The 68,366-nt window shown below is 57.4% G+C and overlaps 2 protein-coding genes across 3 annotated transcripts; both read left to right on the top strand.

Annotated features, from left to right (window-relative positions):
• The first annotated feature begins 10,141 nt into the window (after nucleotides 1-10,141).
• On the top strand, nucleotides 10,142-41,202 carry SORBS3 (sorbin and SH3 domain containing 3). Its single transcript, XM_075062759.1, has 23 exons — nucleotides 10,142-10,536; nucleotides 18,009-18,129; nucleotides 18,980-19,357; nucleotides 20,184-20,301; nucleotides 21,128-21,372; nucleotides 21,899-21,962; nucleotides 22,426-22,461; nucleotides 22,893-22,968; nucleotides 24,460-24,556; nucleotides 25,808-25,867; nucleotides 26,435-26,521; nucleotides 28,230-28,268; nucleotides 29,290-29,327; nucleotides 31,789-31,931; nucleotides 33,753-33,844; nucleotides 34,339-34,385; nucleotides 35,097-35,211; nucleotides 36,161-36,286; nucleotides 37,382-37,909; nucleotides 38,274-38,380; nucleotides 38,826-38,932; nucleotides 39,188-40,311; nucleotides 40,722-41,202. Exons 2-22 carry the CDS (start codon nucleotides 18,085-18,087, stop codon nucleotides 39,247-39,249), a joined length of 2,610 nt encoding a protein of 869 aa, XP_074918860.1. The 5' UTR covers nucleotides 10,142-10,536; nucleotides 18,009-18,084; the 3' UTR covers nucleotides 39,250-40,311; nucleotides 40,722-41,202.
• Nucleotides 41,203-46,027: 4,825 nt separating this feature from the next.
• Nucleotides 46,028-65,841, top strand: PDLIM2 (PDZ and LIM domain 2). 2 transcript variants are annotated; one of them, XM_032800921.2, is made up of 10 exons: nucleotides 46,028-46,086; nucleotides 49,670-49,814; nucleotides 52,835-52,986; nucleotides 56,446-56,515; nucleotides 56,850-57,043; nucleotides 57,954-58,038; nucleotides 62,205-62,344; nucleotides 64,044-64,189; nucleotides 64,435-64,552; nucleotides 65,550-65,841. In XM_032800921.2, the coding sequence occupies exons 2-10, from the start codon at nucleotides 49,722-49,724 to the stop codon at nucleotides 65,746-65,748; spliced, it is 1,197 nt and encodes a 398-aa protein (XP_032656812.1). In that variant the 5' UTR covers nucleotides 46,028-46,086; nucleotides 49,670-49,721; the 3' UTR covers nucleotides 65,749-65,841. The 2 variants fall into 2 exon arrangements, with proteins under 2 accessions (XP_032656812.1, XP_032656811.1); XM_032800920.2 differs by lacking the exon at nucleotides 46,028-46,086 and adding an exon at nucleotides 48,328-49,259.
• The last annotated feature ends 2,525 nt before the right edge of the window (nucleotides 65,842-68,366 follow it).

Below are 68,366 nucleotides of genomic sequence, written 5' to 3'. Positions count from 1 at the left end.
ATCCAGCTGCTACCTGTCCCCTGACTGCCTCCCCGAACCCCTGACCGCCACCGAACTTCAATGCCCCATCCAACTCCTCCCTCGCTCCCTGTCCTTGACTGCCCCCCTGGAACTTCCCTACCCTCTCTCAACCCCCAAGCCCTTCTTACCCGTGCCACTCACACCGAGCATGTCTGGGCTCTGCGGCAGCGCCGACCTGCTGACTACATGTGCTGTGCTCCCCCACAGAGTCCATCAGCCCCCCCCCCCCCCACACACACACACGGCACTTGCCTCCAGGATTGACACCTTAATTCAGATACAATGGTGCTCAGCTCAGTTTGGGCAGCTGTTACTTCATTTCTCTCAAATCAATATATGATCCACTGTAACTTGCTTGTAGAAAAGTAGGATAAAATTTAGCAGAAATGATTCCCATTGGTTTATTAATGGAATTGCTATTTTCAACATGCCATTGCACTTTTTTGTTTGTTTTTTAACAGGAAGACAGTGATATTGATTGGCAAATTCCCATCAAAAAGAAAGGGTGATCAAAGCTAATCCAGGCCACCTACTTTTCCTCATTTTGGAGGAGCCTTATAATCATGCATCAGATTCCTCCAATCACCACAGCTGAAATTGTTCCACTTTTCGCAGCTCTGTAACCATTTGAACCATCCTAGTCTGTGTTTTGTGCCATTCCAATTCTGTTGAATGACCACCTGGAACGAGTTTACCAGTGACCAGGGCTTGCGGCAGAAGGAAGAGATGCCGGTGGCAGGTGGGGAGAGCCGGGCTGGGGCTGCAAGGGGCAGTGGGGAGGTTTGAGGCACTGTGGGGGCAAAGTAGGGCATCCCAGGGCTGGGGCGGCGGGGTGGTGTGGGGGGGGGGAGAGCCCAGGGCTGGGACAGGGGGCAGCCAAATTTTTTTTTGCTTGGGGCGGCAAAAAACCTAGAGCCGGCCCTGCCTTTGCACAATCAAAATTCCCCCAGGCACCCACCCACGGCAGCTGCCTATCCAGCCTAAGTTTTAAAGCTGCCCCCTGCTGGGAGTCAGAACTCTTGGATTCTATTCCCAGCTCTCCCTCCTTGGGGAAGCCACAGCCTCTCTGTAAATTGGTGATAGCATCACTGGTTTAGGTTAAAGAGCCCCGCAAAGTGTTTTGAAATCCCTGGGTGTAAGCTAAAGCCTAATGTTATGAATGCAATGCCAGGTGAGTGAGTGCTATAAGAGACATGAGCTCTGTGCACCCAGCTTTCCCTGCTGGAAAGGAGTAATATCTAATCAATCAGGCCATGCCTGCATGCTCCTAGAGCAGTCTGGCTAGCACCCTGCCATCTAGCAAGCAGGAAACAGTCGAGCTTTGTTGATTCTGTCACAGTCTGCGTGTTAAATATTTATCTGCAACTGAAGGACAGACGGGGCTCAGAGCAGCAGGAGCAGTGCAGCGTGAGGGTGATGAAAGCTTATACTTTGAGGAGGAGGATCACAGGGCGAAGACCACTCAGCAAGCAGGAGCCGGGGAGGTGAGTGGGGTGTGCACAGACTTTGTGATGACCCTTGTGGATATTAGTAGGTTTGGTGGGAGCTCTCTGGGTGAGCAAGGCATGTGACGAGGTGGGGCTGTGGCAGTGTGTCTCAGGCTACAGCGCGCTCTGAAAGGATTGTTTGTAGGCAGCTGCTGTTTCTCCTTATGGCGTTGTATGTGCATTGGGTACAAAGGCCACGAGCCCGTTATGAGATCTGAATGACATGCGTTCAGCTCCTTGCAAGGGCCATTTTCAGTGAGATCTAGGGCACTGGTTCTCAGACTTTCCCATTCTGGGACCTCCCACATCTAACTGAGATCTACCCAAGCATTTAGCAGAGAAAGGCAGGGTGGTCAGAACCCCTCGGCACATGTCTGTAACTCCCAGATTGAGAGCCCCAGTCTAGGATTTAACGTCTGGGCTTGATGACATGAGCTATTGACTCTCCTTGCCTGTGTAGTATAAGGCAAATGTACTGTTCAGAGGGAAGATGGGTTAGAATTTAATCAATAAAATAGGAGAAATTCCAATAGCAGAGACAAGGCCGAGTTCTTGTCCCGCCCTGTGTTATCAAAACCACCAGCGATTGTTAAATCTCACTCAGAGGACTAAAAATCCAGCTTGTGTCACTAGTTACGCTGTTGCTTCCTCTGCATTTTTCAGTGGTGTTATTTGCAGTGTGGTAACTCCTGGGAGCCCCAGTCATGGATCAGGAGCACACGGTGCTGTACAGATCGAACAAAAATACAGTCCTTGCCCTAAAAAACATAAATGAATCATGATAACCAACTAGTCACTTTCCTAGTCAGTTTTTTCTGATCTGGCTGCAATGAACACTTTGAAAACCTGACAGGGGACTGTTCACTTAATGAATTTATTTAACTATCTCCACTTAAATTTAAAAATGGAGGAGGGGGGAATCCTGGGAATAGTTCTGTTGGTCTGAAGTTTGGTGAAACTTTTTTTTTTAACCAAATCTAATTTGGGGGGATCAGATTGGATCTGACAATGTCTGCTTGCATATTAGAAACAAAGGCCCCAGTCCTGCATTCCGTTCCGTGTGGACCAACAGGGCTTCCCAGAGGATTCAGGGGGCCTGGAGCAAAGCAATGTCAGGACCCCTTCCATAAAAAAAAGTTGCAATACTATAGAATACTATATTCTCGTGGGGGCCCCTGTGGGGTCTGGGGCAAATTGCCCCACTTGTCCACCCCCCTGGGCAGCCCTGTGGACCAATCCCTGCACCCACCTCCTGTCCTCATCTTGTGCCCCCCCACTGCTCACTGCAACCTTGAGGTTTAACTTACTGGCACTGTCTGTGTGCCGTGAAAGGGGAGTGCTGGTAGCACAGAGCCTATTCTCAGCCTTTTGACTAAGATCGAGTCTGCTATGACCCTGTAATGGAGTAGGGGCTGTCGGTGTGGGGAATGGGAGAGCAGGGGATGTCTTTAGGTGAGGGACAGGATCTTTAAGTCTGTAACCTGAGCCAGGCAGGGGGGAGGGGGAGCAGCACCTTTGCTGAGGAAGCGGGACAAAAGGAATCGGCCGGCGGGAGGAGGGGCAGGTCAGTTTGGGTTTGGGGATGTGTGGGCAGAATTCAGGGTATCCTAGCTGGGATCCAAGCACCCTGAAAGCCCAGAAGGACTCGATGGAGGGGTCCTGACTGTGCATGCAAGCTCTGCTGTAACCTGCATTCCTGTTGTCCAATAAACCTTCTGTTTTACTGGCTAGCTAAAAGTCACTGTGGGGTCCAGGAAGAGGGGTGCAGGGCCGGATTCCCCCAGACTCCGTGACAGACCCATAGTGGTGATCCTTGTCCATCTCAAATGATTGTGATCTCACCATCGGAACATCATGACTGACTGAAATCTGTTGTGCCTCTTGGCCTGCGGGATTTAACTATTTTAGTGGGCTTGTTCTTTTCTGATTCTTCGTTTCTCATCCTGTTTACTCCCCAGCCTCCTCTCCTTTGGAGAAAGGCTTTCCTTACATGATGCTCTTATGTTTGCAAGCCAGCAGGAGATGCCCTGTTAACTCTTCTCAGTGGAAAGAAAATGAGTTCATTGTTTAAACACACATACGCCCCACTCTCCAGCAGGTGCTGGAGTTTCTGGACAGTTTTTAATTGAAGGGGTTTGCTAGGGAAAGCAGCTTTCCGTCTCTGTGTACTCAGCTCTGAGCTACATGCCTTCGGTAGCAGGAATGCCCACTGAGGCACTGGATCAGCTCTATGCCAACTCCCCTGGATCTTTCCAGACCCTGAGTGGCTTGTGCCCACATTAGCTGTTTATACTCTGTCAGCATTAAAGCAATGGGCTGGTGCCCTGTTTCTCATGCAAAGGCAGCATGGAGTATTTAGGGGACAGGAGGTGGGGGATCTGCTTTAGCCCGGGCTCCATCCTCTCTTCCAAGATATCTCTTTATATGGATAGCGGGGATGAGAAGGACTCATTGAGGCAGAGCCCAGCAGGCTCTTGCTGCAGAGGGGTTAAAGATGAAAGAGAAAGGGGCTCTGGGAATTCAACCACAGCGCCGTTCTTGTGTGTCCGAGGCTCTGGATCATTGGAGGAATTTCTCAGTTCTCTGACAAAAGGAAACTAACCAGGAAGGTATTGAGCTGACTCCCCTTTCCAGAGGCTTTTCACCCCCTTGCAGAGAGTGGCGGGAGCTTGTCACTGAGGTACTAGCTGGGAACTCCTGGGGGATGGGGCTGTTGGTAATAAGTGACTTCTTTGCCCCTCCATCCAAGGAACTAGAGCATTTTATGGATATTAATAATTCCCCTGGTGTAACAAAGCAGTATTGTTCTGAGTTTGCAGGTGCCAGCATACAATTTTGGTGCTCCAAGTTTTCTCATGTTCAAAAAGACTTTCAGAGTGTTTCCAATCACTGAATCCTTAAATAAAGGCATGTGTTTTGGTTGAAAGAAGTTTGCAGGCAAAGCAATAACCGTTTCCAGAAGATACTGAATAAATAAGCCAGGGCTGTGTAAGAGATTCGCCATTGTGCAGCCAACAAGAGAACAGATCTTCAGACCGCAAATGGGTCTTCCCTGCGATCACTTGCATAGAAGCAGAGGATTTTTTAATGTTTATATTTTGACAAGCGGCTGAAAGCATCGCAATCCAAAAACTCCTGCAACTTTCATCAATGTTGTTCCACGATGCAGAATCACGGCTAAATTCATCTGCTTGTGTTGCATTTGTCTCATCTGCATAACTTGGTCCCAGCTTGCCTTCCTCCCACAGATCCAGATCTGTATTTTCCTCCTCTTGAAGGCCAAGGGATCCGTTGCCAGCAAGAGTGTCTGCCGAACCTGCCTTGTCGTCTTCATCCGCTGTTTCTCCTTTTTCTCTCTCTCCTTGAAGTATCGATTTATCGTCGGTTCTTTTGTGGCAAAGCAACTTCTTTAACCTCCTTTGCTCATTTCAGCTTTCTCTTAGCTCTCCTGCTTAAGTAATGCCAAACCATATTGTGGGTTTCTTAAGCAAATACAGTGGCGCTAAGGTTTTATTTTGTTTACTGTCTGTCAATTCTAATGGACGCTGTTAGCATCTGACCAATCACGCAGCCAGTCATTTGCATGTTGCAACAGGGGTTGTTTGAAAAGACAAACTTCTGTTAAATGTCCCTGATGTAATTAGCAAGAGAAAGGGATGGGGGGTGGGGAGTCTTGGATTTTTTATTTTCCTAGTTTTATTGATGTAATGACATCCTTGGTTGCATCTTCAAACCATGCTCCAATCTCCTGCATCACATGGGGTCCAGGCCATGTTGGAGATGAGTGACAATTTTACCCTGTTCATCTTGGTGGAGTGCCAAGAATCTGTACATCTCTGAGAGCCCATGGCAGCTGGGGTGCCTGAGCTCAGGGCTTTCCACTCTGTGGCATCTGCCAGGATGCTGTGCACGGGGGCTCCTTGCCCACTCCACAGTGCTGCCCCTCAGGGTGCCAGAGCTTCCCCCTTCCCACCCCGTGGCTTCTGCTGGGGCTCCAGGTTCCGGTTGCCCCGTGGCAGATGACGGCTGTCTGCTGGGGTACCCATTGACTAGCAACACCCAGGAGCCCTCCAAAATGGCACTCTGTTGTGCAGGCTCTTCTAACCTACAGCTATATTTAAGGAAGTTTTGGAGACAGTTGTGTCTTGTTTTTGACTGGAACGCCCAGTCGGAAAGGGACCCTGGCGGTTCCGGTCAGCACCACCGACTGGGCCATTAAAAGTCCAGCTGGTGGCACAGTGGTGCTAAGGCAAGCTCCCAGTCTGCTGTGGCTCTGTGTGGCTCCTGGAAGCAGCAGCTTGTACCCTCTCCAGCTTCTACACATAGGGACAGCTAGGGGGCTCTGCACGCTGCCCCCACCCCAAGCGCCAGCTCTGCAGCTCCCATTGGATGGGAACAGTGGCCAATGGGAGCTGCGGGGACAGTACCTGGCCGCACCTCCACATAGGAGCTGGAAGGGAGACATGCTGCTGCTTCCGGGAGCTGCTTGAGGTAAGCACTGCCACAGCCTGGACCCTTGACCCCCTCCCACACCCCAACCCCATGCCTTAGCCTGGAGCCCCTGCCTGTACTCTGAACCCCTCAGCTCTACCCCGCCCCAGCCCAGAGCCCCCTCCTGCACCCCAACCTCCTAATTTCTGGCCCCATCCCAGAACCCACAGCCCCAGTTGTGGGGGATGGAGCAAGTAGGGGTGGGGCATTGGAGAAGGGGTGGAGCCTTGGAGGAGGGGCGTGGCCAGGGTGTTCAGTTTTGTGCGAGTAGAAAGTTGGCAACCCTAGTGCGGAAGGGCAGCCTGCGAGCCAGTTCGGCCACTATCCCCAAGTCTCCCTCCCCTTTGTAGGAATGTTGATGAAAGGGAAATGCAGGCACGTGCCTTGTTGCCTTCAGCTGTCCCACACTGGGACATGGTGTGTGGTGCACTGGATAAGTCCCTTCCTCCTGGCGATCCCCCTTAGTTTTACTTCCCTAAAGCGGCAGCAATGTGGAGTCTGCCCCACCTCACTGGGTTCTCGTTTCAGGGACAGGAGCAGATCAGTGCTTCATCTGGACAATGCCGGGTGGCTCTGCCTGCTCAGGGCACAAGAGAACTAGAGCTCTCAAGTCAGGGCTTGGGAACAGCAGGGCTGGGGAGGTATTGCCCCATTTCCTGTGTGTGTGGTGAGCTGCAAGAGCAGTGGCTGTAGTCAGAGGGGAAGGTTGGCCCAGACAGTGCAGGAGAGGGAAGTGGGGAAGCCCAAGATGTGATGCAGCAGGGCTGGGGAGCAAAGCCCCTTGTGCATGCCCAGATGCACAGCAATGCAGGTCAGTGTCAGGCTGGTGAAAGGGGTGCGGGGGACAGAGCTGGGGTGTAAAAGCCACAGTGGTCTCCAGGATAGTGCAGTCAGGTGCAGGCCTGGGGAATGATGCCTAGAGCAAGGCATGGCGGGAGAGGGGAGGCAGGACAGAGGAATCCTGCCATGGGTGCGGGGGTGCAGTGCTGGAGTTAGTGGGATCAGACAGAACTGGAAGGAAGGTAACGCTCCTAGCTTTGACTAAACCCTGGGAACTAAACCCAGAGGCCACTTCCCTGTCCCCTCTGGCCACAGCGACATGCTAAGGGAGCTCTGTCCAGGGGTGTAGAGGGACGTAGGGCTCTGTGCAAGTCACCATTGCTTTTTGGGAATGAGGCTGCAGCTGGGGAAGAGAGGGTGGGGCTTCCATTTGGGGGCTACCATGATTCTGGAGCAGGAAGCAAGAGATTAAAGTGTTGTCTAAACAGCCTTCGCAGCTGCCGAGCTCCTTCTCCAGCGCGGGATGCTCAGGCTCTGTCTAACTGCTGCCAGCCCCTCACGTACACACGCCAAGGATGGACCTGGCTGCTGTCCATCCTTCAGAGCTATAGCTGGGTTCCCAGCACAGCCCGTCCAGGGACCACTCACCTTTAGGGGTCTGCAGACCTCACTGTGGCTCGTGCTTCCAGTCATGTGGCATTGTCCCCTGTGAACCTGTCTCTGCGTTCCCGCTCCAGCACATGCTCCTGCCCGTGAATCCCAGACAGCATGATGCCTCCTGAGCATCAGGCCTGCCAAGGAGGGAAGGTTTAGCTCTGTGATGCACCTGCGAAGATTTAACCCCAGGAGTGGCCGCATGCCAGCAATGAAACCCACTCACTGTGCAAGAACCAGGGCAGCTCTCCCTGCAGTGTTTCACTCCCCAAAACCCTGCCATCACCCCTCTAGCCATATCCCTGAGAGCACCCCTGTTCCCGGGGCACGGGCCCTGCTTGCCTGCCACAATGCTCCTTGCCTGTTGCATGCAGCTCTGCAATGGTCAGGGGCTCCATTTGTTCCCAGCCTCCATTCCCCACCTCCCCAATATGCCCAACCCCTTTGAGTCCATTGCTGGTGCTGAGAGAATGGAGATAGCTGCAGAGACACCCAGAGGGTTGGGAGGAGCCACTTCTTCCCAGAGTTCTCTCTCACTGCTGGATTCGTGTTGGGGCTGGGAGTCGGAATCCTGAGTTCTATTCCCAGGTCTGGAAGGGATTGGGAGTCTAGTGGCTAAAGCGGGGGGCGGGGGGGGGGAATATATCAGGACTCCTGGCTTCTATCCTTAGCTCCGGGAGGGATTGAATTCTAGTAGGTAAAAGAATAGATGGGGTTCTGCTCTTGGCTATGGAGGCAGCAAGGCCTAGTGGTTAAAGTAGGGGATTGGGAGTCAGGACTCCTGGGTTCTATTCCCACCACTGCAGAGTTCTTCGAAAGGGCCAGCGCGCTACAAGTGATGTGTGTGCCTGGCAGAGGAGCACCACAGGTTGCTGTAGTGGACGGGGGGCTAGGACCTAGCTCACTGCCCCTCTCTGCGTGTTGCTTGGACAGCTGGTTGCAAATGCCCCAGCGTGGAAGCCAGGCTTATCCGGACCAAAACCAAAGGAAGCACACGAGATAATAACCTACCTGTACAATAGCTCCCACCAGTCATGCCCGCCCGATTCCACTCCATGACCTCATCTCTTCCCTCCAGAGAGCCATGAGCTGGATCATAAGGCTAAGAAAGGCTGTTGCCAAACTCCCACTGTGCACCAGGGATGGGTCCCTGAAATAACCTCACGGCCAGCTCAGGGGAGCAATGGCCCCTCTCAGCTCAGGGAAGCAGCCCCCTTCCCCAGTGTATCCCACCCAGTCTAGTCTCTACTATCCCGGTTTCTCTTCTATTCCTCTTGCTTGCTCCGCCTCTGCCTTGCTCAACCGTCTCCCACACTCAGGTGATCCCAGGTTGGTCTGCACAGCAATCGCTTAGCTGTGGGCACGGCACTGCGCAAGACGCTGTCCACAGCATATTCCTCTGCCATGCAGCAACAGATGGTGAGATGAGAAATGAGCCGAAAGCAGAACCTTTGATCTGACTGACTCCCTTCATCCCATCTCCTAAGGAATGTGACTTGGATACAATAAAAGCCGGGTACAAAGAAGGTGAAGAATGGCTCGCAGGTGGGTGGGGTGGCTAGCCCAGAGACTACAGCATATGGAGGCAGTCACTGATTCAAACACAGCCCAGGTCAGCAGCAACTGCAGGTTGTTCCCAGCTAGGGCCCATGTGTGAAATGAGTTCGTCTCAAACCAGCTCCTAGCATGAGAGGCATCGCCATCACCAAGGCCTGAGCAGAGGGCTCTGGAGACTGGCCACCCTAGGTCAGGACTGGTGCAGGTTGCAGGGAGCTTGCTCTGCTGTTTCTGGGGCAGAGAAGAGACAGGTTTCCAGGCTGCAGGGCTAGCAGCCTGTTACAGACTCTTTAAGAAACAAGGAGAATTGATCAGGGGAGTGAAATATGCATGTTGGAAGGGCATGCATGGCCAGTGGGTGTGTCGGGCAGAGGCTGGCACCCTGCCCCTCACTGGACTCTGCAGGGGTGTCTGAGCTGGCATGTTTGTGCGAGTGCACTTTTGGGGACATGTTTGTCTGCATATGTGTGTACATATGTGTTTGCATGTATGAATATGCACATGAACGACTGCTTGTCAGTGCCTCCATATTTGTCTAGAAGTGTGTGAGTGTGGGGAGCGCATAACTGTCTCCATGTATCTGTGGATGAATGCGTGGCTCTAGCGTGTATGCTTGAGTGTGAGAGCCCGCGAGTTCTCAAGGCCTTCGTGTTTTGTAACCAGGCGGCGTGAGCCAAGCTCCGTGTGTGTGTGCAGTTCGTTATTTCAGCGTTCTGGCTGGGCTCCCTCTCCCTGGAACTCATCCTGACTCCCACACTCTGGAAATGTCACTGGAAACTCTGAATGGCCTTTCGCTGGCTCCAGATTCGTGTTTGTTTTAATTGCAATGCTGCACGGCACTGGGGGCTTTCCAGATAAGCCGGGAGGGACAGTGGTGGGCTGAGGAGGGAAGGGACAGACTTCTTGGGCACTCTGTGGACAGGCTGGGGGGGTTTGCTCAGCTGCTGACCTTGCTAGGGTCAGCTTGTCCCTAGTGACTTTCCTCTGTAAATTCTCTGCTCCTCGGAGTGTGTCCCCTTGCGTCACTATCAGTATCTGATGCTTGCTGGCAGGGGACATCCGGCCTCAGGGGAAGCTGTCTCAATCCCACAGAGTGTGTGAGTAAAGGAGGGCTCTCCCTGGGACTTCCTTAAAAGAGGGACTTCTCTTGTGCTGGGGGCTAGCTACAGGAGTATGGTGCTAGCTGGCCGGATGCCCCGGAGCAGGGAGGGCCAGCTTTCCCTCCATCCCTGGTGTCAGAGGGCATGTTGTGTTTCCCCTCCAAGTTTGCTTGTTTTTCTGTTGTGTGTGAGTTGCTCCCCCTGCAGCTCGCAGCACGACTATTAGACACAGAATCCCACACATTCAGCACAGTGGTGCCCTCCCACTGCACCGTACTGCTGTTGGGAGCCAGCCCTTTGGACGCTGTGCCTGGGCTAGCAGCAGGCATGGGACTCAGTCAGTGCTGACAGCTGCTGCCTGGGTCTTGCTAACCATACTAAGCTTGGGAAGTGCCCTGCTCTCTGGGAACATCGGACGGAGTTCCTTGCTAGGCTCCTCTAGGAAGGTAAGGAGCTGCCTACTCTCTCTGCTGTGTGGGGGGGGGGGGGGGGTGTATGTGGAGGGGGCGTATAGGGCAGGACGGGGTGGAGGGAGTGGAATTCTGATCACAGGAACCCTCCTATTCATAAAAAGCCAAAGGCATGAAGGTTGTTAGAACGATCTTTATCAGACACCCCCTGCCCCTGGGTGGTGCGATTCAATCCGCCTGGATTCCCTCCTGCACCAAACCCTGCAATCTCTCAGCTCCCCCCTGCTTTGGGGAGAGAGACCAGAGTTACAGGCGGTTTGTGTGCAGAAGGACCAGAGCCATGGCACTGCCAGCCTGGAGCATGACTACACTTGCAAATGGAGATTGCGATGTCTGTTGCCTCTCCCTGTCTCATTCCTGGATTATAGGGTACCTGAGCGGAAGGGAATGGAATCCAGTGGTTAGAGCGAGAGGGACTGGGAGTCAGGATGCCTAGGTTCTCTTGGGGAGGAGTGTGGTCTGGTGGTTAGAACAGGGGGCTAGGAGTCAGAACTCCTGAGTTCTTTGCTCGGGTCTTGAAGACAGTACGGGAGGCTGGGTTCCTTTCTGTAACTGTGGGCAAGTCGGATCTCCTCTCTGTGCTTCAGTTTCCCCCCTATAAAGCAGAGATGATGATAATCCCCACTTCACACGAGGGCTGTGAGGCTCTGTTTGTTATTGGTAATGGTGATTCTTGTGTTTCTAACATGACTCTCAGTGCACCATGCAACTGAAAATAACAGTACTCAGCATGTCTTCAGCCCAGTGCCCTTTACCCCAGGCTGTCAAAGTGCTGCACCCAGAAACCACAACCCCCCTCTCACTCTCATTAAAAAGAACAGCCAGAGGCAGTGCAGTCCAGCGAGCAGGGCACTAGACTGGCTCTCAGGACACCTGGGTTCCATTCCCAGCTCTGCCACTGACCTATGGTGTGATCTTGGGCGAGTCACTGTCCCATCGCTCAGCTTCAGTTTCCCCTCCCAGCCTTTGTCTTGTCTGTTTAGGCTGAAACTCTTCAGGGCAAGGACTGTCTATAAATATGTGTGTACAGCACCTGGCAAAACTGAAGTGTGTGTGTAGGGGGGGGCGGGATATAGTTCTCATTATCCATTTAAGTGCCCAATCCTTTTTTTGAGTCTTGCTAAGATCTAGGGATATCTTGTGGCAGTGAGTTCTACAGGCAGATTGTGTAAAAAAAAAAAAAAAGGCATTTCCTTTCAGCATTTATAAATGTGCTGCCTTTCAGCTTCATTGCCCAGGCCCCTGATCATGTATCATGAGGAAGGGTAAAGAGGGGCACCCCATCTCCCCTCTCCCTGCCATTTAGTATTCTACCTGCTCCTAGTCTGTCCTCTCTGACCCATCTGCTCTGCTGATTGACCCATCTTTGTAGTCTCTCTTCACACAAGAGTCTCTCAGCCCCTCTATCTGCTTTTTCCTGATCGAGATGGGTCACTGGCACTCATCACTCTAGCCAGGGACACCCTATTGATAATGGCATCATAATATGGTTATCTCCTTTGGGCTGCTCTTTGGACTTACTTCTGAATTGGGCCCAGTATTTGTAAAGCGCTTTGACAGCCTTGAGTGCCAGGCCCCGGAGAGGAGTGAATGGTGGTGATTATTATTGCTCGGGGTTCAGCTGCTGCATTACATGCTTGGGGGGTGGCGGCTGGGTGGGGAATGGAAATGTTCGAGGGGACACCAAAGGGAAAAATGCTTCGTTGGCTCTCGGAGAGCTACGCGCTCTGCCTAATTGCATCCAGACCCTTGCGAGTGAAATGCAAGCCCCAAGCAAAGAGTGATGCAGGCTCTCTGCAACTGAGCCATCCTGAGCCAGGCACAGCCTGGGTTTCCTGGCAGAGGTCTGAAAGGAAAGTGTTAAGCAGTAACGATAATAGATGCCCCACCCAGCAACCTAGCTCTGGGGAGGGAGTTTCCTTTCTCAGAGTGAGGATTGCAAGGGGCAGATATATGCACTGGGCTGGCACCATGAGAGTTAGAGTTTTGCATGATGCTAGAGCAGTGCAAGCACTGGCTGGGCATGAGGATGGTGAGCAGGGCTGGCGCTTCCATTTAGGCGACCTAGGTGGTCGCCTACGGAGCTAGGATTTGGGGGGGCGGCATTTTGCCACCCTCGGCGGCAATTCGGCAGCGAGGGGTCCTTCTGCGTTCCGGGTCTTCGGCGGCAGTTCTGCGGCAGGTCCTTCACTCGCTCTGGAACCCGCCGCCAAAGTGCCCCGAAGACCGGAAGCGCGGAAGGACTCTCCCGCTGCAGAATTGCCGCCAACGACCGGGAGCGCGGAAGGACCCCTGCCTAGGGCGCCAAAAACCCTGGCGCCGCTCCTGATGGTGAGAGTGGCATGGGCACTGGCTGGGCATGGGAGCAGTGAGAGTTGAAGAGTACGTAGCTAGCTGCCCCAGGGTGAAAGCACAGAGATGGGCCATTTCTGCAGGTGGTGTTCCAGCCTGTTCCTCCTCAAACGTGGTGTTCCCCACTGTGTGCCAGCACCAGCATTGCCTTGGGCACCTTTGGGTGCTGGGGCCTCTGTGCTGAATCCCCATGGCACCATCTCACCCAGCTGTTTCCGATAGGATGGGAACGGTGCCCTCTACACCAGGGAGGGAGTGAGCCGGAGAGCAGGGACCCAGGCTGGCCCTTGGGCCGAGACCCTGGCCAGGGCTAGTTCTGGAGGAGGAATCTCCCCTCCTCCCCCACAAATGCCTTTGTCTCGTGCTGTAACAAACGCAGCTTCTACAGAGAGGCAAGAGGCTGGCAGGGCCTTGGGCAGTGCCACTGAATGCCTCGGGAGAGAGGAGGGCAGCAACTGGCCTGGGGCTGTGGTTCGGAGCCCGTTCTGCTCTCTCTGGCTCAAGGTGTTGGCAGCCTCCACCGCAGAGCACTCTGTGGCCTTGGGGTTCAAAGCCAGGAGCGGCCAGAGAGCAGCAGCTGTTGAAGGTGAACTGCAAAGGGTTCATCGCTGCCCTCTCAATGGCTGCTCGGTTCTGGTGGGGTCAGGTCAGGGTGTCTGGGAATGGTGAGTGGATGATGGGGACCTCATGGGAGAGTGGGGTGCAATGAGGGGGGATGGGATGGGATGGGGAGCAATGTTGGAATGGTTATAAGAAGGGTTGGAGGTAGGGGGATGAGGAGCAGTGTTGGGTGGTTATAAGAAGGGGTGCAGTGGGGTTGGAGGTAGGGGGATGAGGTGCAGTGTGGGATGGTTACAGGAAGTGGTGCAGTGGGGTTGGAGGTGGGGGATGGGGTGCAGTGTGGGATAGTTATAGGAAGGGGTGCAGTGGGGTTGGAGGCAGGGAATGGGATTCAGTGTGGGATAGTTATAGGAGGGGGTGCAGTGGGGTTGGAGGCAGGGAATGGGGTGCAATGTGGGGTGTTTATAGGAAGGGATGCAGTGGAGTTGGAGGCAGGGAATGGGGAGCAGTGTGGGATGGTTACAGGAAGGTTTGCAGTGGGGTTGCAGGCAGGGGATGGAATGCAGTGTGAGAGAGGTGATGGGGATGTGAGGGAGCACTGTAGGGGAGGAGGTTGAAGGGGTGCAGTGGGGCTGGAGGCAGAGGATGGAGAGCAGTGTTGAATGGTTACAGGAAGGAGTGCAGTGGGGTTGCAGGCAGAGGATGGAATGCAGTGTGAGGGAGGTGATGGGGATGGGGATGTGAGGGAGCACTGTAGGGGAGGAGATTGATGGCTCAGGTGTCCGGGTAAGTAGTTCTTGGATCAAGACAAAGGCCTTGCTCCAGTGCAGGGGGCAGTCTGGGGTGTGTGTGGCAGTGACACAGCACCAGCATGTTCGAGTGCTTTACGAGCATTTACTCATTACCTCTCACAACCCCCTTGTGCCCTGGGGAAATAAATACTGTCCCCATGTCACAAATGGGGAAACTGAAGAACAGAGAGGGAACATGACTGGCCCAGGATCACTGAGTAGGTCAGTGGCACAGCAGGAAACAGAACCCAGGAGTTCTGGCTCCTAGCCCCTTCTTCTAACTCGCTGGACCCCACTCCTCCTCTCAGAGCTGGAAACTGAACCCAGGAGTCCTGGTTCTGCTGTATGTTGAGCAGGGTGAGGGACTGTTTAAGGGAGGTGTGTGCTGCCTGGGAAGAGTGGAGCAGCGTGAGAGACACTGGGATACATTTCCCCTTTCCTGCTCCCCTGCCCTTGGTGCAGTGCCAGGCCTGGCTCTGCTTTATAGCAGTGACTCATCCCCAGAGCTGGGGAGTTGTCCCTCCCCTCCGGATTGTTCTCTTGCTCCAACATGCGGTTCAAGCCCCCCCTCTCTGTGCTGGCCTGCCTGTCTCTGCAGTGTTTGCACTGGGACGGCACTTGGGTCTGGAAATATTTCCACACCAAACACTTCACCCTCCCCCACCCCATTCTTCTGCCAGAGCTAAACCAGTGCAGCAAGTTTCATCCAGCCTGAGAGACTATCCCTGGAGTCAGGGGGTGCCCAGCTGGAGGAATGGGGGTGCTGAGGTTAAAAGAAGGGGTGTCCTCTCCCAGTGAGGGGTGCAGGGAGGTCAGAGTGAGACTCATGGGGAAGGCACTGCTCAGATCTTGGTGCCAGGGCTCCTGTCCAGACTGGTCTGGGAACAGTGAGTGCATGCCCTAATGATGTGGTTTCCATGCACTGAAAACTCCAGCTCTGTACCCACACCTCACCCCAGCACTGGGGGAGATTTGACCCTGTACCAGCAAGCAGACCCCCCCACCCCTGCCTTAGCTGTAGCTGCAGCTCCAGGCATGGACGAGTTGGTGGCAACCTCAGATGCTGGTGGGGAATAACGGATCCTCCTGGTGGTCCTGCCCCTCCACTCTGTCCTGGGCATTGGCATCTGGATACCCACCTGGGGTCCTCCTTCCCGACCTCTGAGCAAGGCTGCAGGGAGGTAGCAGCAAGCTGGCTGGGAACAGAGAGAGAGAGAGAGAGAGAGAAACTGGTCTGCATTAAGGACTGTGTCTGGAAGAAGGCTTTTTGCTGAGACAGTACTGCCTGCAGGGGAATCCCAGCTGGGTTTCTTGGTGGCTGGAAGATGGGGCAGATCTGGCCAGAGTCTCTTTTCCTCAGGCAGGTTTCTTCCCTCTCCATTTTCTCTCCCTCTTGCTCACCCCCTGCTGAGTTAAGAGCCACAGTGCCAGACATCTGGGTTCAAGGATGCAGGGTAAAACCGTGGGGTGGGAACTGGCAGCCACATCTCCCTGCATGCTGCCAGAGAGCTGCCAGTGTGGGCGAGGGAGATAAGAGACAGGGTGAGTGTGTGTTTGTGTATAGGGTTTTACTAAACAGTAACAAACAGATGCAACCACAAATACTACAATGTTTTGGTATCTGTTTCCGTCAGTTACTAATGGGTTTTGGTTTTTCTCTTTTATGTAGTGTTATGTACACGTACTCACACACAATAAATAGTATGTGATCATGTCATTAAAGACAGTAGGGAACCTTTAGATCCACCACGCAGATGTCTACTGCTTGAGCTAACAGAGTGACTGATATCAGTAGTAGGCTGTCATCCTCCAGATGGACCAGGACTCTTGGATTCCATTCCAGGCCCTGGAGGGAAGTGCGTTGCAGTGGACCCGTTCCCTTCCAACCAGTCCCGTCTCTTCTGCACCCCGACTCCTCGTCCAATTCTATTCACCTAGCCAGTCCAAGTCTCCACTACTCAAGCTTCTCATCCCAGTCCCAGTCTCCTGCCCAGCCCTGCCCAATTCACCCTTCCACCCCTTCGCTCCTTGAAGCCACTTACCCAGCCAATCCCAATGGCCTCCTCCTGGTTCTTCACCTCTTCCCCTGCCCTCCACCAGCCTTCACTCACCCCCGCAACCGATGTTCCCCATTCCCATTGGCGTAGGGTGACCAGATGTCCCGATTTTATAGGGACAGTCCCAATTTTTGGGTCTTTTTTTTTATATAGGCGCCTATTACCGCCCCACCCCCATCCCAATTTTCACATTTGCTATCTGGTCACCCTACACTGGCTCCCAGGCTCCTCATCCAGTCGCAATGTCCTCACTTCGACCTGGCTCCTTGTCCCACTCTCTTTGTGCAGTTATTTTAATCCAGCAACTACAGAGTTAATGAGTTGTAGCCTGCACATGGGCTGGGTCAGAGTCCTGTGTGAGCAGCTGTGTTTTGGTTGGCGGGAAAAGCCTGGGAAACAGTGTATTTCCCCCTTAGATTGCAAGGTTTTCAGGGCAAGGTTCTGTCTGTAAAAGGCCGAGCGCCCTGTGGCTGCTATATAAATAACACCATGTTGTTGCATCTGGTGTTCTAGCTTGCACCTATGCTTGCTGTGCCGATGACTGTGCAGGCAGAACAGGGCTGAGGGAAGCATGCTGGCTTCCCGGAAAGAGCTGATCAGTGCGCCCCCTTGTCGGGACTGTGCAGCCCCGGGGGGCCAGGGAGGAGAAGAGTCTGAAGTGGATTTCTGCTCCTGTATAGAATGGGCATGGCTGCTGGGGAATGGCACTAGCTTCTCCTCGTCTCCTGCTCCGCGAGCCCACGGCCCTTCTGGCTGTGGTGGAAGGCTTCTTCCTGAGCAAGAGGGGTTAGTTAGGCTATGGGTCTGCGCTTCCCATTCCATCGAACTTGGCCTGTAGGTCTGGGCTCTCCTATTCCCATCTCAACCCCGCCTCCAGCCTACCATGGACAGATGAGGGGCTGGATTGTTCCCTGTGAGCCCTGGCCCCAGACACTGCCACCTCCCTTCTGTTAACCCAGCGCTGCCCCCAGACAGCTCTGCCACTCCCACAATGATGGAGCCCGGCAGCAGCTCATACTGTAGCTTGTTGTTCAGGGCTGAATACAAGGCCGTGGCATTGTCATAGCAGCAAGGAACGGCCAGACACAACTTTCGCGCTGGCAAAGAAAGGAGGTAGGCGCTGACCTCACGGGTGGACACCCACCAGTGTGTGGGGGAGGGGGCTTTGTTTCCCAAGACTGCAGTGTGCAGTGCTGACAAGTTGGCACCCAGCTGTGGCCAGGATCTCTCTGGAGCTGGGACTCAGAGGTTCTCCCCTGCTGCGTCCCATAGCTGGGAAGGAAGGAAACAGAAGCCATCCCAAATCGCCCCTCAGCTCTGTTGGATTCTCCCACCCTGAGAGCCCCAGTTTGCCTCTGCATGCAGGACCCTACAGGGCCCCAGGCCCTGATCCTGCCATCTCTGGGGCTAATGCTGCTTCACTGAGTCTTGTCTTGCCCTTGGAGCATGATGTTGCTGCCCCAAAGCTCTGGCTGGCTATTGGCTTGGTGCCATAGGTGCCCTCACCAGCCTGAGTGTCAGGCGGCTCTGCCAGGCAGTGAATCCGGCCTCTGGATAGGGGGCGGAATGAACAGGGACAGGCAAACTGGAGCCCAATTTCCCAACCAGCGAAACTGATTTCTGTGCTGCCCTCCATCCTGACTCAGGCTCAGGGCTGCGGTCACATCTCTTTCCCTCTGTGTTGCAGAGCCCTGCTGTGGCTGACCTCCGTGCTCCACTCTTCCGCCCCATGATTCCAGGCAGCTGAGAGGCATGAGACAGCCATGGCATTCCAGGCAGCCGGATCTGGGACACTGCAGCCCCAGAGCGTAAGGCGTTGATTCCACTGAGCTCGTGTTGTTTTTACCATCGTGGTGTCTATGTGCGAATAACAGGAAACGCTACCAAGTGGCCTGAACAGTGGAACAGGCTCCCCATGGAGCATGGGAAGCGGTTGTACTAGAACCAGGGTAGCTAGAGCCGTCTGCTGGCAACAGTCCTTTGCTGGGACAATGTCGGCCCTAACAGATCTTGGCCTGGAAGCCAGGACTTCTGGGTTCTATTCCTGGCTCTGCCATTGACTTCCTGTGTGCCTGTGTGCTCCAGCCACACCGTACCTGCTTGATGTCTCTCCCCACCTCAGCTGTACCTGTCGCCATGTGCTCCATGCTGATGGTCTGGGGCTGCTCACGGCCGGGCAGTCGGATTGGGGCGATGACGGTTGCAAAGCGAGATGGCGAGGGAACGTCTGCTCAGGAATAAGAGCATTGGCCCCGGTCCCTTCCCAGCGCAGGTCCCCGGCGGAGATGACTCAGGGGTGTCACATCTTAGTTCCCCACACAACAAACACTGCAAAGGTGTGGCCCCCGGCTCAGGAAATGGAGGGAGGGGACTGTAGAGCAGAGCTGTTTGGCGTGGGGAGCTCCAGGCTAGAATAGCAGGAGGGGCTGAGGATTGGGATTGAGGGACTCACAGGAGCCGGGAGGACGTCCAGAGCTTGAAGGGGGGTGGGGCACTGCAGGACAGAACCGGCAGAGCTGGGCTGGAGACCCAGGCCCGGAACAGGACTGAGGGGCACTGGCTGGGTGTTGCTGCATGGTGGTAGAAACATGCCCAGCATCTGGCTCTGGCAGCCCCCTACTCTCATCAACAGTGATCTCATTCCTGCCCCTCCCACAGGTGCAACCCCTGGAGCCTCTGCTGCATGGCTGGGGACCGGAGCCTTCTGCGCAGAAAGGATTTCTTGGCAACTTCTCTCTTCCCACTCCCCTGCAGGGGACATTGAGGGCAGCTGGGAATCCCCACCTCCAGGAGAGACACGGTGCACATTCAGCAGGAGCATGGGGCAGTGGCTGCTTTCCTCACAGTCTCTCTTCTCCACCCCCCTGTGCCATGGCAGGAGGCTGCCTGAATCCTCAGGGGTCCCAGGGCCTCAGCTTTGTCCCATCTCACCTCCAGAAGAAGGAATTTCTTCCTGCTGCCAGGAGCCCAGCAGCCCCCACGGCCACATCCCCTCAGCCATCCACATGGGTCCCACTGCGACACAGAGGACCCAGGGTGAGTGGAGCCTGCCCTACCCTGTCTGGAGCAATGGTATGCCGGCCCTGGGAGCTGGGGGCGCCTAAGCTAGCAGCCCTGCTGTCCCTGCAGGGTCTCTGGCCCAAAGACAGTAGTTGCCGCCAGATGGGCAGAACTGAGCTGGCAGGGACCACCCAGGCAGTGCCAGGCTTCCCCCACGCACTGCTTCACCTGTGTGCCTCACCCCAACCCTCAGTCCCTCCGGCCTGTTCAGCCCTTGGTCCTTACCCTGGGGCTGCCCACGAAGGCAGTGACTGGTGCCAATGGGGACAGTGACCTTTGTGTTGTAGATGCTTTTCCCACTGGACTGAGACCCACCCAACCGACCTCCCCTTGGGGCCGCCAAATAGTCGTCCGACAGCGATGGTTTTGGTGCCGGCCAGCCTAGGCTGGAGTTGAACCAGTGACATGGGGGCGGAAAGCTCTACGGGAGTCTCTTTGCTGTGCAGTGTTGGAGCCCATATCTAAGGAGAGGCAGGCAGGAGACACGTTCAGCCTCCACTCCAAGTCCAGACTCCTTCCCCACCCGTTGTTGTGTGCCACTAGTTCCAAAATCAGAGGGGAAACTGAGACCTCAACTTCTCTAGCACCTGCTGCCCCTAATCACCCCAGCACCTGCTCCCTGCCACCCAGTGTGCTGTGACTGCTGTGCCCCTCAACTCCCCCATGCCTGCTGTAACCCACACTTCCCAGTGCTCTCTGTGCCATGGCCTCTGACTCCCCTGCACCCTGACTCCTTGGTGCCCATTGTCTGCACTCTGCTGCACCCTGCACAGCAGAGCCATGTTGTTTCCCTCCCCCATAGGTGCCCGTGATCCGTAACTGTGGCTCCAACACCCTGAACTTTGAGTTCCATGACACGTGTCCCCGCATAGCGTGCAATGGCACCACCGAGCCTAGGAGAGCAGCACCCAGGAGCTCAGGTAACTCCAGCCAGGGACGGCGCCCCACAGTGCCGGGCTCAGACAGAGACCTGGGAGAGCCCCTTCTGGCTCAAAAGCCCTTTCCAGCCAGCCCCATTTCTGGGGACCATGGTCTGCGTGACTGGATGCCCAGATCTCAAGGTGCAGCTGTCTCAGTGCATCCCCCTAGCTGCGGCTGTCAGCCTGCAAGCTGGAGGTCCCCAGGAGGACAGAGAATTCTCAGGGGCTGGGAAGCAGGAGAAGCTCAAATCCAGGCCGCTCCCTGTGCCAGCTTTCGGCCCAGCTCCTCTCCCAGGCCAGCCCTGACTAACGAAGCAAGGGGCAGCCTGGGGGAGTCACCAAGCTCAGCCAGCCTGGGGAGGGACCTCTGGCAATGGGCTGGGGGCAGGGAGAGAGGTGTGGCCCCTTACTGCCAGAATGGATGTGCCCACTTCTCGGGCTGGATAGTACCGGGCAGTCAGGGGATCTGGCACGTCCCCACCTGGAACAGCCCATTGCCACCACAACCCTGCTTGCAGGAGATTTCCCGCCTTTCCCAGCACTGCATTTAAAGAGTGGTGGGGAAGAGACGCTGAGTGGAGAGCTGAGGCCTCCTATTAAAAATAGCATGGCTGTTCTGGGTTCCCTGGACTCCTGGCCCCACACCTGGACACTTGTCTGTCTGTCAGCCCTTCTGTCTGTCCAGGGGACATGGGCCCTGCTGTCAATGGGGCTGCCATTGTGCTCACCGCCCAGGCCCTCTGGCATAGCAGGACCCATAAGTCTTGGACTGTCCATGCCCTGAACCCCATCTCTCTCTGTCTGTCTCTCCCCACCTTGCCTGCAGTGAGCGACTGGTATCAGACCTGGCCTGCCAAAGAAACGAAGAAGCTGAGTTCCCAGGCAGTGCCTGTTCCCCTGCCTGCTGAGTCAGCAATGAGCCCCCTGGAGAACGGCCCCCCGCCTGTGCCCCGCACAGCCCCCTGGTCTGCCACCTGGACTAAGGATAGCAAGAGGAAGGACAAGCGATGGGTGAAGTATGACGGGATCGGCCCGGTGGATGAGACAGGGATGCCGATCGCATCGCGATCTGTGAGTCCAGGGTGGGAGTGGGTTTAACGGGGCTGTAGAGATCCCACTGCTGGGCTGGGCTGCGGGGAAGGGAAGCGTGTAGGAGGTGTTGGCCCCTCGCAGTCGGTTCTGATCCCAGTGCCCTAGTGCGGTGCAAAGGGGCGCGGTGCTGAAGGGTAGGGGTCTCAGGAGGAGGCACTCTCCCCTTGCAGCCAATGCTGACCGCAAGGCCCTAGCAGGGCACAAGTGGGTGCTGTGCTGCCGGAAGTGGGGTAGGAGGATCAATAGGGGCGCTGTCCCCTTGGAGTTAGTACTGACCTCAGTGTCCCCAGTGCAGTGCTAGGGGGCGCTGTGCTGCAGGAGGTGGCATCTTTTGCATGCGAGTTAAATGCAATGTCCTGGCCATCATTTGATACCTGGCTGGGGCCAGTTTCCCTGCCCCTTCAGCCATGGTGTATCAACTCCGCTGTAGCTTTCTGCTCCCCCCTAGTCTTCTTGCTGCAGGGCTGCTTTTCCTGACGCCTTGTGTGTTTGCTTCCAACGGCAGAGTGTGGACAGGCCACGGGACTGGTACCGGAGCATGTTCCAGCAGATCCACCGTAAGCTCCCAGGTAAGGTCACCTCCTCCCTTGGCTCCCCTCGGAGGCACATGATAGGTGCAGGGGCCTTCCTGCAGCAGCTTGGCTAGAGTGATGCCAAGCACCTCTTGTGCCCATCCATGCTTCCCTCTCCTCCTCTCCCGCCCACCCTGTGGTATATAATGAGTCTGTGTCATTCTGCCAGCTCCCCTGCCACATGTGTCTGTCCTTATCCTGGGACAGAGTTCAGGGACCAACTAATCCGCACCACCCCACTCCCTTGTGCCTGTTCCTGGCCATATCCCGGCTGCTCCCAAAATTCCCATGGGCCTCCCCCCGACCCTGCTTGCAGGGTTGGGTGAGGGAGCCTGCCTCCCGGCAGACAGGAGAGGGAAGGACCCAAGCTGGGGGGCTGATTTCTGCACCCCCAGCGTGTGCCACACCAGACATTGCCCCATCCAGGAACCTGTTCACACCAATCTCGCTCCTCTTCCAGAACCACAGCTGGACTGGGATTTCCACCACTGCACAGGTAAGCATCACAACCTGCTCGCTGGGGTCAGGAAGTATCAAGTCCTTTAACATCGGGACAGAGAGCAGGGCCTGGGGGTCCCCTCACCCCTCTCTGCAACCACTGTCCATAGAGAGCAGGGCTTGGGACTTTCATAGGGATCACAGATTCCTGCCCCCTGTCCATAGGGAACTGGGCTTGAGGTGGCCATAGGGACCACAGCTCCCCTCACCAATCCCTGCCCCCGTGTTCATAGGGAGCAGGGCTTGGGGTGTTCATAGGGGAAACACCCCTGGGAAGGCCCTCACAGGGCCCTGCAGCCCGGAGCGGGGTGGAGGGTGTTGGGCTCCAGGGCGGTGCCCTGTGGGAACACACAATCCCTTGCCTGTCCCTCTAGGAGTCTTCGCTGCACCCCTTTCTGCACTGGGCACTGACCTGTTTGTCTCCCCCAGAACCACGCCCTCCGGCACTTGCACAAAAGGGCCACATGCCAAGTGGCTCCTCTTATCTGCAGAATGGCCTGGACTGGTGAGTACAGAGGTGGGAGTGCTTGAGGGGATGGGACATGCATGCCTCTCCTGTGGGGAGAAGCAACAAGCTGGAGGTGGGGAGGGGAAGAGACAGGCCTCTAGGTTGGTATCCCTGCCCTGGAATACATCAATGACTCATCTGTCCAGTGTCCCACTTCCTGACTCAAATAACTGGCCAAGTGGCTCTGCAGTCTAACCTGGTGCCGTGCTGGAACAGAGCAGTGGCCGATCTAGCCAGCTATCCTGCCTCTGATGAACAAAACCCTTCCTGTGCCACCCCAGTGTGCATTATCTTCTCTTGTGAGGACATGCCTTCCTGGCCCTGGGTCTTGATCAGCTTGTACCCTGAAAGATGAGGCCCGAGGGCCTTTCTAATCTGACCCTGGCTAGGGGTGCAGGTGCGGAGTCTCTGAATAAAGCGACGAATCCAAATTTCAAACCACTGGTCTCAGCAGCAACATCCTGCAGCAGTGAGTTCCACAGGATAACAGCACTGTGTGGAAAGGAATGCCACCTCGTCTACGCAGGCTTTTCCTTTTCTTTGTTCCCAGATGGGTGTGTCCATTCCACTATCCCAGCAGGTATGTCCCTGCTGCAAAGGGCAGAGAGGGGCTGCTCCCCTTCCATACAAACCCTCCACCAGCTTGGAAAATGAAGTTTCTTGGAGCTTTTTCCCCCTGCTGCTGGTGACTGCAACAGCGCCGGTCTGTCTGGGACCCTGCTGGCACAGAGCAGGGTTGCCAGAGCCAGGCAGCAGGTTTCCATCCACTGTTAAGCTGCAGCCGAAGAAGGTCATTCTGCCAATGGGAAACCCTTTGTATCTAAGGTTTAAATAGTGATTCTTGGGTTTGAAGTGACTGGCTGCCTCTCTGGGACCCTCTCATGTCTGACTCTGTCCCCTAGTAGATAAAGACAAATTGCAGCGGCATTGGTGAATCCTGTGAGGTGGTGGGATCCCCAGCATGTTCCCCTCCCCATCACATGATTACACTCACCTGGTATCCAGCTTAGCTGCCAGGGGACAAAGCCCCCCTGCTTCAAAAGGGTCTGCAACGATGGGATGGCTTTAAAGGAAAAATCTTGGTGTCTTAACAGCCACACAAGTGCCTCTTACAGCTCCCAGCCCTGAGGCCAGGGGTAAGGGCACCTGGAACCTGGGCTGCCGGCGGCTGGGTGGGTAGCACTCCCTCTTCTGAGTCAGTGCTGATCCGAATGCCCCAGCATGGCCCTAGCGTGCTGTGTTATAGGAGTGGGCGGCTCAGTAGGGGGTGCTCTCCCCCTTGCTGATCACAGTGCCCCAGTGCTGCAGGGAGTGGTGGGAGGCATCTGCCCCTCTGTGTCGCCCATGATCAGGAGGCAGGGGGCGCCGTGCATCCCTGTTGTGAGATGGGTGAAGGGAGTAGCAGTGCCCTTTGCAAGCACGTTGGGATGCCCTCGGGAGCTAGGCAGCAGGGCAGAGCTGCTCTCACCCCACTCCCTTCCCCTGCAGGAGGGGCCAGGAGGCAGCTGATGATGCTGCGATGGAGCCCAGGAGCATTTTCGACTACGAACCCGGGAAATCATCCGTCCTTGACCATCCCAACCCGGTAGGGAGCCTTCCCTGCCCAGGAACCAGCCCTGGGCCTGCTCGGGGCGGGGGGGCTCTTGGCATTTCCTTTGGCACAGACGTGTCTCCACACAGCTTAGCTCCATTATACTGGTTAGTTCTCAGCTGGGGGCATTTTCCAGGGGGTCTGCACTAACGCGGGACAGCCTTAGCGGGGAAGTGGAGCCCAGGCTGCGCTTCGTCTAGCGGCGGTGGCATCTCCCGGCTGGAGAAAGCCTGCACTGATCTTCTCGAACTTTTGGGATCCGTCCTGCATCAGCCGCTTGTGCCGACGCTGCTCCAGGGGTTGGCCCCAGAGCTGCGCATGAGAGCTGCAGCCTGCTGTTTGCCTTCTTGTGTGCTGGTTCTGCCTGATCTCTGGCTTGTGCTCTGTGGCACTGGGTAGGAGGGCTGGGAAGCGGAGCCGGAGGCTACATTGGGGGTGGAGGGGTGACAGCGTGGCCCAGCATGACGTGTACATGTGTGGCTCCCGTGCAGGGCGAGATCTCCAGGCTGCAGCTCCAGGAGAGCTGGCAGGGGCCTGACATAGGAATGTGCTAGTGTGGCTCTCTCTGTCTGTCCCAACTGCAGGCTGTAGAGCCCCAGGCGGGACGTGCTGGCAGCTGGTGCCAATTTCTGAAGGAGCTGGAGATGGGGAGCCTGCTAAGAGCCTCTTGGTGCCCTTCCCCCTCCCAAGCTGCTATGGGGGCAATGGGATCGAGAGGGCTGCCTGCCACAATCTCAGCTCCCCCAGTGTCCCCCTTCCTGCCCCATGTCCAGCCATGTCCCATCAGTGTCTTCCTTCTGCACGGGACTTTCGCTGCAGGCCCCTGAGCCAAACCAATTCCCCTCTCTGTGGGTGCTGAAAGGGTCCTTTGGAGTGCCTGGCTCCCCCACCTCTAGGCGTGTTCCATGGGACCTGAGTCCAGCCTCCCTCCCCCCCCGCCATGTAACACCCCGCTGGCCGCGCTCAGTGTGCACCGGCCTCGCCTAGAGTCGGGCTGCTGGCTCCCTGCCCCACGCCCAGGGTGGGCTCACCACCCACCTTGCAATGCAGGAACCCTGGGATCCTCCTGGAGGGAGCAAGGTGGCTGGAGAACAGTCAATGGGAGTGGCAGGAGCACCACTGTTTGGGGATATTTGACCCCCTGGAGCAGGCTGGGGAGGGAATGATCCTGCCATGCTCCCTGGTTGGAGTGGATCCGCCTGGTACTTTGCTGACTGCTGCCCACTCCCCGGTTGACTTTTGCAGCCTAAGAAGCTCCTGGCACCGTTTCCTGTAGAGCCTCCCCCACTGTCCCAGCCGATTGAGGTAAGTGCCGTGCAGCTGTGCCGGCCAGGGCATGTGCCAGGCACGCGCTAGCAAAGCCGGGACTGTCCTGTGCCCTGGGATGCGGCCCAGTGAGCACGTGCTAAATGCCTGAGAGGAGGGAGGAGGTCGTGGCTGGGCTATGGCCCCTCCCCCGCAATGTGCACTCCCCACCCACCCACTCAGATGCTCTGCAGCTGTGTTTACGGGCTTCCATGGTGCTTCATCCCCGGTCCCCCTTTCTCAGCATGGGAGGTCGGACAGAAGTTTAAATTGATCAGCAAAAGGTGTGGTGCTGACCAGTTTAAACCAAGAGCCGTGCCATGTGGCCACAGTACTGTGGCATCCTCACCCCATGGCAGCACCACACCGGGCTGGCATGGTACCGATGCACCTTTGTGGTGTCCTGGCACGGGGGCACCATGTCAATGTGCATCCCCCCCACCCCTCCGGCACCACCGGGCAGGGTCACACCCTGGCATCGGCCCAGCCTCACCCACTCCGTGAGTGCGACCGGGCGGGGTGCTGGCTGGAGCCTGACACATGCTGTCTCCATCTCCCCGCAACCAGGTGTTACTGGAGAGAGAGCTGCAGCAGCTCAGCGAGGAATTAGACAAGGACATGAAAGCCCTGGAGACACGTCGGCATCCTTGCAAGGTACCCCCCCTGCCTCCACTGCCCGGGGGCAATCCTTTCCGCATAGCTATTGCTGCTTATTGCTTCCAGCTCCCGCTGACCAACTGGCTCAACTCGTGCCCTTTCCCTTCCACATCCTCCTCTCTCCCACCCCGCAGGCCTCGCCAGCACCTCCTGGGGCCTGCGCTGATCACTGCAGAGCAGCAGGGGCTGGTGTGCGTGAACGGAGGGGTGTTTTGCCTCTTGACTTCACATCTCTGGGTTGGCTCCGTGTGTAAGTGACATCCGTTGTGTGAGCACATGGCGCTGGGTTTGCATCCCGACAGAGAGCTGTCCGTTTCTCATGTCCCGCTGGCAGACCTCCTGCTGGAGACTCGTGCCTGGATCCACACTCTATGGACATATTTTCCTTCCGTATACAGCCTTAGGGCCTGATGTAGCGTTAGTATGTACCCTTCCCCATGATGCTAGCAACCAGTGGGACACCAGCTTTCATTTGAGACCTCGCGTGATCGTCTTTGGTGAACCACAGTGGACATACCTGAATCAGGATATACCTCTGGGCCCCCTTGACAGCTGGCATTAAGAGGTTCTTGGATCGCAGGGATACAGGGCCTCTCCCCCCCTCAGGGGCACTGACTCTAATCCAGCCCCAGGTTGCGGGGCTGGCTGGCTCAAGGGGACAAGGAGGTTGGTCCACACGCTCACAGACCCTCACTTGCCTCAGGAATCAGGAGCTTGGCATTGACCCTGTGCCCAGTGGAGACTCTTCTCACTGGCTGGGACAGGCGGGCAGCGCCAGGGTAGCTCAGCACTGAGGGTAGGGGAAGTTCTTACAGACCCCACCACCAGGGTGCGCAGGTCACCCCGGCCTGGATTGGCTGAGCTAATCCCCAGCAAGAGCTCCCACACAGGGCGCTTTGAGGGTAACACTATCAAAGTCTTGTCCAGGCCTGGCGTTGTCCAGCCCTCTCTGCCAATAGCCGCGCGGGGTACCAGGCTCTACCTCTGGACCCACTCTCCCCTCTCTGCCCCCAAAGGCACTGTCTGTCTAGCTCAGGGGTCGGCAACCTTTCAGAAGCGGCGCGCCGAGTCTTCATTTATTCACTCTAATTGAAGGTTTCACGTGCCAGTAATACATTTTTTTAGAAGGTCTCTTTCTATAAGTCAATAATATATAACTAAACTAGTGTTGTATGTAAAGTAAATAAGGTTTTTTAAATGTTTAAGAAGCTTCATTTAAAATTAAATTAAAATGCAGAGCCCCCCGGACCAATGGCCAGAACCCGGGCAGTGTGAATGCCACTGAAAATCAGCTCGTGTGCCACCTTTGGCACACGTGCCATAGGTTGCCTACCCCTGGCCTAGCTATTTTGTAACACCTGCCTGTCCCTGCATTCATTCCTCTAATCTAATCTATCGCCTATCTATCTATCTTCCTTTATCCACCTGTCATAGTTCTAACACGCTGTCACCATAGCATCTAGGCACTGTCCGTCTGTCCTCCATCCATCTGCCAGTCTTGCTGTCTCCCTCCTCCCGACCCCAATAAAAAGAACCAGTCCTAGATCCCCCATTCGCCTTGACAAACCCCTTAGGCCTGGGTTTGGACGGCAGCTTGGGAGCTTATGCGACACACCTCTGTCCCTCCCTGCCTGTCTCCCCATCCCTCTGCCTCTCCCTGTCTCCATGGCCCTGAGCCCCTGACCCTCTGTCTGTCTGATTGCAGGGATTGGAAAACTTTGAGAAGTGGCGTGCCAAGTCTTCAGTAACTTAAGGTTTCCCAGGCCAAAATAAATTTTACATTTACAGGGGCCCCTGACAGAACCCCAGACTGGCAGCGGGCTGAGTGGGGCTGGTGGATGGAACCCAGACCGGTAGCAGACTAAGCGGCTCAGCACGCTGCCTGTCTGGGGTTCTGTCTGCCAACCCCTGCCAGCCGGGGTCCCGGCCACCAGCCCCGCTCAACTGCTGCCGGCCTGGGGTTCTGTCCATCCAGGCTGGCAGCAGGATAAGCGGGACCATCAGCTGGGACCCCAGACTAGCAGCGCAAGCGGCAGACGGAACCCCAGACTGGCAGTGCGCTGAGCCGCTCAGTCTGCTGCCGGCCCAGGATTCCGTCCATTCAGGCAGGCAGTGGGCTGAGCGGGGCCGGGATCCCACCTGGCAAGGGGCTGGCGGCCAGAACCCTACAGCAGCAGCTGGCTGAGTGGGGTCAGCAGACGGACCCCAGACCGGCGGTGGGCTGAGCGGGGTCGGCGGACAGACCCCAGACCGGTGGTGGGCTGAGCGGCTCAGCCAACTGCTGGTCTGGAGTTCCGGCCGCCGGCTCCTGCCAGCTGGAGTCCTGGCTGTCGGCCCTGCTCAGCCCACTGCCGGCCTAGGATTTCGTTCACCCAGGCAGGCAGGGGTTGAGCGGGGCTGGCGGGCAGGACCCCAGCTGGCAGCAGCGTGCCAGTAAAAATCAGCTTGCGTGCTGCCTTTGGCACACGTGCTGCAGGTTGCCGACCCTTGGTCTTATTGCCTGCCTCCCTTGCACTTGTCCCCCTCGCTCTGCAGGGGCCATGGCGCCGAGACCCCCAGCCTCCCCCCCCAGAGATGTTGGACTCTAGGACCCTGCTCTGGCCCCACTGGCTGGCTCTCCCTCCCTGCCGGATGGGCCAGCTCTTCCTTCTGGCTTGTTATTGGCTCCTCTCTGCCAGGACTTAGACTCCGGCTTCCCGCACAAGACAGCCTCTTGGATGATTAATTTTCTCTTTCCCCCCTTCTCTCGCTATCTCTCCCTGCAGACTTCTTCGGCGTCTCTCTGCGCTTGCACCGCCGCCCGGTGAGTACAGCCAGGTAAAACGGGGTGTTGGGGCTGGCACGCCAGGCGCCCCCCGCTCAGGTGAGGCAGCCTTTGGTTAGCTGGCGTCATCCTGCAAGCAGCTCGTTCCGCCTAGCTGCCTGGGGCTGGTGAGCTCAGAGCGGATTACGAGAGGTGCAGAAAAGGGGGGAGCGAGGGAGAGCTGAAGGGAATGCAGGAAGAGCAAGCGAGGCGGAGAGAGAGAAAGGAACGGTGTGACAGGAGAAGAGAGGAAGGAAAGGAGAGCCCCTTGCTCATAAGTTAAGCCTCAAGAGTTGGGGCTCCTAGGAACCGCTTGTTCTGGGCAGCAAGGGTAGAGGGCACTTGGGAAGGGATTGGAGGACCTCTTTGCCAGGGTGTGCCTGGGTGAGCACACGCCTTCAAGCGCCCACCACTGCCCTGGACAGCTTACTGCTCTCTGGCAGGTAACAGGGCTGCAGCTCCCAGCCAGGTGTCTTTCCCAGGTCACGTGCCCCCATTGCGGGGATTTTCCAGCCAGCCAGCTTAGTTCACATTGAGCTCTGTCAGGTCCCACCCCACAGCAACGCAGATGTTTCCCAGCATAGGCGTGACCTGAGCTCGGAGCTTGGGGTCTGTCTGCTCTTTCCATGCACTTTCATTTTGGAGCAGATCATCACATTCTTTCAGCATGTTCAGTATCCGGGGCGGTTCCTCGCTCTCTCTCACCATCATTCACAAGGAGTTAAGCAGAATTCGCAGGAAACCTTCCCCTGAAGCCTCAGATTCTGTTCCTGCAGCCACAGGAATCAAAAACAAACACTCCACTTGTAGGTCCTACCATAAACAATGGGCAGGTAGGCCCTGCAAGAAGCCAGGGCTTTGCTTTCCTTTCTGGGGCTGCAGTGGATCCATAGGGGCCTCCCGGGAAGGAGGGCTGGGAGTGAGTCATGAGGGAAGTCCACTTCCTATCTGTCTCTGGACAAGGGGGGCATAGGGAAGGGTGCCCCTCCCTGCGGTGTCCTGCTCTGCCATACATCCTCTCCGGAGTCCCATTGGTTTTCCCTCAGAATCATTCAGGTGCCTGGGAAAGAGGCGCTGCTCCTTTAAGAGTTCAAAGTTAAACTTTAGCCAAGTGGCTGTATCCTGCCAACTCCTTGTTGTTGCTGCTGTCTCAGTGCTTCCTGCCGCGCGGCCTTGCACAGGGGAGGGAGGAACCAGCACTACCCGCCTGGCTGCCAGGGTAGGACGCAAACATCGTGTACCCACTCTGGCTGAGGGGGGCAGGGCGTGCCGGGACCTGACCAGGCAATGGCCCACAGGGGCAAAGAGGAAGTGGCAGGGGCAGCTGCAAGGCAAGAACCCAGATTCCTGTCGTTCCCTTCCCCCAGCTGGAACTAGAACCCAGGAATCCTGACCCCCAGCCCCCACCCTAACCCACTAGACCCCACCCTGCTCCCAGAGCTTTGAACGGAACCCAGGAGTCCTGACCCCTGGCCTCCCACACTAACCCACTTGACCCCACCCTGCTCCTGGAGCTTCAAAGAGAACCCAGGAGTCTTGACCCCCAGCTCCCCACACTAACCCACTAGATCCCACCCTGCTCCTAGAGCTTTGAACGGGACCCAGGAGTCCTGACCCCAGCCTTCTCCTGGTTTGGCTGTGGGTGAGATGTAGGGAGGGGTTGGCTCTCTGGGCGGGAGCAGGGGTCTGGCTCTTTTGGGACCATGGGGGGAGGAGGGGAAGCAGGCTGAGATCCAGGGCTGTGTCCCTGGTTGCCTGGCAGCCAGGTGGGGCTGGTTGGCTGCTCAGAGACTCCCTTTGGGTGGCTCCAGCGATGGAGCTGGTTTGTTTTCCATGGGCGGTGGAGGTGGGACCCAGCAGGGACACACCTCGTGTCAGCTGCTCCTGGCCACAGCTCTGCACTGGTGAAGTAATGTCGGCGGTTGGAATCTGTGCCCTCGGCATCCTGTTAGAAGCAGCCCCTGGCTGAGCTGGGGTACGCTGTGCGTCTGCTCCAAGGGGTCCAGGCAGGGCTGTCCCCGGAGTGCAGTAGGCTGCCTGGTAGCTCTCTCCCTTCCCAAACTGGAGCCCCAGTTACCCCGCTTCTCCACCACAGGAACCCACCCCGCTGGGGTGGGGGGGCATGCCATGCTGTCAGCACCCTGCTTATGTTACACCCCCTAGGACTCCCAAGCCAACCACCACCAGGCCCTTGGAATAGGAGGCTCTGGCTGTTCCCGAAGCTGTGGCACCAGTCTGTAGGGGGGCTGTCTAGGGGGAAGGCATGCAGGGTCTGTGTGTAGCTGCATGGGGTGTGCATCTGTGTGCACATCCCGGCAGATAATCACTCCCTATGGCTCACTAGCCATGACCTGGTCCCTTGATTTCCTCTTGGGATTGGGTAGGGGCTCCCTGAGGTTTTGGGCCTAGTTATCCACAGAGGCCCATAGTCTCTCTGACTGACTCTCTGCTCTTGCTCCAGCAGCCTACCGTCTGCCTACCGTTCCCATCCTGCCTTGGGGCAGAGCCCCCCCACTTCTCGACGCCCACCTGCCAGCCCCAGCATGGAGAGAGCGGGCCTGGGTGTGGGCATGAGCGATTGGAGCAGGTCTCCTCCCAGGAAAGGTGAGGATCTCTGCACGCAGCCATGTCCTTCGAGGAGCTATTCCCCTCTGCCGCTCTGACCTCCATATCCCTGTTGCTGCTCAGTCCTCCATTCTAGCCCTCTCCAATCCCTCCTTCACTCGTATTGTCAGGTCTGCTGGGAATCCCCCCCAAACCATGGAGCCATTCCCTCCGCTTTGAATACGACTTTGACATCTGCCTTTCCCCTTCCCCTTGGAAAGGACACTTTTCCTCGCCCCACCTCCCTCTCTGCCTCACCTGTGGTCAGATCTTGTATGTAAGACACTACATGCACTGGTCTCATCCACCCCTCCGCTCCCAGTAATATGGCTTCCCAGCTGTCCGCGGACTCAGCCCAGCCATCTAAGGGCTCCTCCCTTTGCACTGGGTTTTGGGCAGAGGTTGAACTGGGGTGGGGGGAAGGGAGCCGTACTCTTCCAAGCTCCACCCAAAAAACAAGCTGTGCCCACTGGAGTAGTGACCTATTTAACTCTGCTGACACTTAAGTGTCACTGATGGCATCCGAGCTAACCCGCACTGAGATGAATGGGGCAGTTGCCCCTCTCAGAGCGATTGTTGCAGGCTATCTGCTGACTCAGGCAGATGTCACTGCATTGCCTGCATGTGTTTCAAGTTTTCAAGGTTTTCTTCCCAACCGCAACAACATAAGAACATAAGAAAGAACATAAGAACTGGCTTACCCATCCTGGATGGGCAAGGAATGGTGTCCCTAGCCTCTACTTGTCAGAGGGTGGAGAGGGATGGCAGGAGAGAGATCACTTGATCATTACCTGTTAGGTTCACTCCCTCTGGGGCACCTGGCATTGGGCTGGATGGACCTTTGGTCTGACTCAGTACGGCCATTGTTCTTATGTTTAACATATTCTTTTTAAATGAAAGTGGAGATTCTGGAGAACAGGGCAGCAGCTTGTGGGTGCACAACTGTCTCCTGGCCCAACCCAAGCGCTGGCTCTGGGCCTATTGTGCTGCTCCACATGAATGGCCTAAGGGTGGATGGTGTAACAGTCAGAGAGCTGTAATTTGGGCTCTGGCTGGTGCAGATGTACCCCAGTAGCCGAGCTCTGGTCATGTTCACTGGGGAGCAGCTGGACTGGCAGAAATTTGCTTATTTGAGTCTATTTTGGTAGATGCAAAGGAGTCTGTGTGCCTGTGAGCTGTCAGGAGAATGTTAATGGGCTGTATCACCTAGTGTATAAAGCACTGGACTGGGGCTCAGTAAACCTGGGTTCAGTTCCTAGCTCTGCCACTGGTCTGTTGGGTGACCTCAGGTAAGTCACTTCCCCACTCTGCCTCAGTTTCAGTGTAAAATAAGGCTAATGACACTGACCTCCTGTGGAAAATGCTTTGAGATCTGAGATGAGCTAGGGGTGCTATTAATACCTTGAGACAGTGAGTCCAGACTGGAGGGACGGGTTAGACTGATGGTCCTCAGCCTACAGAGAGAGAGGAGACAGCTCGTCCAAGTTCATGGCAGAGCTGGGACTAGAACCAGGTCTCTTGACTCCCAGCTGCTGGACTACGCTGCCTCTTCGCAGTCTGGGAGAGGTGCAGGCACGCAGAACCCAGGTGTCCTGGTCCTTCCAACTCAGCTGCATATGGTATGTGGACTCCTCTCATGCCGATGGCTGGATATATGGACAGGAAATGCACCTCCACTGGTGTCTTTTCTCTGCAGATTCAGAGCAACCCCATGTATTGGAACAGTGCTGGGTGTCTCCTCGTAACACCCGCCTTCCTCAGCCATGGGGGCTGTCAGGAGAGGGTGACGTGCTCATCCCCTTGTTTCATGGTTCTCTGCAGATCCCCCAGGCCACTCTGGAAAAAGCCCGTTGGCTGATGAGAGTGAGTCTATAGAGGCGGTGGATGGACCGGTGAGGAGAGAGGACAAGAAGGTGAGGCACGGCCTTTTTCCTTGGGAACGTCCTTCACTTGCAGCTGACAGAGCTGGGACACTGGGTTGGCGAGACATGGGAGAGAGCTTGCAGGTGTGTCTGCAGCTGGCATGGCAGCAGGTCACTTTCCATCCAGCTAGCGCGGGCCTGGCGCCAGTCATTGATGCTGGGGATTGCCGTGGTGCTGAGTAACCATAGATGCTACTGAGCCAGCTTTAGGGAGACTGCCTCCGATCTGTGTATGGGAGAGAAGAACTAGACAGTGAGAGAGGCTGGCATCTCTTCAGGGGACCCAGGAGCACTGGGAGAAGTGACCAAGCAGTGGGTGCGTTCTGGGTCTCCCTCAGGAATCAGTGACTACAAGATAGGAGGCTGGGTTCTAGGGACTGGACTTGGCTGGGGGCCTGGGACCAGGACCTTCCTGGGACCCCGGGGCTCTGGCTGTGATCTGATTTGGTTTCACCCACTTTGACCCTTTCTCTCCCTCACCCCAGATGAAAGCTGCTCGCGTCAAGTTTGACTTCCAGGCTGAGTCCCCAAAGTAAGTGGCACTCAGTGGATCTTTGTTGTTTCCAGACCCAAGGTCCCCTGAGGGGGTCTGTTCTTATCAGTATAGCCATCCCCCTCTGTCCTGGTGGACTTGGCCACCGTGCCAGCTGTGGAATTGGCCTGCATTTTCTCCCTCTCCTGGGTGGATTTAGATGGTCAGTTTGAATCCTCAGGGAATCATCTCTGGCGGGGAGGAGTGGAGAGGGACCTGGCCTATGTGACGTGGCCAGCCCCTCTGTCCCCTGGCTGCTTCTGCAGATATAGGAGAGCAGCTGGGACAGGTTCGGAAGAGGGTGCCAACTTCCCTCTCACTGGGTCTAACCTCACCAGAGAAGAATACATGGAAGTGAGGTTTAACCAGAGGAGCGATTACGGACCAGAGCAGGGCTGGCACATACTGAAGGATGAACCTAATGCCTAGCTCAGCCTTGGGCTCCATCATCAGTAGAGTGGGGGGATGGCCCCTTGCGAAATGGGCATCCAGCGGGACCGGGTCAGCAGCAAGTGAACTCCCTACAGCCAGGGCTTGAGGTGTGTCCCTGCTGAGGGCAGGGAGCCAGGGCTCAGCCCAGCATCAGGAGTCACAGGCGGTTCTTTGATCCCACGGATGTCTCTAGGGGCTAGGGAGCTGCTAGCTGAAGGGGGCAGGCACCAGCCCCCGGGAAGGACCTGTGGGCCATGACACTATGCCTTGACCTTTCAGGGAGCTGACCATGCAGAAGGGAGACATCGTCTATATCCACAAGGAGGTGGACAGGAACTGGCTGGAAGGAGAGCACTATGGGAGGGTGGGCATATTCCCCTCCAACTACGTGGAGGTAAGGACGGGGCTGCTGCTAACATGATTGCAAGCCTGACAGGAGGGGAGCACGCACAGGGCGGGTCCCGCACTTGGCATCGAGGCTGGCACGCTGCTCCCTGGGCAGTGTTCTCAGTTCAGCACTTGGCACTGGTGCATGGAGTATTACAGATGTGCCCTCTAGTGGCCAGTGCTGGTATCACGCCTGCATCTGAACAGGCAGCCATCAACACCCAGGAGCCGCGCCAGGGTTTTTGGCGCCCTAGGCAGGGGTTCTTCGGCGCACCCGGTCGGCGGCAATTCTGCGGCGGGGGGGGCCTTCCGCTGCTCCCGGTCTTTGGGGCACTTTGGCGGCGGATCCTGGAGCGAGTGAAGGACCTGCCGCAGAATTGCCGCCGAAGACCCGGAGCGTGGAAGGACCCCCGCTGCCGAATTGCTGCCGAGGGTGGCAAAATGCCGCCTTCTCAAATCCTGGTGCCCTAGGCGACCACCTAGGTCGCCTAAATGGAAGCGCCGGCCCTGTCAACACCCTCTTCCAACCCCTCTCGCAGCCTGAAGGTAACCTAGACACCAGGACAGCGGAAACCCTGGCAGGACCAGCTCCCCTCCAGTGTGAACCGAGTGCTTCCAGACCCGACAGCTCCCTCTTCCCAAGCAGAGCCCAGATCTCCTCTCCGCTGCTGCTGACCAGGCTGGATGTGCTGAGCCTGCAGAGCTAAAATAGACCAGGCGTTTCCTAATATCCCATTGACGTAACTGGCTGATAGCAGGGTACAGGGAGAGGGCCAGCAGCAGTGAAAGGGTTAACCCCTTTCCGCTATACCTGGGGGTCTTGAAATGGAACATGCCCCACCTCAGCAGGAGGGGGCGGTATCGAGACAAGGGCTGGATGGGGCGCTCCGGACAGACAGCTTCCCACCAGCTGCTGCCGTGCTCCGCTTACCCTGCTCCCTGTCTCTCCCAAACAGATCCTGCCTCCCACCGAAGTGCCCAAGCCCATCAAGCCACCCACCGTCCAGGTGCTGGAGTACGGAGAGGCCCTGGCCCAGTACAACTTCAAAGGGGACCTGGTGGTGGAGCTGTCCTTCCGCAAGGTACAGAACCCGCCTGGTAAGGGGTGCTGGGCATGGGGAGCACAGAATGGTCACGTGGAAGCTTATTGCAGAAGCTGTTACCTTCAGGTCATCAGTTCAGTGCCAGCCCAGGCTGGTAATGACCAAAAGTGATTCCCATCTGACAGCTGTTCATTGGCCTCCATGAACTGAGTTTGCTGGGTCTCGGACCAGCGCCTGGCCCTGTAGCTGGCAGCCTCAGGGAATCATCCCTGATGGGGCGTAGTGGAGAGGGACCTAGCCTATGTGATGCTGGCTAACCCCTCTGTCCCCTCCCTACCCCTGCAGTGTAGTTCTCTGCACTGGTCTCTCCTGGGGACTGAGCTGGGGATGCGGCATGTGTGGGGTGATGGCGCATCGTAGAATCATAGGACTGGAAGGGACCTCGAGAAGTCTTCCAGTCCAGTCCCCTGCACTCACGCAGGACTATGTATTATCTAGACCATCCCTGACAAGTGTTTGTCTAACCTGCTCTTAAAAATCCCCAATGATGGAGATTCCACAACCTCCCTAGGCAATATATTCCAGTGCTTAACCACCCTGACAGCTGGGAAGTTTTTCCTAATGTCCAACCTAAACCACCCTGGCTGCAAGTTAAACCCATTGCTTCTTGTCCTGCCCTCAGAGGTTAGCATCAGGTGAGCTTGGCCCAAACCTGTTTTGTGGATGCTCAGAAGGTGTTGGTCTCCAGAGTGGCCAGCCCAGAGCTCTTCCCCAGCACTGAATCCACTGGCAAAGAACCATGTCGTAGTGACGCCCGCTGGGCTAAAACCAAGCATCACCCTCAGGCCGCATGCTCTGGGGGCCGAGCTGCTCAGCACCAGCAGCACTCCCCTCCGCGGCACAGTACTGTGCAGCTGGCTGGACTGGACGTTGCACGACTGGACAGACCAGTGGGGCTAGGGGGCAGGAAACCAGACTGGCTGGACCTGCTGGAGCAGGAGATAAGAGCAGGATGGGCTGTTCTGTTCTGGAAGGGCAGGAAGTCTCACGACAGATGCAACAGAGGCTGACGGGTGGTATGTCCCATGTCCCTATCCCGGGGGCTTCTAACCTTGCCCCTCTCTCCATCCACAGGGTGAGCGCATCTGTCTGGTCCGCAAGGTGGATGAGAACTGGTATGAGGGACGGATCTCTGGCACCAGCCGCCAGGGCATCTTCCCGGCCAACTACGTGCAAGTGCTGAAGGAGCCGCGGGTCAAGGCCTCAGAGGAGTTCCCCTCCTCCCCAAACTTGACTGCTCCTGCCTCCCCAAGGCTGCTGGCTCACACAGGCTCACCGGCCCAGCTGCACTCGCCTGGTAGCCAGCGTTCCGATCCCTCGTCCTCCTTCCTGGCAGACTCTCCCACTGCCCAACAGCGCAGCACAGAGGGGGGCGCCCTGTCATCCTCGCCGCGCCATTTTGGCTTCACCTTCCCTGTCTCCCCCAAGCTGCAGCATGCCGGAGTCTCATCCAGCCTCCTCCAGGGGCCCCAGAGCCTCCAACTGGCCCCCAGCACCACCTTGCTTTCCCCCCTGAGTCTGAGCCCGAGCCCGCAGCCCCCGGGCCCCTCCCGGCCACAGGAGACTCCACCCGCTGCAGCGCCCTCCTCGCTCCCTGGGCAGGTGAGACAATCGTGCTTCTCCTTCAGTCCTTCCTTCCCTGGATCGTCCTGCCCCAGGGTCCCTGCCCTGCCCAGCCTGCAGCACAAGGACCCCAGCTTCCTCCAGTGCAGCCCCTGCAGCTGTCCCAGGACAGCTGGTGAACCTGCACGCACCCCTGGAGTCCAACCACACGCCCCTGTAGCCCCCCATGTGTGGGGGTCAGCGTCTGTCCTCTGGGCTCGCCCTCTCCCTCCCTTTTCCACACCGCTGGGCAAATTCCCCCAGTGACGCACAATGGGAGTGCCCATCCCCTTCACCTCCAGCCCCCTCTCGCAGCGCTACTCTCTGTTGTCTAGCTCACCAATCTCTTCCCTCTCCCTTGCAGAGCTCCACCCTTGAAGCCCCAGTACCTGCAGGTTGCCGTCTGGGCAGTGCTGGGCACCTCCCCAAGGCCCCCCCATCTGACAATGGCTCCAGCATACAGTGGACCCCGTAAGTGTAGCCAGATTGGCGGCTTCCCTGTCTCGGTGAGGAGCAGGGACCCCCCTATTCCATTTGGAAGCCATCCAAGCCAGCCCAGGGAAGTGACCCATGCCGAGGGCTGGCTGCAGACACCCTGCAGAGGCGCTGGGTTGGGACAGTGTCTGAATTGTTACCCTAAACAAGGACCTTTTCAGAGCTGCTCGCTCAGTGAGCTGCCACCAGCTGCTGGCAGCTGTACCAGGGGCCCCCCCAACACTGCAGACCCCCTGCGGGTGGGCTGAGCTCCCCCAACACGCCTGTCTCGGTGGATGCAGTGCGGGAGCGGCTGATGGGAGGGAGGGGGCCTTGCTGACTCGGTGGGCCCAGCTCGGTTTCTAGAACCTGCTGGGCCAGGCCTGCGCATGAGCTGCACCGAGGTGGGAGCAGGATCTCACGGGCTGATGGTGCCTTGCAGGTTTCAGGCCATTTATCAGTACAGACCCCAGAACGAGGACGAGCTGGAGCTGCATGAAGGGGACCGGGTGGACGTCATGCAGCAGTGTGATGATGGCTGGTTTGTGGGTACGTTTGCCAGCCTAACGGCCAGGGGAGAGAGACTCTACCCATGGGAGTGCTGAGGGGAGCAGGATAGGAGCTCCCAGTGACTCCAGTCCCAACCTCTCCCAGCGGGGGCACCGTAGGGGATGGTGCGGGGCCGGCCCATGTAGGGAACACCAGCCTCAGGGCCATCCGGCAGAGGTGGAAGGAGGCGAGTTTCTCCTACAGGGCAGCCTCAGACCCCTCCCTCATGGCCTTCCCTTTGTCTTCCCACCCCAGGTGTGTCCAGGAGAACCCAGAAATTCGGCACCTTCCCTGGCAATTACGTTGCCCCTGTGTAGCATCCCCCTGCCCCGCACCCCAGCACAAGCCAAGAGGAAGCTGCATCTGCGACTCAGGCTCCTACAGCCTACCCAGAGCTGGCATCACGCCCTGAGACCAGGAGAGGAACGAGGAGATGGGGATTGGGACCAGCCCAGCCCCCGCCCCCACGGACATTCCCAGTAGGATCCTTTTGGTGGCTGTTGCTAGGGAGCTCGGCACTAGGACGGGCCCCTGCCTCTCCTAGTAACAGACCCCCTCCTCCCTGTCCCAGTCACTCAGCTCCGCTTCCAGCACTGCCTCTTGGGGCTCCCTCTAACGGGGACCAGTCCCTGTCCTTTCCCTCCCCCGTGGAGTTCCCTCTAATGGGGACCAACCCCCCAGCCTTACCCCCCGTGGGGCTCCCTCTAATGGGTACCAACCCCCCAGCCTTACCCCCCATGGGGCTCCCTCTAATGGGTACCAACCCCCCAGCCTTACCCCCCATGGGGCTCCCTCTAATGGGTACCAACCCCCCAGCCTTACCCCCCATGGGGCTCCCTCTAACAGGACCAACCCCCCAGCCTTATCCCCCATGGGGCTCCCTCTAACGGGGACCAGTCCCCCAGCCTTACCCCCAGTGGGGCTCCCTCTAACGGGGACCAATCCCCCAGCCTTACCCCCAGTGGGGCTCCCTCTAATGGGGACCAGTCCATGTACTTTCCCTCCCCCGTGGAGCTCCCTCTAATGGGGACCAACCCCCAGCCTTACCCCCCGTGGGGCTCCCTCTAATGGGGACTAACCCCCCAGCCTTACCCCCCATGGGGCTCCCTCTAACAGGACCAACCCCCCAGTCTTACCCCCATGAAGCTCCCTCTAACGGGGACCAGTCCCCCAGCCTTACCCCCGGTGGGACTCCCTCTAATGGGGACCAGTCCCTGTACTTTCTCTTCCCCGTGGGGCCTCCCTCTAACGGGACCAGTCATTGCCCCCCCCATAGGGCTCCCTCTAACTCGGAACCAGTCCCCAGCCTACACCCTGTGGAGCCCCTCTAATGGGGACCAGTCCCCCAGCCTTACCCCCAGTGGGGCTCCTCTAACGGGGCATCCCGTACCCTAGTGGCTCCTCTAAATGGGGACCTTATTTCCCGTGGGGCTCCCTCTAATGGGGACCAACCCCAGCCTTACCCCCGAGGGGCTCCTCTAGATGGGCTACCAGCTTACTCCCATGGCGCCCTCTACAGGGGACTCCCCACTACCCCCATGGGGCTCCTCTAACAGACCAACCCCCCGCAGTTTTACCACTGAGCTCCTCTAACGGGACCAGTCCCAGCCTACCCCGGTGGGACTCCTCTAACATGCGGACCATCCCTGTACCTTTCTTCCCCCGTGGGCTCTCTAACTGGGACATCTTGCCCCCCCATAGGGCTCCTCTAACAGGGACCAGCCTCCGCCTTAACCTGTGAGTCCTCTAATGGGACAGTCCCCAGCTTAACCCCATGGGGCCCTTTAAGGGACCATCCCATCCCTGCCCCACGGGCTCTCCGTGGCGGAAGTGTCGCCCTGTGCCCACCTGATAAATATCTGCAGTCTGTGCCTTCACTTGCAGAAGGGTCTGCCCTCCTGGCGGGAATGAGCTGTTGTCCTTTCCCTCCAGCTGAAACCCCCAAAAAAAAAAAAACAAAAAAACCTCCATCACGACCCTCTGGAGGAGGCAAGAGCCACTGAGCCGGGCCTCCTCTGCACCCATGTGCTCTTAGAAGCTTGTGCTTGAACCCTGTGCGTGTGTTATGTTACTGCAATGCGGCTACCTGCTTTGCAACGGTCCATTGGCGCTGCTTTTGGTGGCTCCTTGCGGATGTGTGTGTGTGAAGGGGGGGGGCGAGGGGGAACACGGGGAGGGCAGTCTCCTCCAAGCTGCCTGTAAAGAGCCGGCTCACGTGCCCGCAAACCTGATCTGCTTGTCCTCTGTTATTAAAGATCAGCCTCACCCCATGCGAAGGCCCTGCCTGGTGTTCGTTGGGGACGGGCAGGAATCCATGCAGCAGGGCAAAGGGCAGCTTGTGGCCAGTGGAACCCTGAGGCAGACGCCCTTGTTGCCAATGCCAGGATGCACCGCATGTGGTAGACCTGCTCTGAGCAGCGGGCAGTGTCCCAGCTAGGATCCCTGTGCTCCCCTTGCCCTCTGCTGGGTAAAGCCATTTCTGTTCTGTATCAGCTCGGCTGTTCGCCAGTCACTCCATGCTCGGCACTCCCCAGAGCATCTCTTCGCACTCCGTGTGGTGATGGCAGACCATGGGGCACGATGCGCCCCATCAGACCTGTGCAGGCCAAGCATGAATACATAAAAGGGTGTTACAAGGAGAAAAATTGTTCTCCTTGTCCTCTGAGGATAGAACAAGAAGCAATGGGCTTAAACTGCAGCCAGGGTGGTTTAGATTGGACATTAGGAAAAACTTCCTAATTGTCAGAGGGGTTAAGCACTGGAATTGCCGGGAAGGTTGTGGAATCTCCCTCATTAGAGATTTTTAAGAGCAGCTTGGACAAACACCTGTCAGGGAGGTGTGACCAGGATCCTTATGAGGAGCCAGCTATGGTCACTCAATTAGGGTCAACTGCAAAGAATGAGGCAGACAATCCCCATAAAGTTGGTGGATATTCCGATACTTAGATTTACCAACCAGCACAAAACAGCTTCTCTATTACCTTACTGGTTACTCAGAAGTCCAAACAACACAGTTCCCTTAAAATGATCCAGCCTCCATCCAGGTACCCACGTCAAATATGATGAAAATTTCTGTAAATCTTATTTCATCATATAAAAGAAAAGGTTCTACCAATCCCAAAGGATCAGACACATTACCTCCCGGTTATTGAATATTCCAGATCTTACCCAAACACACGCTGCAGCCAATTCTTATTAACTAAACTAAATGTTATTTAAAAACAAAAGAGAGAGGGAGTATGGTTAAAAGATCAAAATACATACAGACGTGAGTTCAATTCACTGAGGTGCAGATTCATAGCAGAGACGGTGAGCTGTGTAGTTGCAAAGAGTTCTTTCAGAAATAGTTCATAGGTTATAGTCCAATCAATGTCCAAATCTCATATTCAGGGTGTACTAGCGTAGCTGGGACCTCAGTCTTGCAACTCAAACTTTCCCCAATGAAGCTTAAGCAGCTCTGAGATGACAGAATCAGGACCTAAGGATCTTTCATACACTTTCATGTGTTTTGAGAAGTTGGGAGTTCAAAAGGTAATTAGGATGACTGTGGAGGAGGTCCATCACTGGTACTTAGCTATAGAATTAACATAAGGCAATTTGCGTGTTCCTCCACCATTCACAGATTATTTGCTATACATTTCAAAGAGAGATGAACACAGAGATAGTCCATGTTTACAATTCATTTAAATGATAAGATGTTCTTTTGACCTCTGAATTATGAGAATGCAGTGTAGACAGGGACCGTTGATTACATTGTCGACCCTACTCATACTATGGTTGTAAATACACAAAAACACAAACATTATGTCCCCACATGTCTTTTGAGGGTTGTTTATTTTGCAGGATGTTTAACCCTTTCTGGCCATGCATCACAGATGGTCTAGATAATACGAGTTCAGGGCACTGGACTGGATGACCTCTCGAGGTCCATTCCAGTCCTACCATTCTGTGAGTGCCAGGAGGTTATTTCGTGAGCAGCCCCCAAAGGGGAGCTGGCGTATTATGAGAGATGCAGCTGCTCCGAAATGGGGCAGATGGGATTTAGGAGCCTCCAGCTGCTCCCTCACAGACACTCACCCCGGGCAGCCTCCTGGCCTCAGTTGTGCAGGACCAGCCTAGTCCTGCCCCAGAATCTCTTGTAGCGACTCTGGTGGTCGGGGCTGGCAATTCAACAGGTCCTAGCTCAACCCAGGGGTTAGGACAACATTGGCCCAATGTTTGTACTGCTCCTTTCCAGCCCTGGCCTCCTTGAGCTTCCTCTCCCAGAGCTCACCTTTGTTTCCACGGACTTGATGCAGATCCAGCTGGGGATCTCAGTGATTTGGGCTGCATAGGCCATTACACTGACCCATCCTAGTGGCAGTGCTAGGACCCACTGGCAGGATTCCTGGATGGTAGTATCTTCGGGCACTGAGAGAAGGCTCTGAGGTTCCCCAGCTGGAACACAGCAGGCCCTCGCTAGGAACAAGGGTGGCTGCAAACTTCCCTGATTTCATGCAAGTGAAAGGTGGGCCCTGGGTTCCAGGCAGGCTCCCCACATCCCAGAGAATAAAGTCTGAACAGGGCTGGACACACTGGCAGCCACCTTCTGCTCTGAGTTACTCACCAGGAAACCCCACTGAATCAGTGGGAGTGGGCAGGGTGCCCCTTGGCCTGGGAACTGCGTATATGGGGAAGGATCGGGGCGGGTGGTCCTCAGGTCAGCAGCCAGGCAGGAAGGGCTGTAATTACAGGTGCAACATCAGCCCTTCTGCACTGCGTGGCTGCAGAATAGTCACCAGGCAGTGCTATTTACCTGCTGAGTGCCATCGCTGGAAGGGACAGCGTTGGGATACAACCAGTAGGTGGGTGACTGAGATTCGTCAGAGCCACAAGTTCAAAACTTGGGAGCGCTTTGTTCCCCATCAGAAGGCGCTAACCCGTGTGCCAGGCCGTTTATTAAGCGTGGAACTGTAAACCCAGGTTTTGTCTGCCTTGCCTTCCCATGAAAGAGTCCAGGGCATTTCCCTGACAGGCTGGAGTTTGCCTTTGGCTGAGGTTTCCCCTCACACAAGGGCTGCACTGTGTTGCCAGGTCACCACCTCCCACTGTAGAGGTGGCTGCATTTCCGTGGAGCTGTGCCTAGATGATGTCAGGATTTGAGGACTCCAGGTTGTCTTGGGGCTGCCAGCAGGAAGCAGCTATTGTACCAAACCTCCAGCCCCATGGTCCCTCTGCTATTTGCTAGAGAGCATCACACCAGCAGCATGCACAGAACTCGGCTCTCCCTGCTCGAAATCACAGGCCTCTGCCACTTGAGCTAAAGGAGATTCTCCAACAGCCGGCAGCAGTGTAGTGCTTATGCCACACAGATGAGCACTTCTGATTCCACCCAGTACACAGCAGTGGCACGCACACACAGGCACTTAATTGTATCAGATTCTACAGAGCATTCCTCAGCCTGCCCCCACCCCAATGTGCGGCAAGGAGCTACAGAGGGGAGGAAGTGAGAGAGAAATAACAGTCAGTTGTCAATGAGACTGGTCACAGTTCCTTAGCACAGGCAACATTGCCTGTGGCCCTGGTGTTGTGATCTGGCTCTTCCAAGGTAATGAACGCAGGGCTGTGAGGCCTGTGGTGGGAATGAGGTCTACAGAGGAGAAATGGGAAAGTGGGGAAGGATTGTGTGAGCCTCTGAAGCCCCTATGCAATCTCGTTTCTGTCGTCCTGCCCCTACTTGTGCCCCCTCGTAGATCGTAAGGACAGCGGGAGCCATTCTTGTGACCAGCCAGTCTGAGCTGCGTCCCGCCAGCTGGCCACAAAATTCCATCCAGTAATTCCTGCCTGCAGCCAGTCACTTGAGCTAGAGTTGAGCTCTTAGAGAGAGTTGTCCTTCCTCTTGTTGGGGACGGGGAATCCTCTGGCCTGGGCAGCCCATCCCAGCAACTGACCACCCACCCCATCAGACTGGCACCTCGGTGCCAGTGTGACTGGCTGTTCCAGAGCCAGCCTGACAGGCCCCATGACTTCCCCTTATTCTCACCACTAGCGTCAGCTGAGTCTGATTCCTCTCAGGCCTTGGTGTGTGCCGGAGTGTGTGTGTGTGATTGTCATTCTCTGCTCTGGTCACTTTTGCCATTGGGTCAGGTTTCCAAGAGCCACTAGGTCACACGGGTGCTTGTGGGCTGCTCCCAGGAGCTGGGGTTCTCTACTCAGTGTCCCCCTCTGGATCCCTAGTTTTGCACCTTTGCCCTTCACTCCTGACCCTGTTATTTTGTAGTTGTCTCCTGCACACATTTGGGTCCCTCCTGGAAGGCTGGGGGAGGGGCCTTTAGAAGCAGACAGGCTTGAGCCTGCCTGCCTCCCAGAGCTTTCCAAAAAGGTCCCCACGAGTGACTTGGGCCCAGCTTGGCAAGGATAGTTAGGGGGCTTAACTTCAGGCAGGCATTGCAGCCCAGCATCTAGAGCACTGCACTGGGACTTGGGAGACCTGGATTCTATTCCTGGCTTGGCTACTGGGTGATCTCAGGCAAGTCACTTTCCTGCTGTCTGCCTCAGTTTCCCCACCTGTAAAATGGGGATATGCTGAGCTTCTTGGGAATGGGTGACAGGGGATGGATCACTTTATGATGACCTGTTCTGTTCATTCCCTCTGGGGCACCTGGCACTTGCCACCGTCAAAAGAGGACACTGGGCTGGATGGACCTTACTGATGTCAGCAGGAGTTGGGTGCCCACAAACCTCTGGGCTTCAGGCCCTGCGGGGACATGGGGGGCCCTAGTTGCCTGAGTCACTTTTGCCAATGGGATGCCAGCTGCTGGGCCGTGTGCAAGCTCCCGCTGCCCGGCTCCAGAGAGTCCCAGTGCCGGGGATCCACCCGAGGGACCGCGGGCGTCCGAGCCGGGCGGCAGGGGCTGGGCTGCGTCGCAAGGTGGCGCCGCTGGGCCGGCTCGCCCATGCGGCTCCAATTGTCTCATTAGCCGAGCGGCCAGCCCCTGCCCACGGGGCGGGAGGAGGCTGCTAGAGCCGGGCCGCCCCTGCGAAGGACACCGCGGGCTGGGCTGTCTGCTCGCCGGGCCGAGAGCGGCTGGGCTGGGAGCCCGCGAGCGGGGGCTGCTCACTCCGCACCTCATCGGGCCGGGGAGCCCAGGGAGAAGCAGCGTCTCTGCCCCGAGGTGAGTGGCCCGGGCTGCTGTCGGGGTGCAGGGAGAGCCCGCCTGGGGGGCTGTGTTCAGGGCAGCTGCTTCGCTGGGATTCCTGGGCTGCTCTGGCTCCTGCCCTAGGCAGCCTGGCTATTAGGGGCTTTGTCTTATGTATGCAACTCTACCCTCATGCTCCCTGAAAAAGGCCCCACTTGCTATCTGGTCACCTTACCCTGCCCCCCAGTCTGCCCCGCCCCCCCCCCGCGCTGGGGTTCTGGGGGTGGGGGCACCCGGGGCGAGCAAGGCTGGAGGCACACGCTGGCAGGGGGCTCTCGCCCAGCCCTTGGGTAAGAGGAGCTGGCAGGGGCCGCAGATGCTCTGGCCTCTTCTTGCAGGTGTCCTGGACCCTGGGAGTGTCCCTGCCCCCCTGCCCAGCCGGCAGCTTCAGGCTTTGCCTGGTCTCTGGACTCTGACCCCTGCCCGCTACGCTGCAGACTTGGAAAGCATCTCTCGGGCTTTCGGATTGCGGGGTAATGACAGGCTGGTCTGTGGTGGGGAGCCGGGGCTGGAGCTATTCTGGGATTGTCTAGTAACTAGCCTGTCTCCTCATGTGGGGGGAAGACGGGCGTTGAGAGCACCTCAGCTGCAGGAAGCCTGGCTCCTCCTCACCCCATTGCCCCCGCTCCCTGACAGGGTGCTCGCATGTCCCCTTGGCCAATCAAGCTTTGCCCTGGCTCTTTATTCAAAGACAGCCCCATTCCCTGCTGCCCTGGCCTCCTCTTGCCACCTATTGTCACCCTTCCAGTTGCCCTACAGGGAGCTAATCCAGCCTGACTGCTGATGCCAAGGCGTCATGTACCCAGGAGCAATCTTTCCCTCTGCCGTGCTGCCCATGTAATGTATGAGCTACAGGCTTCCCCATGCTAACGGAGGTGGATCTCTCTGCCCATCACCCAGCACCTTGTGTCTCCCCTGTGCCTCAAGTCATGCTGCGGGCAGCGCTGGCCTCTGGGTATGCGCCAGTCCCTGGTGAGTTCACAGGGATGTAGAAGCGGATGTGTCTGCGGGGCATGGCGGTCAGAGATGTTGGGTGCCTAGAGGGGACCCTTCCTAGTGCTTTGTCCCATTTGGTTCTGAGTGTCACAAGCAAAGGGGCTCCCTATGCCCCTGTCCAGCCTCTGGGATGGCTGCCTGGGCGCTCATAGGCACACAGGCCCACCCTGCTGCTGGGCGGGGTGGGTGGTTTCAGCCCTTCTCCCCCTCCCTGCCTCTCCCACCCCCTTCACTCATGGGGGGCCCTGCTGGAGTCCAGAGAGGACTGCCAGGCACAGGGCATGTCTGTATCTGGTGTATGTGTGTTGGGGGGTGGGGGGGAGATGCTTCTTACTGGTACTGCAAAGCCAAGCACAGGAAATTCTTCCCAGCGGTTTCTCAAGCCCCTCTTTGTGCGCCTGGGATTTTTAAGATGTTTCCCTGACGGTTATGGAAGAGGTGTCAGGGCCAGCCAGTCGCTAGCCCTGCTTCCTCCCTCTCTGCCAAGCTGCATGTGAGCCTAACCTCCCCAGGGAGGGGGTCTGCCTGTGGTGTAGGCTTGCAGCATTCAGGAGTGCTTGGGGCTGCGTCTGACCTATTGACTCCAGCTGCTCAGACATGGGGGAGCGGAGTATCGGGTCATCCCTGGGGCTGTGCAGTGGGGCTGACCCCACAGGATAGGAGCAGTGCCAGGTGGATTGCTCCTTTGGGTGCTGGAGGGGACAGGGGCCTTTGTGCATCCTCTTCCAACTGAGGAAGGCAGAAAGTGGGCTGGGATGCGAGCAGCAGCAAATGGGATAACTCAGCCTCCCCCCCTACCCCCCCCGTGATGCTGCCCAGGTCTGACTCTTTGTGTGTTCTTTGGGGGTGGCCCCGCCAAGCTGCCTCACTGAGAGTCCTGGGCTGTTGTGCCGTCCCACCAAGATGATCTCTCCCTGCCCCGACCACCACAGCCTATCTTGGTGGGGTGCAGTGTTGACACATGGAGGTGTCAGCCCAGCATCCTCTCTGAGCTGAAAAGCTTCTACTGAGCCACAGGAACAAATGACTCAAAACTGTGGCTGCAAACTTCCTGCATTGTCTTGTCACTGCTTCCTGCCGGTGCAGGGGTGGGAGGGCTGCCTAGCTCAGGCCTACAGCACTGACCTGCCAAGAACTCTTCTGTCCCTTCCTCCCCCCGGCCCCGATATTGGCAGCTGTTCAGTCTCTGTTCCCATCATCTCCCTTCTGCTCAAGTGTCAGCGATCATCTGCCATTGCACTATTACCATCTGCCTCTTGCCAGTCCTGTGGTCCTCTCCTCTCCAACACATGCTCTTGACCAGCTCTCCCCACCCCCCAATCCTCACTGCCTTGCCAATAGCACCATCCTTGCTATCCATTCTGCCACCTCTCCAAGCCATCATCCTTAGGCCCTGGTCCTGCAGCCTGCCCCTGCTCTCCCTAGGCCCCCTGCCCTAGGTTCGCTCTTCTCTGGACCCTGGCTATGCCAACGCCTGTGCCATGTCTGGGTCCCTGTTCCCTGAGGTCGCAGCAGCGTTCTTAGCTGGGTTCCTTCCTGAAGCTGGCTTGGTCACCTTGGCCTCCCCATCTGCCCCAAGCTCTGCTGTGCGTGATGCCCCCCCCATCCCCATAGCGTGCTGGCTAACCCCACAGGTATCGTGTTTATCACTCGATGCCTCTGCCAGTGCACCAATTTTCTGGATTGCAAAAAGGCCTCGAGGTGTGTAGGGGGCAGCCTCAGAACGAGACTAATTTGCCACCTGCAATGCTGGGTTGATGCTGGCACCATCGGGCCAATGCCTTCCCAGTGTGCCTGATCCCTCTTCAGGGTGATGCCAGAGTGTCCTTGTCCCTATTCTCTGTGACCTTTCTGGCTGGGCGGGGCTGGAGCAGGCCCTGTGGGCCAGCAGCCTGTGCCCACAGTGTATTTCTTCGCAGGGAGCCCCCTCCATCCGCCCCAGCTGCTTGTGGTTAGGAAAGGAAACTGTCAACCTTATTGGCTAGTCTCAGGTCTGCAAGTGGAAGGCAGAGGCTGTTAGCACCAACCTGTGACAGCGCAAGACACTTCTCTGTGTCTCGCAGCTGCCGTCCCCGGAAGGAAAGAGTGGCTGGGCGAATGAAATTAGTGTGCCGATTGCCGTGCGAGAGAGGGCAGCGCTGGGACGAGCCAGGGTGAGGGCCCCGATTACTGCTAGGCAGCCCTTCTAGCTTTGATTTTGGGATTGGAGGACGGGGACTGGAAGTCAGGACTCCTGGGTTCTGTTCCTGGCTCTGGGAGGGGTGTGGGATCTAATGCTTGGTGCTGGGATGGGGTGGGAGTCAGGACTTCTGGTTCCATTTCTACCTCTGGAAGGGTAGTGGGATCTAGTGGCTTAGAGCAGTGGGACTAGAACCAGGACTCCTGGGTTCTATTGCTGTTTCTGCCGCTGACCTGCTTTGGGTGAGGCAAAAAAAGATTCTCTCTCTCAGCCCGGGACTCCCCAAGAGCCTAAAGTGCTCATTCTGCTGGTTCAGCTTGTCCCTCGCTGCCCCCTGGATTTCCTCGCCCCAGCCCTGATGCTCTGGCCTCATTCCATTTTCAGATCTTCCTCCAGGTGGTGCTGCGCTGCCCAGCCTGCGGCTGGTGGCCTCACCATGTCAGTGACGGTGAATCTGACTGGCCCGGCCCCCTGGGGTTTCCGTATCACAGGAGGAAGGGACTTCAGGAAGCCCATCATTGTGTCCAAGGTAGGAGCATCCATATGCTTATGTCCTGGGGTTTGTCTGCTTGTGCTGGAGTGTGCTCTAGGCACTGGCGCAGTGGGGCGCTGGGAGCCAGGACTCCTGGGTTTTAATCTTGGCCCTGAATCCCTGTATGGCCTTGCACAAGTGCCTTGGATGAGAGGGTGAGCGTTGCCTGTGCTCTGGAGGTGAATAGGCTCTGATGGGCTGGCAAGGGGAGCAGCTTGCTCAGCTGCGGCTCTGAGGATTTAGCTAACGCTTCCAAATCCTAGGCTAGACAACCCAGGTTAGCAGCCTAGTGCAGGCGTGTTAAACTGGCCAAGTTCAAGCTAGGCTCCCCCCAGGATGTGCCATGTCCAGTTAAACCCATGTCAAGGCACACTGCCTTGTCCAGGCTAGGCTAATGAATAGCGAACACCTTCCAAAGCCTAGTCTGGGAGCGGCCTGAGGGTGCATCTGGGGTCTCAGCAAGGGATCTTGGCTGGTGGCATGCAGAGAGGGTGGCAGCCAGGCCCTAAACTGTGCATGGCTTTGTGTTTTGGGAGTAGATGCTGGAACGGGAGCTGGGGTGCCCAGGGAGTTATGGCTCTCCCTCCCAAATGGCATGTGCAGTGGTTCAAGGAGAGCAGCCAGTCCAGGAGGTGAGATAAAGAAGCCACAGAGAGTGGGAGGCTGTCCCCCAGCAGGGATGCTGCAGGTGCCTTCCTGTGGGGATCTGAAAGGGGAGAGCCCAGGCACTGGGTCCAGCTCCCCATTGGTGTGGGGTCTGGCAGGCTTGATCCTGGGGTGAGCTCCCTGTGGATTTCCCCATGGCTCCGTAGTATAATCTAGCTGGCTCTTGTGCATCTTTCTGCTGGCATGCTGTCGTCTCCATCCCCCAGTGCTGCAGCCACTTGCTCTCCCATCGGCGAAGGGCAGGGGCTGCAGAGGAAGCCAGCTCCCTGCTGAGTGGGCTTGGTGCCATGGGACCTGGGAGCAGATCCTGTTTACCATCCTTGAGGAATCCTGCTCTGTGGGAACAGGCTAGAAGTCCCTGCGGTGCACGTGTGCGGAGAAAAACAATGGGCCCTCATGTCACCCCCAGCCAAGAGGAGTCTCTCTGTTGTTGTTCTGGCCTTGGCCTTGGTGTCCACTGTAAACCTGGCCTCAATCAGGAGGTGGGGCCTTCTGCCTCCAAGTCACCAGCTGGGACCCATGAGCAGGCTGGCTGTGACTGAGAGCCCTTCCCGCCTCAGCAGAGAGGCCAAGGACTAGGTGGACCAGAGATTCCACACCCTCCCCCAGCCTTAGGAGGGAGTCCCTCTGAATCAGGGCTTGAGGCACATTGGCAAGACAGGACTCATTCTGTGCTTCACTGTGGATTTTCAGAAGCTTTTACGCCCTGCGGCTTTCGCTCTGGCATCTTTCCCCAGCACTAGATTCATGTCACTTTATTGTAGGTGACGCAGGTAGCAAGGCCTACAGTTAAAGTTGCTGGACATTTCCCATTCTAAGGCCCTGTTTTCCAAAGCTAAACTTTAAGCCTTTGGGCTGATATCTTCCATGCTGACTCAGGCTGAACTCTTTTGGAAAGCTTTGGCTAAAATGGTTCAGCTATTTCTGAGAATGGAATTTGCCTCATTTGTTGCAGAGTTTGGCAGGTGTGTAGTGAATGAGGCAGGAGGCTGCAGGAAGAGGGAGGATGGTCTCATAGGTAAGGTAGTTGAATGCAGTCCTGGAGACCTGGAGTCTATCCCTGCCTCTGCCACAGAGTTCCTGTGTGATCATGGGAAAGTCACTTAAACTGGACATTTGTTTGACAGATGGTCAGTAATTGTGTGTTCCTCATTTTCTGGGTGCCTGACTTGAGACCAGAAGTGCTGAGCACTCCCAGCTTTTGCCTGAAGTCAGTTGGGAGCTGGGCTGTAAGCATATAACATGCTACGTGTTGCTAAGTATGCTGAAAAATCAGGCCCCAGGCGTCTCAGATTGGACACCCAAAATTAGCTGACAATTTTGGCTTTAATCTTTGTGCCTATTTTCGCACCTATAAGATGGGGGTGAGGGAGGAATACCACCCTTCACCTCTCGGGCTCTGTGAATTTGTTAATTCATGTTTGCAAAGAATGAAGACTGCAATGAGAGCACTGTAGAAGAAGCCCACAAGGAAATGAATGAATCTGTATTCAGAGCAGGACTGGGATAGTCATGCCTGGGACTGCACAGTGTTGGAGCGGGATAAAAGGAAATATTGCTCAGCTTGGCTGAGCACTGGCCAGAGAGTAAGGCGTGTAGTGTTGGTGGTGTGAGAGGGGTGTCTGGGGAGTCTCACCGACAGGGTTAGCAGATAGCCACTCTAAAACTCTGCAGTGTCCTGTGCCCCAGGACTACTCCCTACACTGTGGCCCCATTTTGACAGCCGCTTCCCAAGGGCTGCAGGGTATTTGGATGCTGTCTGGTTTCCAGGTCGGGGATGGTTTTCCGCCCCACCTGCCTGGTCTAGATATGATGTCTGGGAACTTCCAGTCTGGGGCGAAAGCTCTAGGCCCCTGAGTGGAGTGTAGGGCTCCTCTGAGCCAGGCTGGGCCAGGGGCAGGTGGAGAAATCACTGCTGACTTGCAGGGTTTGACCATCCCTTTGGGCTCCTCCTCACTGCAGAGTGTGACAGCAAGTGTGTTCTGGCCAACCATGGGCAGGGCCGGAGGCTGGACTGGAAGAGGTCCCACAGAGAAGCCAAGCTGGGGAAAAAGCTTAAGCTGGTGGCGTGGCGGTAGGTGATGGTAACTGCAAGCCCCAGGCAAGGCTAAGCTTGGGCCAGTGGGTGTCATCTGTTCAGAGCAGGTTGGGAAGGCCCCCTGCTTATCTCCTCCTCCCCTCTCGCTACTCCTTGGGTGAGGGTGGCAGACTCTTCTGTGCCGTGCTATGCTGGAGGTGGCTGGCAGGTCTCTGCCTCTGGCATTGTCTCCCCCCCAGGGTGGTTTGTTTCTCTGCAGTAATACCTGGGTGTTCTCCCCCCCCCCCCCCCCCCCCGCCCACTTGCTGTGCAGGTAACAGAGCACGGGAAGGCAGCTGCAGGGGACCTCCGACCTGGTGACATCATCGTCTCCATCAATGGCGACAACACGGCTGACATGCTCAATGTGGAGGCGCAGAACAAGATCAAGCAGAGCTCCGGCCGGCTCCAGCTTCAAGTGGACAGGTGAGATCCACCTGCCTGCATCCGCACTGTGCTGCTCCCTGTTCCTCAGCAGGGCAGGGATCTGCTCGGGGGCCTGGCTTTGCTATTTCCTCCCCACCCCACCAGTCTCCATGTGCTGGGGAGCGGTGCAGCATCCGGGTGGGGTGTCAGGGGTTTGTGGTGCCATGGAGAAGAGCGTGGAGGAATCTGGAGTTCTGCAAGTTCAAACTAGCAATCACTCCAGGAGGATCCATCCAGGCTCTTTTCATCACAGCAGCAAGGTCTAAGGGGTAGAGCTGGGAGTCATGACTCCTAGGTTCTCTTCCCGGCTCTGCCACTGATTCACTGACTAGCCTTGGGCAAGTTACTGACCCCCTATGTGCCTCAGTTTCCCCTGCTGTGCACAGTGGGGTAATGATCCCTACACCTCTCCTGGAGGGCTGGGGGTTAGTTAACAAATCAGTACAGCACTATTTATGTCCCTATACAATATGCCATTACCAGGGCTCAGCCCTATGCTGCTCCTGCCTACACCTCCTGCATGGACAGGATGTGGAGCCAGGGATGAGGTTTATTCCATTCCCCCCTGCCCCTCAGTGGTGGAAGCCTGTCAGCCTGGGCAAAGGTTGAGTGGTGTGCAGGGCTCCAGCTCCCTCTGGTTACATGGAGCAGCAGAGGCCTGTATGGGGGATACAAAGCTGGAATACAGGGGGTCTTGCCCTGGTATCATTGCTACATCCTGCAGATCACTGCTCTGGGGTCCTGTGCCAGGCTTAATGCTGCAACTCTGAGGGCCGGGGAGCATACTGGGCACAAAGATGTGGCTCCTGGGTGGGTGGGTGACTCTAGCGTGCTATGTGGGGTGGGCATGCTGTGTTCTGAGTGGCTCTGGGGCAGGGTGAGGGGATCAGCTGTGCTGTGCTTCTGAGGGAGGGGCATGCTAGGCATAGAGCTGTGGCTTGGGCGGCATGCAGAGTAGGGCTGAGGTTCTGTAGGGTGGGGCTGTGCCAGGCACAGAGTGTCTGTTCCTCCCTGCTTCGGGAGGCGCCATCTCGGCTGTTGGCCTCAGGGGGCCTTTAGGCTGCTTCTAAAAACCAGCATGCTGTGCGCACGACGGAGCAGGCAGCTTTGGCAGCTACCACCCTGCAGTCCAGGTCTGACTGGTTCCAGCAAGCCTCTTCCCTCTGGGAGGGGCAGGTCAGAGGTGTCCTGTGACAGCCACTTGCAGCATGAGGCAGGCTTCAGTCAGCAGAAGCTGGAGCCGGCCACGGCCCCCCCCGCCCCCCGGATGGCCAGGCTGCAGGACAGGGACACTGCATGGCAGGTCTGTCAATCCAGTCACCACCAGGCTGGCTCTCCCTGACCCTACCTGATTCACCTGCTTGGCCCAGATGAGCTGGCTGCAGCAGCTGTATTGACGCTGCCCGAAGCATGTGCGGTGCTTACAGTCTAAGCCAGACCCAGTGAAGGAGGAGGACAGATGCTGTCTTTCCCCTGAAGCTGGGCAGCTGGGCCCTGCCCCAGTGGGGAGGTGAAAAGTTTCTTTCCACTGTCTCCTGATGACTCTGACTGTCCAGAAAGTGAAGCTGTCTTTGGGCGGGGGGGGGTGATGGGCGCATCCTATAAATACCTCGCTGCTGACCCGGGTGCGGCCACATGCCAGCCTGACTCATGGCTTCCTCCTGCCCTCCCCCACCATCTGCAGTGCTCGCAAAGGATTGTTCAGCAAGGGAATCTGCCTGGCCTGCTGCCCCAGGTGTTGCATTGTAGGGTGAGGACGTGCCTGGGAGCGCCAGGCAAAATCCTGGGCTGAGCCCCCGCCTTGCCCTGATCAGCCTCTCCTGCAGCAGGTCACCGAGCCTGGATGCTCGCTCGCATCCCCGCTCAGCAGTTGCAGCTCAAATGTGTGTGCACACAATCTTCCGTGCAGTCACACTTGCACAGGCATGTGCAGTCTAGTTTCACCATTGCTGGGGCACGAGCTCCTTGGGAGCTGCCTACCCAAGAAGCCCCTCCTACATGCATGAAGCCCCTTTCTCTCGCCAGCCCATCTCTCTTGGCTGCCTCTCTGCTCAGTGCTGCGTCCTCTCCCCCTCTCCAGCTGACTGGGACGTGCAGTGGGTTCCTGACAAAGGGTGGGAAACCTTCATGGTATCTTGGAAGTAGCCCAAGACCCACAAACCCAGCTGGAGCGGCTCAGGAGGCAGCATTCCTCTCATTCCGGGCCCTTTGGCTCATCTTCTTCCCTTCCCCGCCTGCCCCGAAAGGCAGCCTGCTGTCCCTGTTCCTCTGCTGGGTCCCCAGGGTGGGGAGCCATGCCTCTTCATCCCCTGGCTGCTGGCCCTTCCCCTCGCCTGCTCTGGCTCTTCACCCCCTGGCCATGGCCGTCTGCAGCCCTAGAGCACAGGGGAGAGTAGCGCCCCACCTAAGTAGCCGCTCCCGACTTACGCACCCTCACCCCGGGAGCTGGCTCTGTCCTTCTGTGAAAGCAACGTGCCCTTTTGCTGCCATTGGGCGTGTCTGCCTGTGTGTGTGTGAGGCAAGCAGACACCCACAGTCTGCTCTGTGTCCTGCTGACTGGGGCTAACCCCACGTGGCCCCTTTCCCCAGGTGGAGTGCTGGTCCCTATATTCTGACCCCTTTGGGGCTGGGCCCAGGCTTCAGAACTTGGGGGACCTTCCCAGCACCCTGCCCCTCTGCTTACGGGTGTATGAGATGTTGGGGGATGACTCCTCTCATCACCCACTGTCATGTTGCATTCCTACGGTCCCATTTGTACCCCACCATTTAACTGCCCTTAATGAATTCCAGCTCTTGGCTACATCAAAGCCCCCAGCAGGTTCCTGCTCAGAGAGGGAGAGAATATAAGGCAACCCTGTATTCCCCTCCTCCTTCCGCCTGGTCTCCAGGACTGGCACTGCGTCCAGCGCATCTGGGCTGGGACCAGGAGCAGGAGTGGAAGAAATCCTCTTAACCCTTTGTCTTCTAACTGTGGCCCTCTAGGTCCCTGAACAGGGAGAGTGCTGGGTGGAGTGAGGCCTCTGGGGTGAGCTGAGTTCTTCCTCGCTGACAGGGAGACTGTTATGGTAGCACCTTGAGGCCCCCACTGGAATCAGGGTCCCGTTGCGCCAGGTGCTGTATATAAATAGCTCACTGGGGAACGGGCTGTTTCTTACCAGCCAAATAAACAAGATAATGGGTTATTAATGATACTCTGTTGGACAGATGGGGACTGAGGGTGCAGAGTCTGTGGCAAAGCAGGGAGTAAACGTTGGGTCTCCTGTGTTCCAGGCCTGCGCCCTCAGCTCATCCTCCTTCTGCTTTCCCATGGGGAGGGTAGTTGCTGCAGTCTGTCAGACACAGTATAGCAAGGGACATGGCCTCAGCTGCCTTCTCTGGTCCTGGGTGTCATCCCAAGGTGGAATGGGGGCCGGCGAGGCCGATCTCTCTCCATCTCCTCCCTCTTTGCACTGCCCTCAGGTCCCAGTTGTTCTCTCCCGGCCAGACCAACGGTGAGAGTTCCCCAGAGATGTTGGCCATGCGGTTTCAGGTGAGATGACCCCTCCGCATCCCCAGTTCACCACCAGGTCCTTCCCCAGACCCTGGGGAGAGTGGAAACATCAAGCCCCACCTGGCAGCAGGAGCCCCATGTCTTGGCCCCAAGCCCTACCTGTAATGGGGAGGGGGCTATGACCGTTAATGGCCATGGGCCTAGATTTCAGGGCATGGGTGTCTTTGCCCACCCCAAGACCTCTCCCTACACAAGGGTCCTTCCCGCTCAACCCCAAAGGAGGGAGAGTGATGGCGAGCCAGGCCATTCTGACTCGTGTGTGGGGTGGCTCCATCTCCATCCTGCCTGCTTGGCTGATAGTATCTTTCCCCAGGATGTGGTACGAACCAGGGATGACAGCCAGGGCTCGGTGAGGTCCTCCTACTCCAGCCCGGTGTCCCTCAGCCCCCGGCCCGGCAGCCCCTTCTCATCCTCGTCACCCGGGTACCGACCCGGCAGCCCCTATAGCCCCCAGAGGCCCAGCCTGCCCTCTGAGGGCAGAGTGGAGACGGTGGTGAGCAGCCGCAGGTAAGGCCTAGAACCAGAGAGAGGTAGAGGCTCATGGCTGGAGCGATGAGCTGTCACGGAGTCCCCGGGCGATGCTCTGGAACTGCTCCCCACCAAGCCAGTCAGGACTTTGGGAAGCCTCCTGTCCCTTGGAGCAGACTTGTTCAGGGCAAGAAGCTCACACGTCTTCACCTCCTGGGTCTCTCCTTGGAGCATTCAGCATCTTCTGCCCCTCCATGTGCTTCCCATAGCGAGCCTGCCCCAGCGGGGTCCTGGGGAAGCCACAGGGTCCTGCACCCCCACTTTGCAGTCAGAGGTGACTCTCAGCCAGCCAGTAAACAGAGGTTTATTCTATGACAGAAACATGGTCTAAAACAGAGCTTGTCGGTACCGCGAACCGGACCCCTCAGCTGGGTCCATTCTGGGGGGCAGTAAGCCAGACCCCCCACATCTGCACATCACTCCTCGTCCTCAGCCAGCTCCAGACTAACCACCCCCTCCAGACTCTCCTCTCTGCTCAGCCCCTTTCCCAGGCCAGGAGGTCCCCTGACCTCTTTGTCTCCAACACTTTCAGCTGGCACTTTTGCAGAGAAGGGGCCCAGGCATGTTGCTAGGAGACAGAGTGCCAGGCATTTAGGTGCACTGGCCCCTTCCTCTGCAGCAATCACACACCCTTATTCCACCACCTAGATATTAAGAACTACATAGAGGACACTGAGGCACCAACAGAGTATTCAGAGAAAACATTAAGAACATTCCCAGTTCGTCACATGAGCATTGGCAGATAGGAGCGGGGTGGGCGTGCCACGCATCTGGCTTTGAATGGCACAGGTGTGGGGGGCTGGCAGGGTGGAGGTGATGGGGTACAGCTGATCCCTTTTTGTGATCCCCCTGTGAATGGGTTTCCCATAGACTTTTTTCCCCCTTTCAGCTTCCAGTCTCTGGCCAGTTCTCCCAGTGTCTTTGAGGATCGCTCCCCCTCACCCCATGGGCACCAGCATCCAAGCAGCAGACAGGTGAGCAGGAGGGTGCTGGGGTAACAGCATCCCAGCTGCAAGTGTTCTGTGTTGGGGGGATTCCCCCTGCCATTGAGCTGGGGTGTGACACTGCAGGGGGCAGGTGTTGGCTTCACACTCTGGAACCTGGCGGTGTGCTGGGGCGGAGTGGGGTGTGTGTGAATTATGTTGTCTCTTTCCCCTGCCTGGGCCGCTGCAGGAAGCCTCATGATGCCCTGTGTGGGGCCAATGACACAAGGTCCTCCAATTTCTGCCCCCCCACCCCTGGGGTTGGGATGCTTCCTTTCTGAACGCAGGGGGAGCAGGGTGCCCGGGGCCCAGCTGGCAATGCCTGTCGGTGGCTGTCCCTTTTTTATCAGATGGGATAATTGGACATTCTCACTGTAGCAAAGTCCAGTCCGTCTTCACAGTCCTGCTGAGCTCTTGGCTGCAGCAAAATCTTGTGGCAGCGAGTCCTACAGGCTAACCACCCATTTTGCAGCAATCTGAAATGTGCTGCCATTGGGCGTTGCTGACTTGGGTGCTCCAGGGGAGGGCTGCTGCCTTCCCTGTCCTACTCATTGGTGTGGTTTGTCCATCTGCACCAGCTCTTTGCCACCTCTCCCAGCACCTGTCTCCTGGGATATTTTTCCTTGTGGCATTTTTCCCTTCCCTCCCGGTGCTGACTCTGGGTCCAGGTCCAGGTGTATTTGTAGGATTGGGGAAGAGCTCCATTGTGGCAACAGGAGGGGATTTCACTGCTGGAGGGGGTTGGGGTTTTCACATCAGCTGTTGGCGCTGTGACTGCTCCTCCCTTGGTCCATCCAGCTTTGCCCTCCTCCTCCATCCAGCCTCCATGTTCCTGTCCTGCCCAGAGGGACCCTCCTGGCAGAGCGAGGGCTTTGGCCTCCATGTTGCCCTACCTCAGCTGCCCCCTTGAGGCTGTGCGTTGGGACCCGTTACTAAGGCATCCGGCTCCCACCTCTGTCCCTGCAGGCATCAATGCACCTGGCTGGGGATGTTTGCCTGTTTCTACCTGGCGTCTCCGAGGCAACGGCTCAGGGCTGGGGAGGCAAAACCAGTTTGAGGAGATACTGCTGCTCTCCTGTGGGCATGCAAGGCAGGGGCGTTGGCAGGGGAGGCTGCCTCCACAAAGACACTTGCTGGGTCCTGGGAGCCACTCCTCTTCCCTGGAGCAGCTGCTTGCTCCATTACCTCTCGAGGTGCTGTTCAGTCTCTGTTCAAAGCCCACCCTCGTTGTTGGATGCTGCCTGCCCCAGTGCCCCCTCCCCTGTCCTGGGTGTGTTCTTTGTGCTGATAGCCAGGCCACACTGGCACCACAGCTGCAGGTCCAGGGAGTTCAGGGCTGGGGAGCTACAGTCTGGCACCTGAGCCATGAGCCCCAGTTACCCGCCCTGCCGGAGCTCAGGAGAGCCTGGCTCCAAGGGGCTGCATCCCCCTGCCGCCCCTGGGGCGGTGGACTCCATTCCCTGCCCCTCACCACTGGGCTCCGTGTACATCCTTCCCTATCCCAGAGGTGCCTGGGCAGTGTGGCCCAGGCCAGTTGCAGTGCAAGCCTCCAGTTGACTTTCTAGCCAAACCTACACCTGGGGTGACGTGCTGGGAGACCTGTGTCCCACCAGGGGGTCTGGCTCCTGGACTCTATCATATCTTACACCCTGTGCCTCCCCTTTCCCATGGGGGGCCTATTGTGTGCACTCCGGTGGCATAGTGCCTGGAGCAACATCCTAGCACACCCCACTTCGCCTTGGCCCAGCATTTTCTTAGCTCCCATCCTCTCCAGCATGTTTCTCCTGGGTCTGGGCGCTGCTGCTGCTTGTTCCTCCTGGCTCCGTCTCCGTGGCAGCCGCTGACTCCGGGGGCCCTCTCCCTCCCCAGCTCTCTTTATTTTCTTGGGACTGGGGATATTTTTCAAGCCCAAATTGGGAAGCGCGGTGGCCCTGGAGCATGGCCTGTTCCAGCTGGCAGCGGGCTCGGCCCCAGCAGACCCTTGGCTTCCCCTGCTGGTTTGTTCTTTCGTTCCTTCCCAGCGTTTATTTGCTTTGGTCTCTGGGCTCTGGTGGGCTCCTCCCTGCTTGGAGGCCACACCAGAGCTGGGACCCTGCGGGTGGGATCGGAGATGGGGAGACAGGACCTCAGTGTGTGGGAGCTGGGTAGGGATGCTTTCCCTGAGCCACGTGGCTCCTTGGCAGCTGCTTAGCTCTTCCTAGCAGCAAACAGTGCATCCAGGGTCCCAGAGGCTAGACCATCCCACCCGAACCTGCCTGTCTCTTGATTCCTGATGACCAGGGCCACCCAGAGGATTCAGGGCGCCTGGGGTCTTCGGCAGAGGGGGGTCCTTCCACTCCGGGACCCGCTGCTGAAGTGCCCCGAAGACGTGTGGCGGGGGCTCCCTGCTGCCGAATTACTACCGAAGACCCGGCACTTTGGCGGCGGGTCCCGGTTCGGTGGTAATTCGGCTGTGAAGACCCGGAGCGGAAGAAGCTCCGGGGTCCCGGGCCCTGCGAGAGTTTTCCGGGGCCCCCAGAGCAAGTGAAGGACCCCACTCCAGGGGCCCCGAAAAACTCTCGTGGGGGCCCCTGTGGGGCCTGGGGCAAATTGCCCCACTTGCCCACCCTCTGGGCGGCCCTGTCAACGACATCCCCCAGCCCCCCAAAGGTCTGTCTTTGGGACGCTCGAGTTAACTGCAGGGGCTGGCGTGCGGCACATTGATTTGGCCAGAGTGTCGCTGATGGGAGGAGGGATGCTTAAAGTGCAGGTGGAACTGCAGAGAGAGTCTCTAAGGGATTAATCGGCACAGTGGTCTGTACTGGGCCGCTCTGGGGCCAGGGAACCCGAGAGCTGCTGTGCACATGGCACAAGTACACACTCATGGGCTCTGTGCTTGGCTTCTTGCAGAGATCTGAGCCAGTCAGATCCCCTGCCCCTGGGGAAGGGGACCAGACCCCTCTATTCTCCTGCTTGGAGGGAAGGCTGAGCAGCCGGGCTCTGCTGGCTTGTAGGGTGTGCTCTGTTGAGTCTTTCTCCCAGAAACATTTGCTTCCACTTAGCCAGGGTTTCGCCTTTCTTGTGGCTACAGGGCAGTTAAACAGGAGCAGATGCCGCTGGAGGAGTGTTTCTGGGCTAGCAGCACAGGCTTAAAATAACAGGCTTTTGGTAGGAGTGGGAGGGAGTGTCTCCTGGATTTGCCTAGAGCAGACCCAGAAATAGGCATGCTGGGCAGGGACACAGCCTGGCAGAGAGGGCACCAGGCAGCACCATGACAGGGAGGAGAGGGGCATTTCTGCCTGGTGCTGCGTAGCTGGCTGGTCCTTGCAGAAAGGAGCCATGGCTCTGGCAGGGGTGGGGAGCAAGCAGGGAGGGGCGCTGTGCTTGACCCATTCCCCACTGCTCCCCATGGAGGGGAGCAGGATCTGGCTGGCTTTGGAACTGGCACTGGCTTGGTGGGACAGCTGGGAGCCCCTTCCAGGGCCTGCTCCAAGAGGGTGTGACTACCCAGAACATCCTTTGCTTGCTCTGGGGTGGAATGAGCACGTGCAGCTCACCACATAGTGCCAGGATGAGCAGAGCCTCCATCTCCCCTGCAAGCTGATGGGGTATCTGCCTCTTGCAGAGCCATCCATTTCTCACTTCCCCCAGCAAGCAGAGCCCTCTCTACACTGCTCACGCCCCGGCTGGGGGGGCCCCAGAAACCAGCCCTGCATCGTGGGCCAGGGCCCTGCGGGACAGGGAGGGCGTTGCTGTGTGTCTCCCCACCCTGGAGCCACAGGTCTGAGGGGTCCCCTTTGCTCTGCTGGGAAACACTCCAGCAACTGGGAGGAGACATCTGGACTGTGGGTCAAGGGCGTCCTCTAGTGGCCGGAGCATGCAGTGCAGTCCTGGGTGAATGTGAAAGGGCCATGCTCTTGTATCCTGTGCGGTGAAAACAGGATGGACCCGTTGAGTGTCTGCACAAAGCACCCCTGCTCTGCGGCATCCCATTTGCTAGTATCCACAGCTCGACTTGTCCCTCGCTAAGGCATCGGGACAGGCGCCGTGGCCCAGCTAGCAGAACTCTGGCTTGGGAAGCCTGGGTCCACCCACTCCACTCTAAATTCTGCTCCCGTCCTCCAGGCTGGCGTGGCTGTCTGGCTCCTCACGCTCCCTCCTTCTCTCTCATATCTCAGGAGCGAGGCAGCTTCTGCCACCCAAGCAGCTCTCCGGTTGCAGCTCTGCCTCTGATCAACCGCACACCATCCCCTCTCAGCCCCTGGGAGATGGGGAGGGCCCCGGGCAGAGCCTCGCCCTCATACAGCCCTCGCAACAGGTAAGCCTGGCTCACCAGCTGGGGCCTGGGCAGGGAGGGGGGTGTGACCCAGCCCAGAGCAAAGGATGCTGTAGGGAAACAGTCTGTGACCCACAAGGCTCCAGGGGAAGTGCGACATAAGCCAGGCTGGCAAGAGGGCCTGGAGGATGCTGCCATTCAGGGCAAAGGGGCGTTCGCAGAGCCGTGCCAGCCTTGAGCTGATTTGGAGAGTGTAAGGGGGGGGTTGAGTCAAGGTGAATCGCCTCAGAAGGGCAGTGAGGGGGCTGTAGCTCGAGACTGAGGCATGTGCAATCTGGGTCCAGGGAGGGGTCTCTTTGGGTCTCACCTGAGCTGGGATATTGAGGATGGAGCTGTGGGGTCAGTTTGGGGGTGCATAGCCCGGGGAGACTGGGTCTGGTTGGGGTGGTGGGGGTCAGATTGGGATTGAGGCACATCACCAGAGCTGCTTCCTTAAAGGCATCCTGCTCCTACTTCACCCCCCCACCTTTGCTAGTCTAGTCCCACAGCCCTGCCAATGTACCTCTGTCCAGACCCACGGCACCCGCTGCTGCTCTGCTGAGCTCTGCCAAAGTGCTGCACAGGCTGGGCCTGAGGTCTGCCAGCATTGCGGGGAGCATGGGGGTGGTGAGGGGAGCCAAGCACTGGAGTAGCTGAGAGTGAGGTAGGGCACTTTTGGAGAGAATGGGCCCCTGGCTGAGAGTGGACTTGGGTTGGAGAAGCCCTCTGGTAGGCTGGGAAATACCTGCCCAGTGATCTCAGGCCTCAGCCTGCTCCCCAGGGGTTCCCCTGGCCCAGGGAGCCATGCAAGGGTTAACTCAGCTGATCCAGGTGTGCGTGGGAAGGAGCAGGGCAGGCCTGGGCGTTGCCCTGGCCAGGGAGCCTCAGCGCCTTGTCAGCGCAGAGAGCTGGAGACTGGGCCTGCAGAGAGACCGAAGGGGCAGCAGGCTCATCCCCTTGCCAGGACCCTGGGGTAGGTATTGGGTGTGGGGAGGGTGAATTCCCAGTTCCCACTTGCAGGGGTAGCTGGCCATGTGTATGGGATGCAGGGTACTGGCTGGGCTGTGGCCCCTGAGTTTCCTCATGGAGGAAGTGCAGAGGAAGTGGGCTAGAAAGGCACCCCCTGAACAACTCAGGTGGGATGGCATGATCGGCACAGAGTTGTCTGCGCCTGGGGTGAGGAGTTGGCTCTGTCAGCAGAGGTCAGCTGCTGGGGTCTCTCCTCCCTTGGTATGAGAGTTACAGGTTGCTCATCCTGGCTGGAATCAAGGCGGGAGGGGAATCCTGCCAGTTCCTCCCTAGGGATATGGGACTGTGGCCCCAGGGGCCCCTCTGGATTAGGAGGTTAGCAGTCACTTCTGGGTCCCCAAGCTGGCACACTGAGGGGGTCAGATTGTCTGAACATCCTGCCTGCGGCCAGGCTGCTGCTGCCTTGTTACAACGGGAATTCGCTTGGAGCTTCGGCGGGTGAGGGGACCTTAAATGCCCCCTGCATTGGAATGGGATGAGCCCCCTGCCCCTTTCTGGAGCACCAGGGCTTCCCGGTGGGTAGCTGCATATAGTGGGTGGTTAGCAGGGCTGATTGGCCAGGATTTTGCTCCCAAACCCACCACCTCATGCTGGGTGCCTGGGGCTGGACATGGCTAGGTGCTCTGTGTCCTTCAGTGGGGCTGCTAGACACCAGGGCCTGCTCTCTCCGCAGCCTGGACTCAGAGCTGACCATGCGGCGCTTGGAGGAGGACTCCGAGGTCTACAAAATGATGCAGGAGAACCGCGAGATCCGGGCTGCTCCGCGGCAATCCAACACCTTCCGCCTGCTCCAGGTGGCTCTGGAGACTGATGGGGGAGGTGAGCAGAGGCTGGAAGGAACTGGAGCAGAGAGGCAGAGAAAGGAGTAGGCAGGAGTCCAGAAAAGGAGAGCAGAGGGGCCAGGGAAAGGGCAAGGATGTGATAGTCTCCAAGGTATGGGGTTCTGAATGGATGGAGGGGATTAGTCTTTGGGGTCCAGGGCAGTGTGTGGGGAGGGCTGGGGAGGGTCTGCGGACATGGGAGTGCATCCTTGGTCCTAATGTCTCCCTTGCTCTCCTTTTTAGCGGGCACCACAACCCCCTTTCCCAGCAAGCTGTCCCCCAGCACCCACAAGCCAGTCACTAGCTCCGTGGCTGGGGTTCAGAAGCTGCACACATGTGAGAAGTGCGGCACCGGGATCACGTGAGTGTGGCTAATGCAGGGGAGGGAGACTCCGGAGACCCTCAAACTCCCTTCGGGCTGATGGCTCCATTTATCCCAGGATTTCTGGGGGGAGGGCCCACTCGGGAACTCACAGCAAGCCCAGGCTCTCTTGTCCTTCCAGCCCCCAGTGCTACTTCCTGCAGGCCAGGTTTCATCTCCATGTGGCAGGAGAGGATGTCAGCCTGGTGCTCAGAGTCCAGACTTCTGGGTTCAATTCCTGGCCAAGGGGAAGTGGTCCAGGTGGGGAGTAGCCTGCCCTGTCCATGTTGCTAGGTGGGGGCGCAGAATGGCATTGGCAGAATACAGAAGGCTGATGCACTGGTATAGCAATGAAAGCGCAGGAACTGGGTGTCGATCTCCTGAATTCTATCTCTACCTCTGCCACTGATGCCCTTTGCAAGTCCCATTCCCCCTCTCTGCCTCAGTTTCCTCATCTGAGAAGGCTTCACGAATGTCTGCAGCATTGGAGATGGGGATCCATCCTTCTCTGAGCTCTGCCGCAGTTCAGACCCATGGACCTGGCAGCTGGAGCCCGTCCGCTGTTACTGCCCTTTTGCCCATCGAAGTATGGCTAGGCATGTGGCTTGGCTGCATTAGCCCCTAAGGATGAGGTGGAGGTGGCCATGCAGTCGCCCATCTCTGTGCGCACAGAAAGGCTTCTGGGGCTACTCCCCTGCTCGACTGGTGACTGAAGCAGTGAGAGCTGCTCCAGTCGATTGGAGTGATGCCATGGTGAGCAGCCTGAGGCTGGAGTTCAGAAGAAGGTGCCTGTGTCTCAGGGATGTCCCCATGGAGCAGGCAGGAACCCGTTGCTTGACAGGCTTGGCCGTAGCTTGGGAGAATGGAAGGTGGCATTGACTCTGTTGGGATTTGAAGGGGTAGCTCTGGGAGCCTGGGGGCAGTGGCGTCTGGAGAACTGGGATGCTGTTGGCCAGCTCTTCCTCCCAGCTGACCGCGTCCACACTGTCTCCCGCAGGACCCAGGCGGTGAGGATCCAGGAGAGCCGCTACCGCCACCCCTCCTGCTACATCTGTGCCGACTGTGGCCTCAATCTCAAGATGCGGGGCCACTTCTGGGTGGGCGAGGAGCTATACTGCGAGAAGCACGCCCGCCAGCGCTACCAGAGCCCCAGGGAGGGCGCCATTGCTGCCACGGCCATCTCCTCCAAGTCCTGAGCTGCCCCCGAGAGCATGGGGCCTGGAGCTCCCTAGTTCTGCCTGCCCCCCATCCCCGGGGCTTCCACCAAGCACAAACACCACTTCCCATGCTGGGAGTCTCACTGCTGTGTCCTGCTCTCGGCCTCCCTCGATTGGCTGCCAGGCCCTTTCTCCCGCTGCTCCCCAGCCCATCAGCTTCGCTGCTCTTGTTGCCTCCAGCCAGTCGAGAGAGACCAATGAGGGAGCCTGCCAGGTATAGGGTAGCGGGTGGGAATGGGATAAAGAGTGGCCTTTTGGCCTCTAGGTCACCAGTTCGAATCCAGATTCCTCTGCTCAGCCAGTCCCAGCTGGTGGTTGTCCAGCTGCAGGAATGAGCTTGTTTAGTTCTCAGGCCAGACTCCTTTTGCAAAACAGACTAAGGGGTGCCCTTAGACCAAGAGATGCTTGCCCTGTCTTCTTCCTGCTCAGTGGGCAGAGGGTTCGGACTCCAGGGTTGCCGGCCCCGTACCTCTCACCAGGGCACCTCCAGGATACAGACACACACTGTAGGATGGCTGTATTGCCACATTCTCACGATCACTGCCAGGAGCTGTGCGTGTGTCTGGGTGCAGTGGGGAGGGTGGGGGTGGCGCTCACACGCTTAGGTACTGGGGGCATTGCAAGGGGGAATGGGATTGGCACAGCTTTGTACACTGATTTTGTAAAGCTTCTCTACGGTATTAAACCAGATCTCTATATAAAATATAACATATATATATATATATATGTATATATACCTGCCCCGCACCCACCCGCTCCTGTGTCTGGTCTGTGGATGCAGCCGAGAGGGAGGGGGAGCATGCTTTTTCTCCAGGACCAATGGGGCTTAAAGGAAAGAGGGGGGGGTGTCCCACTCACCCGAGTTGGGTTAGAGACAGACAGCTGTGTGGGGGAGAATAGAGAGGGGGTTGATGAGGGAAATACCCATTCCTATCAGAGGGGCACACTCTGGAGATGGAGGAAATGAACCTTCCCATTAGGGATATAGGGGGATGCTCTGGGGTCCCTTCTTCTCATGATGGGGATTGTGCAGGGCTTAGTCCGTTTCTGTATTCTGCCAAGATGTGGGGGAGGGGCACCTCTAGTCCCAGGGGCCAATGCAGACTTGGAAGGCTCCGTGGCCAACCTACCAGTTAATTGAGCAGCCCGGTGCAACCTGGAGAGATTTCCAGCAGCAGTGGGGCCTCTCCCTGCTGCCAGCTCTGGGGTGCAGGATACAACGTGGGTGAGGGTGGGTGCCCCAGGTCCACAGGAGCCAGGTTTGCACTGTAGTCCCAGCCCACGTGGGATGCTGGCAGCGCCATCTGGGGCCTGGTTGGGCTTGTTGCTCGGAGGTCAGGGGAAGGCCGCAGCAGGTGGGCTGACAGATCCCACTGCACAGTACAGTGCCCGCTCTCCCCTTTGAGTGCACTGTGGGCAGCTGGCCGTTGGAGGGTAGCAGATTCCCTTCAGCACATTGCACTGACTTGGGCCGGAGCAGCCAGGCCAAAGCCTCCTGGACAGGTGTTTTTTTGCAGGAGAGAATGCCAGGGCTGCTCAGTCAGCAGTGCTTTGTGGGTGGGCTTGGGCCAGATCCTGAGGCAGCCATGCCCTGGCCTGGCAGGTCCCCTTGCAGCAGGCAGCTGAGTGCATGTGCAGAGCAGGGAGCTGGTTTGAGCAGGTTTGCCCCACAGAGCTTTGCTCTTGCAACATCTATGGGCTCGTCTAGCAAAGGGCATGGCTGGTGCAGGGGGAGGCAAACCGGCTGTAGCAGGGCCCTGCTCCCTGCCCGGGTGGTGGTTACCTGATGGGGAGCCTGCACTGAGATGCAGAACAGCCCTAGCAAGCAGAGCTCAAAGGCTGCCCAGTCCCATGGGGCTGGGTGTGTTCTGACCCTGGGGTGAGCACCAGGCTGGTACCGGGCTGCCAGGTGCACAGGAAAGGGAGGCAGGCAGGCAGGCCAGCGTTGTATCTGTGCTCCAGCCCAGCTGCTGGAGGAGAGGCCACGGGTACCAGTGTGCCCATGTCTGGTGTTCCCTGGAGCATTATCCCACTGTGCCAGGCACCCTCATGGTGCAGAAAGAGTCATGGGCAACCACCCTACAGATACATGCAGACCCTTGCGGAGCACGTAGCCCTGAATGCTGGCCGCCTGCCTGGCTTGGTACCTGCATGGCACCTGCAGGCCCAGCCCTCCCCTTCTCAGTGCACAGAGATTAGACCCTTAACCAGGTGATCTGAAAGAGCATTGCCCTGTAGGGGGCTGAGGTGCCCAGCCCCGGTCTGCCAGAGGGATGGAAGCAATTGTCTGCATTACAAACAGCATCTGCAAACTGCTTCAGGGAAGAGTGACTTGGAAGCAGCTGATAAGCCTGCAGCAGCCTGAAATTGGCCGGGGAATGGTTGAGCTTTCTCAGCCAGTAGAGACCTTCCTACCCAGACCCCATGCCTGGCATCTCCTCATCCTGCTTCCCAGTGAGGGGTAAGCAGCACTCCGGGAATGCTAATGTAAGTGGGGAGGGGGGTGCAGGGAGAGGAAGTGGCTTCATGAGACTCTCCTCTGTCACAGCCCAGCCTCTCCACTCCCTGTGCGGTAGGTGTGTAGCATCACTGGGAAT

The sequence above is a fragment of the Chelonoidis abingdonii genome, chromosome 2 (genome assembly GCF_003597395.2).
Source record: "Chelonoidis abingdonii isolate Lonesome George chromosome 2, CheloAbing_2.0, whole genome shotgun sequence".
Lineage (NCBI taxonomy): Eukaryota > Metazoa > Chordata > Testudines > Testudinidae > Chelonoidis > Chelonoidis abingdonii.
This window is presented reverse-complemented; position numbering and strand designations above follow the sequence as displayed.

Bases quoted from the DNA above. Each gene is read 5' to 3' on its own strand.
- SORBS3 (XM_075062759.1), top strand. From the start codon at position 18,085: ATGGCATTCCAGGCAGCCGGATCTGGGACACTGCAGCCCCAGAGC. The intron at 20,302-21,127 runs GTAACTCCAGCC...CCTTGCCTGCAG, and splicing joins AGCAGCACCCAGGAGCTCAG to TGAGCGACTGGTATCAGACC. The intron at 22,969-24,459 runs GTGAGTACAGAG...CTTCCCCTGCAG, and splicing joins CTGCAGAATGGCCTGGACTG to GAGGGGCCAGGAGGCAGCTG.
- PDLIM2 (XM_032800920.2), top strand. From the start codon at position 49,204: ATGAAATTAGTGTGCCGATTGCCGTGCGAGAGAGGGCAGCGCTGGGAC. The intron at 52,987-56,445 runs GTGAGATCCACC...CACTGCCCTCAG, and splicing joins CTCCAGCTTCAAGTGGACAG to GTCCCAGTTGTTCTCTCCCG. The intron at 56,516-56,849 runs GTGAGATGACCC...ATCTTTCCCCAG, and splicing joins TGTTGGCCATGCGGTTTCAG to GATGTGGTACGAACCAGGGA.